Source organism: Athene noctua, chromosome 6 (assembly GCF_965140245.1).
Source record: "Athene noctua chromosome 6, bAthNoc1.hap1.1, whole genome shotgun sequence".
NCBI lineage: Eukaryota > Metazoa > Chordata > Aves > Strigiformes > Strigidae > Athene > Athene noctua.
The window spans coordinates 27,658,405-27,729,895 of NC_134042.1; the positions used below are offsets into that span (position 1 = coordinate 27,658,405).

Consider the following 71,491-nt stretch of genomic DNA (forward strand, 5'->3'; position numbering starts at 1 on the left):
GTGTGCCAGCAGCTAATGGAGGCGTTCGGGTACCGAGTTTATTGGTTGTCTGTTGAAAAATAAAAAAGAATAAATACAATAACCAACTCAAGGGTAAGCGTATGGCAAGGGCTGCCCCGTTAGCAGGTAAAGGCTCTGTAACGGCTCCAGCAACGGCACCAACCACAGCGTAGGTCGAGGAGAAGCGATCAACGCCCATCGCAGACCCGCAACCCGGTTTGAGGGGCGGGTCCGGGGCGGCGGGAGGCGGAGGGGGGGGGGGGGCGCGGCCGTGAGGCCGCTGCGCCGCCGGATCGGCGGCGCAGCGGCCTCACGGCCGAGCCCCCCCCCTCCGCCTCCCGCGGCCGCCAGACCCGCCCCTCAGGCGGGGCGGGTGGGGAGGAAGTGGCCCGGGGAGGCCGGAAGCGCCGTTGACGAGGGGATGGCGGAGCGGGGCGCTGGCCGGTGAGCGGGGTAGGGGTGAGGCCCGTCCGAGGGTGGCGGGTCCGTGAGGCGGAGGGTTGGCGGTGAGGCCGGGGGGTTGTGCGGCAGAAGCCTCTGGCTTCTCCCTCGGGGAGGGGAGACGGCGTGGCGGGGTTGCGGAGGGCGCTCGGGCTAAGGGAGGCGGCCTGCGGCAGCAGGTGCTTCACCGGCGTGGGGGTGCGGGTCTTTCTGAGCCCGGTAGGAGGTGGGGAGAGAAATCCCATGTCTGCAAGGCACGGGTGGGGAGAAGGAGGTGGTGAGGTGAGGGATTTGGCCAGGGCTTTGCGTTTGGCACGCTGACAGCCCTGGGGTGGAAGGGGTGGGATTTTTTTGGCAGTAGGAGTTAGGGCTCGGTCTCATACACCCTGTTCTAAGGAGCACAGGGTCCCATGCGCCTTGTTTTGCCGTTGAAGTGATGCTGGTTTGCAAACTACTTGTTTTACTGTTTGTTTTACTCTCAGCTTTGCTGTTTGTCTACTTTTTGGAAGACTCAAATCTGTTTGCCAAGCAGGCTAACCCTTCCCTGTGGCTTACGGACACCAGGTAGCGGAACTCGTTGCAGGCTCTGATACCCTTAAGATGTGTGATACAACATGCTGCTTCAACGCAAAAGATGCAACCTTAAGGCCTTTTCAGACACAGAGCACTTGACCCAACTGCTACAATAGCGAGACCTCTGCTACGAGGGTTAGAAGAGGGATTTAACCCTTGCAAAAGGAAGGTGTGAGTGTTAGCCCTAGAAGCGGCAGTTGTCCTGCATTGGGTTCTCCCAGGCAACTCCAAAGTAAGTGTGTAACTTGGTTAATGTTACAAAAGCTGTAGCATATTGTAGTCTAGTGATGTGTTGGTAGCGGCATTTATGTCTGGTGCTAATTGTTTGTTGTCGTTTTCAGTAAGCATTGCCAATGGATGAACTGGTGCATGACTTGGCCTCAGCCTTAGAGCAGACTTCAGAGCAAAACAAGCTGGAGGAGCTATGGGAAGAGATGGCCCTAAGCCCACGGCAGCAGCGGCGTCAGCTTCGCAAGAGACGGGGTCGTAAACGACGCTCAGACTTCACGCATCAGGCAGAGCACGCCTGCTGCTACAGCGAGGCCTCAGAGTCAAGCTTGGACGAAGCTGTCAAGGATTGCCGTGAGGTGCTGACAGCCAATTTCAGTGACTCTGATGACATGGCAGTGGTCAAACGACACCCAGCTCTCAGTGCCACCCTGAGGAGCAAGCAACACTCATGGCATGAGTCAGACTCCTTTACAGAGAACGCGCCCTGTCGACCTCTCAGGCGCCGACGGAAAGTCAAACGTGTGACATCAGAGGTGGCTGCCAGTCTCCAGCAGAAGCTCAGGGTGTCAGAGTGGAACTACGAGAGGGGCTGCAGGTTCAAGTCAGCCAAGAAACAGCGTCTTTCACGCTGGAAAGAAAATACCCCTTGGACATCATCCAGTCATGGCCTTTGTGAATCAGGAGAAAACAGGCCCTTCCTCAGCAAAGGGGGAAGGAAGGAGCGGATGGAGTGTGATGCTGATGAACAGAAACAGGGCTCTGATGAAAACATGTCAGAATGGTGAGATCTCAGTTTCTTCCCTGTGCTAGTCAGATGGCCGCCTTGCTTGCATCGCCTGTAAATCCTGTATCTTGCTTCTAGAAGTTCTTACCAAAATTATTCAGTGCTGTTCTCTTTTTAAAGAGGAGAAATATCTCAGCTACTTCTAAACTGTAGATTTTTTCCAAGTTTTTCCTGTCAATACTGTACTGATGACCCAAAACACTTCCTTGAAAAGTTGGCAAGCTGATATGTTTCTGGCTTCTGTTACACAAGGGGCCCTGAGAAATGTCTGTGGCATGCTTGTGGCCTGAGGTTTGGAGAGTAAATTCACCATTAGCACTTGTGTTGTATGATTGATATGAACTGATCTCAATTTCTTGTTTACCGAATTTACCATAAGTAGTAATAGAGAACAGATCAGATCTCCCATCATGACTGCTAGCCCTCTGTGCAGGTACTGTGTGAACCTAAGTTGAAACATCTTGTTTGCAGTTCTGCATCTGGAATAAGGTCCTGAAAGACTAGCTATGGGGGACATGTGGTGAGGTGTTAAAGAAGTTAGGGGAAACTTATATTACTTACAGGATAAGTCTGTGCAGACAGTAGACTTTGGCATGTCATCTTCATGTCCAGTTTTGGAGAAATTTGATGAATTTGTTGCAGAATGTCATACAGGAGATGAAAACAGAAAGTGTAAATGTCATGGTCTGAATTTCTGTGTCGCTTTTGGGAAGTTTCCCCTTTGAGTGTGGCTTTTATTCTCTCCGTAAAATGTTTTGGGTTATAAAACTGCTCTGTACAAAGAGATTTTTCAGGTTAGAAAATAAACAACTACTGAGATTCAAATGGAGGAGATTTCTTAATGAATAACCTACAGAAGGTAAATAGGGCTTATTTGCTAATGATCACTGTATAAGAAGCAGGAGACATTGAAGAAACATTTAAAACAAACAGTATTCTTTTTCATGAAACACAAGGTTTGGAACTCTACTGTGGGACGTTTTGGAGGTTAAAAATTTAAATATGACCTTAAATATGACCAAAAGGGGGATGTGGAGCATAAATTTACCAGGGGCTGTTAAGCATTACTGCCCAGATGGAAGATCCAGCTCAGGAAGTTCTTAAACTGCTGACTGCTAGAAGCTGGAGGAATATTCAGAGGAAACAGTTGGTGTGTATTTGTCACGTTTGCATATTCTTTCCTCAAGTATCCTCTGTGTTAGTTGCTGTCAGACAGAGGACAGTGGATTTGGAAAGTGTGATTGTTTGATCCAGTATAATTGTTGATTTTAAGGTTCGTTTAAGAGTTCTGGCTGTCTAGCTCCTGCAGTTTGTCAGAGTGGATAAGTGGCACTTGGTTATTGAGGGGTTTGTGGATAATGGCTGGAACTGCAACCTTCTCAGTGGAATTTTCTGTAAGGCTGTGAAAAGCATAGATTTTAATACATTCTTACTGCCCTGATCTAGGGGACCACTATTGCATTTTTAATGAATCAGAGTGGTTAGCATGTAACTATTATAGGGTGGAAGTAACAAAAAAAGTGGTAATTTTTTCCTTGAAACGTGGCTATTTGCTTAAAAAGTGGGTGCAAAGTGGGCCTTTTTGAGACTAGTGGATGCCTTTTTGCTACTAGCTGTTAAAAGCGCTTCTGTCTTTTCAGAGCTATTTGCTGGTGGTCCAGGAAAGGGAATGTGCTGAGTAGCCCCTGAATGTTGCATGTCAGGTGTGGTGGACTGAGAAATACGCTTAAGCTTACTTGATGGAGCAGTGATGGACAGTCTTCCTTGAGGTTTTTTTGCCACCAGTCAGAGTCTGTTCCATCATTGTTGAACTTAAACCAGTAGGCTTTCATCCAGCCTATACTTGTGCCAGCCTTTGAAATAGTAAATAAACAACTTTGTCTGAACTGTTACTTGAGGACCATGCTGGGAGATCACTTTGTTCTGTCTCAGTTGTCCCTTGCTCTCAGACTAATTATTGTGCAAGTGTCTTCATCAAATGACATTTACTATCTGCTGCCAAATCTTTGAAATTCTCTTTGGAAAGCCAGGGGTTGGAATATTTGACCTCTCCAACACCACGTGTGTGATCTGTGCTATGACTCACTAGAGAGGGTCAATGCTGGAGAGAGAAATACGTACAACCCTCTTCACTGCAGAGTATCCCTCACGGCAATGAAGGAACATGCTTTGGTCTCTGCTGCTCTAAATATAGCACTTTGCTGCTAGCAGCAGAGTGAAACTGGCTGTGCTTACCTCACTCTTGCTGTGCTCTAGCTGTTTTCTCTGGTACCGTAAGTGCTTTGCACAGATGTATAACAAGGGCATATCCTGAGGAACGGAGAACACTGGATGCCTAGGAGAGCAAATGGTGAGGTTGTCATCGTAAGCTGATGGGAGGGAAAGTGACTGGTATGGTGTGTGGGACTTGAGTAGTCTGGTGATCTGGCGATCTACAAAACACTTTGATACTGAATTGGTTCCACTACTGTTCACTTCTCTGGCAGTAGGGAGTGTCACAAAACTAATGTGTTTTTAGGCAAAATAAGTTGTATATTCAGAACTGAATTTTTTTCTTTATACCTTCTTTTCCCTCCCCTTCCCTAACACTTGCTTTTCTTTGTTATGTAGGAATGAATCTCTGTAAATGCTAAAATATTCAGCATTTTCTGTTTTCTAGAAGGCTCTCTATCCTAAGTCAGATCAAAACCCTACAGTATTCAGTGGATAAACTCCCATTCACTGAGGAAGCTTTGGGTCTGGATCCTTAATGAGGAGGTAGTGTTACAGTTTGATTGTGGGACTGCACCCAGTCATTTCCTGGAGGCAGATATGCTGCAGTATTGTGATTCAAAGTGTGCATGAAATTAAATCTTTGAAATTGTTTGCCAAACATGGTGATGGATGAACACAAATGGAGAGAAGGAAGGATGTGCAGGAACATGGTGAGTGAATGATGATGGTTCTAAATTGGGTAGTGACATGACTGAAAGCTTGATCTATAAATGATTGTGGAAACACTAGAGGAGCAAGTAGAGGAAGCAAGTGGTCTTTGTATAAGTAGCCATTTGTATATTTGTACAAAGGTGACAATTATCTGCTAAGTCTGTTAGAAGTAACATGCCTTTCTGTCCCTTAATGCTTTGAGATTCCCTGCAGACATAATAAAGCAAAGGCAAATTGTATATTGAGTGCTGAAGTTCCTTCTCATGTTGGTCTAAGCTGAGTACTCCCAGAATGGTCTGAGGTTGGTTTAAGGGCAGAACAAACCATAGTACAAGAGCCGTCTGAAAAATCACTTTGAATGGTGTGCTTGCTAGTGAGAGATCTGCAGTTTGTCTTATCTGTTCTCAAGTGTCATAACTTAATTTTTTAAAACTGGGGATTGTACCAGTGCAGTGTGACTTCACTGCCTTGATGCTGATGTATTTGTTGTGGTTTAAACCTGATAGGCAGCTGAGCCTCACTCAGCCAGCCACTCACTCCCCTGCTGTAGGTTGAGGGAGAGAATCAGTAACTGAGAAAACTTGGGGGCTGAGATAAAGACAGTTTAATAGGTAAAGCAAAAGCTATGCACAGAATCAAAGCAAATTATGGAATTCATTTGCTACTTCCCATAGGCAGGCAAATTTAGCCATTTCCAGGAAAGCAGGGCTCCATCATGTGTGACGGTTACCTAGAAAGACAAATGCTGTACTTCTGAGCATCCCCCCTTCCTCCTTCTTTCCTCCAGCTTTTATTGCTGAGCACGACATCACGTGGTCTGGGATATCCCTTTGGGCAGTTGGGGTCAGCTGTCCCGGCTGTGTCCCCTCCCAGCTTCTTGTGCACCCCCAGCTTCCTCTCTGGTGGGGTGGTGTGGGAAATGGAGATAGCTTTGGCTCTGTTTAAGCCCTGTTCAGCAATAACTAAAACATCGGTGTGTTAACTAACACTGTTTTGGTCACAAATCCAAAACATAGCCCCATAGAGCTACTAAGAGGAAAAATTAATTCTATCCCAGCCAAAACCAGTACAGTATTCTGGCCTGGAAGTGTAACCAATGCTCATCTTGATTGTGCAGTAGTCGCTTTACCCTTTGGAAGGGAACTGTTTCGGTGACAGCCTGCAGTGGCAGTCAAGAGCCTGGCTAAACTGATGAATTGGAGGCCAGTCTCTCCGTAAAGAAAAAATTCCTCTCTCTTGGAAGGCAAGTGACAAAGACAGAGTGTTCAGCTTCCCCTCCTTCTCCAGCCCAGCCTGACCTCCTGCAGCCCCTCGGTGCCTCTTGTTTTCTTATTTTTATAGAAAATCAATATCCCCCCTGACACAAACAATAGCTCAGGCAAAAGAATAAATGGGGGAAACCTGAGATCTCTGTCCATCACCTCTCACTTTAACTCCCCCAAACTATTTAATTATAAGCATGCTTTGCTCCAGGTGTTTGTGACAGTGAAATTGCTAAATGAGGACCATTTTAACCAAAGATTGGGTGATCAATAACACTCTATAGCAGTAGCTTGTCGGATCAATAGCATTCATTATTTTATGGTTAAGGTAAGTAGCCTCCTTTGCAAGTGGAGGTCATTAATCAGCGCTTACTGGACCTGCAGAAAGGCTTGTGTAGGAGTCTAGTTTGTGTTCAGCCCTGAAGTGTAAAAGGTAGTGAAGAGGGTGAGATCCATGAAAGTTTGTTCCAGTAAAGCGCTGGCACTAATGTGTATCTGTAAGGAACTAAAGAGCTCTCAGTACAACAGGATACTTAAAGTACTGTTAATATGATCTGGAATCTTGACAATGCTTTTTCCTTTCTCAGGCACCTTTCCTCTGAGGATGATAAAACCCTTATGAAGCAGTCACTCTCAATCCTTGCACCTGCTGATTGTGAGGATTGTTAATCCAGGCTTTCAAAAGGGAAAGCAGACACACTAAGAGATTTGCCAAGGGTCATACAGTGAATTAGTAAGAGAGCTAGGAATGGCACGAATGACTCATGGTTCTTGGTCCTTGTCCTTAATTGCTATGGTGTGTATGTGGGAGGTTGGATGGATGGCCAAACTTTGTAATGGACAGATTTGGAATTTGATACTAACATACTGAAGTGTGGGAATGATATACAGACCGTTCATCCTTTAAGTTTAAATGGCCTTTATATAATGATGAAGATGCAGAGTTTGTAGATATCCAGCATGATGTGTTGATTTGGCCATGTTTTAGAGTGCATTTTCTAAGAGCAATAATATGCTCACAAAATGTGGTTTTATTACGTGGCTGTAATTCTTTGGGGTGACACATCTTGTGGTCCCTCATCTTTGAGTCTTTTGAATCAAGGGGTCTCCAGCTGGTACTGGTGTCTAGTATGATCCAATTTCCCTTGAAAAGAGGGACCTAGAGATGTTTTCTAAGATCATGCCCTGATAGGAGGTTGATTCTAGTGCCAAGTTATGCCTGATGTTCTCATCTAAGGCCTTTGTGCTGAGGGGGTGGGCAGTAAGTTTCTGCTTGTTCTGATATCTCTCGGCTAAATTGGAGGAAGTATTGCCTGAAGCATCCAAGGATTGATTTAATATCAGCATTAGAGCCATCAGATGCTTAGGACTGACCTGAGCATGTACTTCTGATACGAATATTCATCCAACTTTACAGTCAGTTAACAGCTTTCTACACATTAATTTCTAGTTTAATTCTTTGGTTCAAGAATTAAGTCTCCTGTAACTGCTTCAGCAAATGCAAAGCATACTGTAACGAGATTGCATTCAGCAGCAGCAAGTCATGCAGTGCTAAGGTATTTAGCTGAGGCGTTGTAAATGTACCAGCTGCTCTTCCCTCCAAATAAAATAAAAGTTGCTGTAGATTGAAGGGGGGGTGTGGGTATGTACCTGTATAATATTTTTGAGAAAAAGGAATCAGAAGTAAAAAACTACAGAGGGTTTTCAGTAGCTGTTAAGTGACCCAAGGACTGCACTTAAATTCTTAGTGAGTATTCCAGAAAATGTCATAGTTAGGTTATTAACTCTAGTACCTGAGGAAAATGCCATTGTATTAATTACTTTTTGATCACTTAGAACTAGACTAAATACAGGATTCTACTCTTTTTCAAGTGATGCAGCATTGCTAAGTTTTAACAGGAAGCAATTATGTCCAGTGCTACAGCCAGCCATGTATTGAAATGCAATTTCTGTGAGATACGTAAAGCATTTTGGGCTCAGAGTAGCTAGTAAAATGTAATAAAGTGTTTTTTGTTTTGTATTTGCTGCAATTGTAACAATGGGGTTTTTTTGTTTGTTTGTTTTTTTTTTTTTTCCAGTGAAACCAGCAGTGTATGCAGCAGCAGTGATACTGGCCTGTTTACCAATGATGAGGGCCGCCAAGGTAACAACTGTCCTGTGATTTTCTTTGTGTGTTGCAGGGGAATTTCTCTTACTTTCTGTAGAAATACAAAGCAAGGTCCATGTTTGAAGAGGGACAGAGAGGGAAATATGGGAGAAAGGCCAGTGTCTGGGAAGGGCTAGAAGAAATGAGTTGAGGGCTACAAAGGTATGATTTTGATAACAGTACACTCTTCCTGCTGAAATATTTTGTATATCAGATCCATAATACTTGAAATATAAGAAGCTGATATTATGGAAAGGCACAGAAATACAAGAGGAGTTTTAGAGCTCTCCATAATGAAAGAGCAGAGCTTATGGTTTGTTTCTATGGGTGTTTTAATTGTTGTCTACATACCATTACTGCCTGAACCTGTTAGTTGTTTTCTCTATGAGCAGGAAGAGATGATGTGAAAAAAAAATCAGTTAGTACTGACAAGTTATGTAAAGGACTGTGTGAAGAAGACAACAGTAATATGTGATAGGTTTTATTTCTTTAAATACACATTTCTCTGTTGCTCTTGTGTGTATGAGTTGAGCCTAGTATTTTCAATGTCTGGAGTAGAAATGGTTTCTTAGGAGGTTTGAGTGTGGAGTGTAATCTGGTTTTATTTAGCAGTGACAGCACAGTGTCCAGTTTATGGGGGATATGGCAGAAGTTAAGTGTGAAAGAGGTTGTAGTAGACATAGGCATTCAGGACTGTTACATTTGGAGCAGGTGGAATGTGACCCTAGAGACCTGTAATTCTGCGCAGCTTTTGCTGGTGTGCACTCTGATTCTGTCACTATTCACAAGATAAGATGTGGATGAGATCTCTTCTGGGAATATATGAATGCTAAAGGAAGTAGTATCAGTAACTCAGTAGGAAATGCTGCTTCCACAAGCTTGTTACTAACCCAGGTATCTGTGTGTGAAGCAACACAGTGATAGCAAATATGCTTACATGTTTGCTGGATGGTGTGTTAGACTGTAGGGCTGATCTGTTCTGAATTTAGGTGGCCATAATACTTTCCCTAAGAGTACAGATTTCAAATATCAGCTTTGACCTTTGCTGAAAAGTAACTGTTTCTGGTTTCCCATCCTTCAAAAGCAACAGAAAAGTCAAATCTATTGTCCTCTCTTTTTACTGATGACTGTTCTGGGGGAGCTGAAGTTAGTGAGCTCTTGCATATCAGATGACAAAGCAGGGTGATAACTGAAGTGTTGAATTTTTACTTCATCACCTGAGGCAAGATTGATGTAGACTGGATGGGTGTGTGTGTGTGTGTGTATATATATATATATATATATATATATATATACTCGTCTATATGCTTGCCCTATATACTTGCCCTGGTTTTATACCCTGTTTTAGACATTAGCTTTTGGCTGCTACTAGAAGTAGGATATGCAATATAGAAAAGCATGTAGAATATACTACTTAAATAAATTAATACAATCCAATTACAGCCTTCCCTGTCTAGGTACTAGAAGAGATTTGACATCCTAGTCATCAGGCCTCTGTCTGTTCATACAGTTTATATTATAATAGCTTTGTACCCAAGATGTTTTAGCTTACAGTTCATTGAATCATACAATGATTTCAGTTGGAAGAGATCTTAAAGATCACCTACTTCAACCCCCCCTGCCATGGGCAGGGACACCTTCCATTAGACCAAGTTGCTCAAAGCCCCAACCTGGCCCTAAACATTTACAGGGACAGGGCATCCACAACCTCTGTGGGCAACCTGTTCCAGTGCCTCACCACCCTCATGGTGAAGAACTTCCTTACATCTAATCTAAATCATCTTTGTGGCCTCCTCTGGACTCACTTGAGCAAGTCCATGTCCTTCTTTTGCTGGGGGCCCCAGATCTGAACACAGCACTCCAGGTGGGGTCTCATGAGAATGGAGTAGAGGGGGAGAATCCCCTCCCTTGACCTGCTGGTCACACTGCTTTTGATGCAGCCCAGGATATGGTTGGCTTTCTGGGCTGCAGGTGCACATTGCTGGGTCACGTTGAGCTTCTTATCAACCAGCACTCCCAAGTCCTTCTCTGCAGGGCTGCTCTCAATCCAATCTCTACCCAGCCTGTCTTTGTGCTTTGGATTGCCCTGATTTGTGTGCAGAACCTTGCACTTGGCCATGTTGAACTTCATGAGGTTTGCCTGGGCCCACCTCCCCAGCCTGTCCAGGTCCCTCTGGATGGCACATCCCTTCCCTCCAGTGTGTCGACCGCATCACACATCTTGGTGTTGTCAGCAAACTTGCTGAGGGTGCACTTGATCCCACTGTCCATATCATCAAAGATGTTAAACAGCACCGGTCCCAACACCGACCCTTGAGGAACACCACTTGTCACTGCTCTCCACTTGGGCACTGATCTGTTGACTGCAAGTCCTTGAGTGAGACCATCCAGCCAATTCCTTATCCATTGAGTGGTCCATCCATCAAATCCATGTCTCTGCAATGTAGAGACAAGGATGTCATGCGGGACAGTGTCAAATGTTTTGTACAAGTCCAGGTAGATGACATCAGTTGCTCTTCCCTTATCCGCCAATGCTGTAACCACATCATAGAAGTCTACCAGTTATGTTAAAATGTGTTGAAAGTTGTTGCGCTTTCAGGTTAAACAAGAAACATCTGCCTTTCCTTTTTTTAGAGAATTTCTAGCCATAAAGTAAATAATAAACAACAGCTCTCCACTTCAATGAGATGAAGCGAGAAAACCTTTTTTTTTTTGTCACAGATCATCATCTAAGAAATAGTTTTCTAGTACAATTCCAAACTGAATAACAGGAACTTTAAGATAGCAGTGTACTTAAATTGAGTGGGGTTTTTTATCTTCTTTTGAGGTTACATCATGTAATATTTGTGCCATTGCTAATTAGATAGGTTGTCTTTGCAATTCCAGCTACCAGTGCACTTCTGTGAGCAGAGAATAGTCCTAGTTTGTAATAATTTGATTGTAAGTGGGTTGTTTGGGGTTTTTTTTAAATGCATTGGGATCTCTCATGATGAAAGTTACTGTGGTATTAGCATGTGATCCTGATTGTTTAAGTTTGTCTTGTGGAAGTAGCGATCTGAGATATGACAGTGCACTATGCTCATAGATCCCAAACTTTAGGGACATTTTTGCATAAATTATGATCCCTTAGAAGAACTATCCAGCATTACTTAGTTTTAATTTACTATGAGGTGGATAGAGATATTTATATTTTGAAATATATTTGTCACAAGCATGCTGAGTCAACTGACATATCAGAAATAAAAAGCAATGTCAGAGCTTTGGGATGAAGTGTTCTGGCTGTCTTACCTTTTGCTGATTGGAGTCAGTTTTGGGTGTTGCTTCTTCTGTTATACGCAAGATTGCAATATTCTTACTAGGTGAGGTTTTCTCCTTTTTCTTGTTGTGTTTTTTTTTTTTCTTTTTGTCTGGCAAGATATGTTGGTAGGCATAATGGACTTCAATCAGGGATAATGTAACTTGGTGAGGAAAGGAGGGTGAGTAGGGATGCTTGAGTTGAGACTTAATGGTAAGCAAATGAGAGTTTTCCCTAAGTCAGGTGTGTTAGGTTTTTTTAAAGCAAGGTGAAGTACCTTGCAATTACATGGGACTGTTTGTTAGCTAGGCTACTGTAAAGCTAAGTGTGTCAGGTTGTTTGACCTCTTCTTGCCTTTTTTTTTTTTTTTTTACGCAGCTCACGTGTTACTGCTCTCAGGGGACTTCTGGCCAGGCAGATTTTCCATGAACAGTGTCGGATGCAGTTCAGTTTTAGACTGCAACTGCATTAATTACAGTGACCCTGCTTTATTGAGACTTTGATCATGACTTCTCTTATTGCTGCTCTAGTTTTTCAGAGGGTTTGTAGTTCTGACAGATTCTAAAAAATTTTGCTTGAGAAGGGCTCACAGCATGATTAGTACCTACACTCAGAGTGACCATTTCTAATAGTTGTGTGTTTTCCCCTTAGCTGCTCTCTTAGGAGACTAGAGATCTTTCTCATCAGTGAGTATGCTCCTTTTGCTTACTCTGTGAGCCTGGTTGTCTCCTGTTGTGAAATCTCTCCTGTGACAGTCTATAACATGTGCCAAATGATTGGCCTCTACCTCTGTCACGGTAATTACTTCAGAGAAAGAGTTCTGCATAAGACATCACACAACATTGAGCTAAGGTTGATGAGATGCAGTCGCAACAGAGTGCTAAAGCTGCCCTAGGCAGGTCTATAAAGAAGGCTTTGTTCTACAGGGAAATTCTGTAGACTGATGAGTTGGATAGTTTAAAGCATTTAGTGAGGCCCCATAGTTACTGCAGATCATTGAAACAGAATACAAATATAAGGCTCTTCAGGAAGGAATTCCTAATGAGACTTCAGCTGTTTCACATCCAGAAATGCTTATACCTGTAGTATTTTGTGGGACTGTCACAGGGCACACTCATGCTACTTGTGGCTAATTCTATCCTATTTCTTTAGGAGATGATGAGCAAAGTGATTGGTTTTATGAAGGAGAATGTGTTCCAGGATTCACTGTCCCCAACCTTCTTCCCAAGTGGGGAGCTGACCACCGATCTGAAGTGGAGCGGATTGACTCAGGCCTGGACAAGCTCTCAGATTCCACCTTCCTTTTGCCCTCGCGGCCAGCTCAGAGAGGTGAGGGTCGTAAGGAATGCCATGTGTTTGATAACTTTTGATGTGATGTCAAGAGTAGACTCTGTTCATAGGTGCTGCAATTTAAACTGATATTAGTGATCTGTGTTTTTCATGATGCAATTAAAAATAACTGCAGTACTGAAGAGGATACTAAAATACTTATACCAGCTACCCACATTCTTGATTTTTTTTTTTTTTTTTTTTTTAAAATAGGGATATTTCATTTGTGAATAAATTGGCATATCTACCTCTTGCAGATTGAGAAACAAAGAGACGGAGGATCTGATTTGACCAGTGAACTAACTGTTTTTCCTGGTGGTTTTGCCAGGAGGAATCTTCTGTATTCATTACTCTGTTTTTCTGGGTTTGGTTTTCAGGATTTCATGCTCGCCTGAATCGCCTTCCAGGAGCTGCTGCCCGTTGTCTCCGAAAAGGTCGGAGGAGGCTTGTTGGCAAGGTATTCCCTTTTGCAAGACAGTAATTTTCAATATTTCCAATGCTGATGAATCCTGAAGTACTATTCTAAGATATCACATGAATTGTCTTCTGCAGAAAGGGGTCCTGTACATTTTTTGTTTCATGTATTGTTTGATTTGTTTAACTGCCTTGACTGCCGGAAGTTGATTGAGTGACTAAGTGGATTTTAAGGCAGGTTTGGAGTGGCAAAGACAGTTGATCAGTTCTAAAAGCAGTATGAAAGGAGATCTGAAGATGAATGACAGGGAGCATAAATATCATGATGTTTTAGACAGAATGTAGAGGAAAATGATGATGGTGTGAGACTTGTGCATGCTCATAATCTGAGACTACAAGGGCAGAGAGGTGACTCAAAGGTGAAAGAAGGCCAAATTTTAGATAAGGGAGGAGACTTTTATATGAATGGCAGTAAAAGAAGGTGGTTTTAGCAGTTGCATTGTCAGTGGGGAGACAGAAGAATAAAAGGGTGTATGCAATGATACAAAGTTACCCAAAGCTATTGACTAGGTTTATTATATGTAGGGCAAACAGCAAACAAAATATGACCCCTGTTTCTAAAGGAATAAACAATGCTTTGCAGATGCCTGTCTAAAAGAGGGAGGGATACACCTGCTCAGGTCTGGATATTGGAGTGTTGAGTGCTGCTGTCTGTTATAAAAGATTTTTCTGAGAAGGAAGCTGTTGACTATGTTTAGCTTTTCTTTTATTGGGATGTACTCTGCTTTTGAAAATATTGGCGTATGTTCTGAGCTGACTGGCTTTAAGGGAGTCCGTCAGCAAGGTGTGTTAGACGGGCCTGGAGTCTAGAGGAGTGTGACTTCTTCCTTCTATTTAGTCACACTTGAAAGATCCTTGTTTGCCCCTTCTTTATTCCACTCACCTTGCTTAGTTGTAATCAGCATTTAAAATATAAATCCTTAGCTGGCGAGAGGCTGGTTTTGGGTAGGGTTCCTCAGGCCACCTGCAAGTGACTGGGCCTGTCGGCAGCACCTATAATGATCCAAATGAGAAGGATAATATTTACTTGTTTAATTCATCTTCATCACCTTAAAGGGATCTTTGTCATTTGCAGCGGAGGTCACTGCTCCCCCTTCCCCATCTCTCTCTAAATTGTAATCATAAATAATGAGTTTCATTCAGAGCTCCCCGCCAGCGAGCTGCTAATTACCAAAAGTACGGCTTGTAATTTACACAGTAATAAACCGTAAATTTAAACATTACGGCACTTTAAGTTAATAATTTTCCTGCTGTAACAAATAGCCCATCTTTCACCCCTGCTGCTACAACTCCCCCCAAACTTTGAGTGCATTTTGCTTGTGTAACCTGGCACAAACATATTTTAGCTGTGAAAGCTTTTTACCCTCATCTTCAGACCCTTTCTTCAAAGTATATTTCTTTCTTGGAGGTAGTTGCTATGCAGATATGAACAGCTGGTGCTTCATGTGTATGTGTATGCCAGCATCAAGCACATACACAGGGCAGTGTCTCGCAGGGAGAAATGTGCTCCCAGAACAAGTACTTTCTCTTAGGATCTACCTTTTCTTTAGCTGCTCGAGGTCCTGCTGCTGAATTGCTGCTTTCAGAAAGGACAAAAGCTTCATGCATCCTCCTTGTTTCATTTGCCTGTGCTTGGTGAATTGTTAGTGGGACAGTGTGATGTCCTGTGTCTGAGCCTGTTTCTGGCCCAGTTGACCCCAGCAACCTGCAAATAAGCACTTCTTGGCTATTTCCCCTATTTTAACTGTATCCTTGTGCTGCATCCTTTGTACTGGTCCAGTCCTTGGTGTTCCCACATGCAAGTAAGTATCATCACTAAAATAATAAAAAACAAGCCCCACAAATAAAACTGAATTATTTTCTGCCATTCTAGTTAGACCATCAACTGAGATGATTTAACTGAAAGGAAGGTGAATATGTTTAGCTGGGAGTGGGCTAGGAAGGAAAGAATGTGGCCCAGGGGAATAAGATTTGTTCTTACTGGCAGCAGCAAACTATTATATCTGCTCACTGTGTGAGAGTCTGCAACCTTTTACCTGTCTTTGTGTTTCAGGAGACCTCCATGAGCACTCTGGGCACCGAGAGGCTAGGTCATATTGTTAGTGATCCGCGCCAGAAAGAGTAAGGCTCTTAACAGCTGTTGTATAGAACTCTGGGAGTGGAGGAAAAACTATAGGGTCCTCTTCCTTCCTGGGACTGAAGGGAATGAAGAACTGGGTGGTAACTTAAGCATGTAGTGACCCATGGAATGGGAGACAGTCCTCTACTGATGGCTTCTCCTTTTTCTTATTTGTGATTGCTGACTTCCCATTACATATAAGGCTGCTGCAGTGTGTGGACACTGCTCAAATGTCCTTTTGGTTACAGTCAGCTTTTTCATTCCTCCTCTTTTATAATGTACCATTGCAATAATTGCAGATCTTCTGCACAGTATGAGAAGACTGAGCCCTGTATGTTAGTTTTTTAAAAAGCTTCTGTGTGGAGTCATGCTATGGGTGCATACCTAGACCAGAAATCATGCTAAGGCAGATGTGAAATTGCTTTCTCTCTCTTTGGTGTTCTGTCTCCTTCCCCAGTTAGTTTATTTAAATTATAGTCGGCACCAGAAATAGTCATGGTGACTATCCTTTGGCATCCTAAAATGCTATTTTAGTTGGGCAATGGATAGGTAAGGATGACACCTCTTGACTGGAGTGCAGTGGGTCCAGCCTTTGCCAGCTCTTGGTGTCCAGTATTCTTTCTTGGATCTGAAACGTATCGTTAATGAGTCCTGCTGATGTTTAATCTTTCTCCTTCTCCCTCCATCTTTGTTCTTCCCTTCCCCTTCTCTCATTACCCCCAAACCTCCTTTTTTCCCCCCCTTGTTTGTTCCTTCCTTGGCATTACTCCCACCTGTTCTTCTGACTCTGCCTCCTTCCAGTTTTTGGTTACCATCCATGGGGAAGAGAGATCGCAACCAGGTAAGCTGACTCTGCTCTACCTTTTTTATTTTCTTGGTTTCCTTCTCACTAGAAAGAACAAAGTGCTGGCTTCTGATTTCCCACATACTGTGGCCTGTGCACATGAGGTAAGGCAGCCCTGTCCTGTCTCATTTTGTTAACTGGTGTCTTCTGGGCTTTGAACACAACCCATGTCTTAGACTTTATATTGTCTGTTTAAACTGAATAGCTCAGGCACTCCTTTTGTTTATCGCCCAGTTTCAGGTTAGTGTAGGCCTTACTCTGACAGTGAGTGGGAGCGAAAATGCCACTTGGCAGGAGGACCTTTGGCCTCTCACAATTCCATAAGAATTTGAACATTTTTCTCTTCTTAAATGCTTTGTTTTGCCTTGTTTTACTCAGGCTTCTACCTGATAGTCTCATCAACAGAGGAGGGAAAAAATGGTGAGCTGACTGCAGTTAAATAGCAGCCATTAACAGGAAAATGTAAGAGGTGGTAAGCAAGAGAAATAGGCATTCTTGTAACTGAAGCTCTTGCGTGTGCACTTTTATATTCACCAGTAAGTCTTTCATAGCTTCAGTGTTAGGAGACTTTTTTACTTAAGATATAATAATAGCAGAAAGCAAGAAGGGCCTTCCATTTGAGCTGTAGTGTTGTAACAGTGTTCCTAGTCATGCACAATCCCTTCTGTTCCTTTGTGAATTGGTTTTTGGTTGGTGAGCAGTAGAATATAAATCTGTTTTAACCTTCAGGTGACTAAAAATACATATATGGCAAGAAGTAATTTTCAGGCCTTCGTGCAATTGTGTGTGTTTTGTTAATGAGAACATTTCATGTACCACTTTTATGTTGCTAAAAGTAAGAATGATAACTGCATAAGCTTTAAAATGACCAAAATAAATTACTTTTGTCTTTCTTAAATGAACTTGAGTCAGCCACAGAGGGTTACTGGTGATTGTTCCCTACTGTGCAGCTGCAGTGTAACTTCACAGACAGTAAACTAACAGTCCAACTTAAGGAGGAACTTCCTGATAGCAGTAGCTTTGTGGTGCATAGTGCCTCTTCTTTCTCAAAAAGGTTGAAGGCAAAGGCCTAGTATTGTGTTCTAGAGTTGCAGATAGCTTTTATGACGAGTCCTGCTACAGCTCTGGATTATTCATTTGTCCTTATTAAAAATGCATCTGTAATCCAAGTAATACAAGAAAAGTGTTCTGGAGATTGGTGTAGCACTTTGCAAAGCAGATGGAAATGAATTTCCTGCTTGTGGTGTGAATTATAAATACAGAGAAGATGCTGAATGGAAGTGTAATGCAGGTACCCCAGAGAAACTACCAGTCTAAACCTTCATTTGCATATTGAGCAAAGTTTGCTCTGTGCATTTCTGTCCTGACCTTTAAAACAAATCTTGAGTTCTATCTTCCACAACAAGCTGCCTTGAACAGGTTTGATGCCTTCAGTATTTGTCTAGTGTATATCTAACAAAGAGTCTAAGATCATCCTGACCATGCAGTGTTTCAGAAATTTGTTTTAAGCAGTTTGCAAAGAAAGCTTGTGAGGTGGGTTGGAAGTGGGAGGAGGAGCTCACTTGCTGTGGAATGAATTGGGAGCTCATTGTGAACAGAACATGGTGGGCCTGAGTCCTCTAGAGGTCTGTCTTAGTGATACATGCCACCATAGGGAATATTGGAACTGCTGTGTGGAAAGTTCTGTGCTTGCACCATTCAGAACAGTGACTTTTGTCTTTATAATGTGAAGGTAAACAAGAGGCTTCCCTAAAGGGCGGCAGACATTTTGCTCGTGGCATGCAGCAGTAGAGCACTTTGAGTATGGTCTTAGTCAACCAGCGTTTTTAATAATGCAAGTTGAAAGAGAAGTGTGCTTATAAGTCTGTCTGTTGTGAGGAGGTGGTTATGAGATTTGTTGTTGTATCCCATGCTAGCCTTTTGTCTGGAGTGAGAGTTCTCACCTAGTCCCACCCCTTGATGTGTCAGAAATGTCTCCTTAATACTGTATGAACAGCTATAGGGAATAGATTTGAGCAGCTGTATCTGGAGACTATTTCTTTTAATGCTTTGCTTAAATAAAATCTCTTGACTTTCCAGTTCAATCCATTATCTCCTCTGTACTCTCTGGATGTGCTTGCTGATGCTTCCCACCGAAGATGCTCACCAGCACACTGCACTGCCAGGTAACTCCTTTGCTCTGCTCTGTTGGGGTTGTCTCACTTCCTGCCCGTGGTTATCTGCAGTAGTACTGTGTGGTCTGAACAGTACTCATGGACCTGGAAGGTAACGCACTTTTCCCTAGGAGGCCTGTGTTCAAACTTAGCATAAAACATAGCAATGCAGATTATTTGAGAGTCTCAATATGCTAAGGGTGTAGATTATATGAAACAGTGTATGACAGACAGGCAGAACATACTGTGCTTTTAGAAATAAATGCAATGTATTCTGGATTGTGCAGAGCTGCTGCAAGTCTGTTGTATAGGTACAAATGGGCATGATACTGTTTCCCACTATTAAAATTGGAACAAGATGAGGGAGAAAGTGCTGACAAGCTCGTGTGGGTGACATCCTGAGGTGTTTTGGTATCCTGGGTATCCTAAAATAGACCCTCTGAGCAAATTCAGAACTCACCTGAGGTGACCTCTAATGGCTTGATATCTCTGTTGTTATAGCTGAAACTTAGATCTGGTCTAGTCAAATGTTGAGGTATATTTGAGTCTGTGCAGTTGGGGTTAATATGTTATTCAGGCACCTTCTGCTGACTAATCCTAAATTAAATTCAAGTGTTGGCCTTGAAGGTGACTCCTGTTCATGTGCTGCAGGTGACTATCTAAAGGTAAGGTGCCCTTGAGCTCTTTACCCGTGCAAGGAGACAAAACCTTGCTTGGGACGTGATTCTGCTTATGTGCTTGTACGGTATGAAGGACCAAATCTGAAAGAAATGTCTGGACTTTCAGCTTCATGGGTTTCTTTCCCTTGTTAATTAGCAAATAGAGCATGAAAAATGTACTGAGGTTCTGTGTGTCTGATCGAAAGCTTGGCACCCACCCAGCAAAGCCTCTTCTCCTGCTGCCTTCTGCAGGGAATTTTGTGATGTCGCACCATGACCTCATGCTGCTGTAGCCCGCATGTTAAAGCTGGAAGGGGGAGGGGAGGAAGAAATCAGCTCTTAAATGTTCAACTGGATGAGCATAAAAAGAATTCAGAAGATTGTGCATCAGCAAACTGGTTCCTTCCTGTGCTTTTGCCCCACTCCGGGGATGTTCTGTGCCCATGAAGCAAGGAGATTGATTGGTCTGTGCATCTGCAGCTAAGATAACCTTTCTTGTGCCTTGAGTGCTTTACAGGAGCTTGTCTTCCAAAAAGGAGAGCTAGACAAATCCTGCTCACAAATTGAAACAGGGCAAAATCTCTACCTTTATGATGATCAGTGAAGGTCCTTTCCAAAGATACTGGTTATGGCAAGGTATTTCTAAACCTGGAGTGATCACGTTTGCTTAGTTTTGCTGAATATGTAGTCTAGTTAACCAGTGAATATCTGCTTGGTTCCTTCCTTTAATGAACATGTGACTGGTGTCCTGATAAGCATAATCCCTGATGAATTGTTACAGAATGTTGACAGAGAAGATGTCCCATCCCAGAGGTGGCTGTATTTTTAAGTACCTGTAGTTTGAGGAAAGAGTTCCTATTTTAGTGTGAAATGTGCTCGAGAATCTTTCTTTAAAGGATAAAGCAATATGAACAGAATTAATGTTATGTGGCTCCATGTTTGTGGCAAGGATTGAACTCTTTGGTGCAAGGTACATTTTGGTACATCTTTTGGTGCATTATGTAGAGATGCTGACAGGGGCACAGAAGGAATTTGTTCCTTCACAGAAATGTTTTCTTGACAATAGTTCTTTTAAGTGCTTTCAGGAGCCAAGTCTATTAGTAGTCCCTCTTCATACAGGAGGCTTATGTGGTCTCTAAGCACTGTTCAGCCATTGCTCCTGTTAACATCTTCCTCTTTTGCTATGGTTGAGTCAATTCCAGTAGTTTGTGCTTTAGTAACCGACTAAGAGCTTGCACCTCATCCTAGAGAAACTTTACTTAGAAATTTGTAGTAATGGTTTGTGTGTGGGAAGCTAATCTACTGAGCATGATATGAAACTGTCTTGACGTTATGGACATCCAATTTCTTCTGATTCCCACTGTGCCGTGCAAAATTACCTCTTTCTGCTTAGTTTCTGCTATCACGAACATGTCCAATGGAGTATAGGTACCAGGTGGAGTCTTTTCTCTCCTACAGAAATGTTTTCTTTGTCTTAGTGGTGGATTTTGGTGCAGTTCCTCTGGAAGACTGGTAACCTAGTGCTTCGTTCAAGCAGAGCTTAAGGCCAGAATACTGAGCATGGTTGGGTGTGTTCAAGAAAGGCTTTTCAGTGTTGGAGGAGGAGGTTTTATGTGGAGGGTTCCTTCGGAAGTCTTCTTTTGAAAGGCTGTATAAATTGTACACTACCAAGATTACCTTTCTTGCTTTATGTCTGTGATGAGAAGAGATTTCATTCAAAGTGTATGCACAGCACTGGGAATTTCACACCCATCATTAGAAGCAGTTTTGTGTGTGTGGTGACTGTTATCATTAGTGGTATAATTTTATTTTGTGAAGCGAGAAGAGTTTCCTGCTTTCTTGCAGTCTTCCCAAGGGATGGCTGGTGTATTAATTTGCTGTATTGCCTCCTGGCTGTTCCCAGGCTGTTTTTCCTCTTCATCATGGAATTTTTAATGGCCCTGCCGTCTCTCGAGAGGCATGCAAGGAAGAGTACCTCAGGGATCTCTTCCTTTTTTCACATGCCTATAATTACTCTCCTTTAAGAGCACAAAGCCTTTGCTAATCATATCTTGTCTGTTAAGGTTTCAGCTTCATGATGCAGGCTGTTAAAAGCAAGCAAGTAGAGACTTGCATGGACAGCCCAAGTGATCCTTCCCCTCTTTCCCCTCTGCCCATTTGCCTCTCTGGGAGAAAGGAGTGGTCTGAACAGAATTTTCTTCTTGAACTCCTCCTACTTAAGAGGATTTTGTACTGGGTCAAGTGGAATATCTTAATAGATTTTGGTTATTGAATGGCTCTATCAATGCGAAGTTGTTGTAGGTTGGTGGTTGGTGGACTGTTATTCCCTTGAAGCAGGGCAAAAGTTTCAGAAGAGCCTGGAGCCAGTGTTCCCTTCAATTTGAGTTTGAATAGCAGGTAGAAGATAAATTATCTGTAATGCCATTTATTGTTTGCCTAGCCTTGAAAGTAGGGTTATGGGTGAAAAACTCAATTAAATGTTCCCACTGGAGGTCATAGGAAAAGCAGACCTCAGATGGCAAGTAGATGTTGAAGGTGGAGATTTGAAGAATTACGTTAGAGAGACCTCTGAACAGTACAGATGAATTGAAGACAATCACTTTGCATGCACTCTCAGTTAATATTAACCATAAATCTAGAGTTTAATTGGGTTTAGATGCAAGTCTCTCTTCTTGCCTGGAACACAGGATGAAGGCGTGAATGGTCATCTCCTAGTAAACTGCAGTTGCTCCATACCCTGGATTTGGTGGTGCTGTTAGAGTGAAGAGGCTTGAATTTCTCTAATTCTAGTTCCAACTCTAGAAATATACTAGTCAAAGTAAATCTTGTTCTTTTCTGTATCTGTGCAGAGATCCTGACATTTCTGTCTTTTACCCAAGCATGTGGAAGTACAGGGATTGCCTGCAATGTCAAGCCTTCACTGAGGCAGCTGAAAGAGTGAACGGATGTTCACAATTTCATGCTTTCCCACTTCAGTATCCCATTCATTCCACGTGACCTATCCACATACCTTCATCTTTCTGGAATTGTCTTTATTGAAAATGTCTTCTGTCAACTGCTTTAGGCATCTTTCTCCTTAGGTTTTTTTAAGTCTTTTTCCATTTAGCTGGAGCACTTTCATGTCTTCCTTTGCTAAAGCCTGGCTAATACTCCAGTTGGGGATATAACTGAATTCTTCTGACAGGCATGCAGTGAACAGCAGCTATCAACCTAGTGTCACATGCAGTTGTCTGAGATGTAATGCTCCCATTCTGGTGAATCCTAAATCTCTGGAGTGAATGATAAATTCCCTTGGCTTCAGAATTTTGTTTACTTGCTATTACTTTCTTTGCCTATAAAGCATGTTGCCATTATCAAATCTGTGTACACAGCAGGTCTGGCAAATATTGGCACTCTTTCTGGCACAGATACCATGTGATTAAATATAAAAATAGAGAATGTGATATATAGTGTCACATAATCTCTGCTTAGAATGCTTACATGGAAAACTAGAAGAAAATGTGTTCACTTGCATTTGCCACACACAGACTTTTAGGAATGGAATTGCTACATCATGAGAATGCTTACTTGGGGAACAGACTGCTGCTACATGAAAACCTATGAGACTCAGATGATTTAAGAAGTGAGTTGACCTGTTAGTGATTTTGGAATCTGAAAATGTGTTCTAGAAGCTCTCCCATGAGGCTCTGCAGGGCAGAGGAGACTCTGCTAGGCACAGGAAATATTTACAGTGTGATGTGATAGCAAGAACCACTTGCATGCATGGGAGCTTTGCATGCAGATTGGATGAGCAACTTGTGTTGATTTACATGTATTATGTGTGGATCAGACTTTGGTGCCCAGCTGGCTCTATAGTCAAAAACTCTGCTTTTACTATTATTTTTGTGAAGCCATTATCAACAGCCTTAGGTAACACCTCAGGGCTTAGAGAAAGAGCCTTTTATTTGGCCTGTGTTTGCTGGGAATATAGCATCACAACAGCAACAGCTGGGTTGTATGGAGTTTTAGTATCAGCATCCTCGTTAGAATGCTGTCTCTATTGAACATTTACTTTAACGTGAGGATAATAACATCCCTTATATGTATGACAGTAGATTAATGGCTGCCTTTCACTTTCACTATATAATCCAAGTGCTTTGCTTCCTCTAAGGATAGGGTTAGAATAAAGGTTGTCATCAGAGAAGCTGGATGATGTGAGATTACAGCAAGAGGCATACAGCCCCAAGTGTGCGATGTGCCTCCTGCCTCCAAGAAGGCCACAGACTGTCACAGTTAGCTCTGTAGGGTCTTCTCGGAGACCTCGGTTGGAGATTGAGGTATTTTAAGAGAGTGGACATCACTTTACAATCCAGACTTTTCTTCACAGATGGTAAAGGCATCAGGAGCCTGATGCTGTTCAGTAAGGTTCTTTGTGGGCTGGTGGGTGCTTGTACTCTCTATTTTGTCCCACAGATTGTACTGCCAGTCCCAAATTTCTATTTAAACCCTGTGGTAGATGTAAAATAGTGGCAAGCTCCTGTGAACCTGTAGTCCAGCACGTGGTCACCTTGAACTATAGGAGTGAGATAGGAGTTGGGTGTATGCAATTACAGTTCATTTTAAAAAGAGTATACAGTCATAGAATAAATATGTAGAAAAGAAACAAAAGGAAGCATTACTTCTGACACTTTAGAGACAGCAATGAATCTCAGCTTTCGGCATAGCAAAGCCTGCTTTTTTTTCCAGCATGACCTGCATGCAGAATTGGGTACCTTAACTACTATCTTAAGAAGAAGAATTTCCTGGATAATTCCTTTATCTTAGCTTGTGAATAAAAAAAAAAAAAAAAAAAAAAAATCACTGTCAGAAAGACACTATAGACTTCTTTCATATAGAACTACTTTTTCTATATGTATGTAATTTTTCAATCACTAACTCCTGGCAGTGGGAGGCTGTAGTGTGAGTTGGATATATTGCAGCCACCATTGTAGATGCACAGTGGATCCTGCTTTGTCTCTCCAGGTGTGCTCTACTTTTTCTCTTCCCAGGTTAGAATTTCAGTCCTCTCTAGACTGTAAACTAGGTTTTCACATTAGTCTCTGGTCACCTAGCACATCCAGCTGTGACTTTATTTTTTTCTTATGATCAACCAGCCATAGTCCAAAAGTAACCAGGCAGTTATTTTCTCATTACTGTTTGTGCAACACTGAAGAAAGGATGGAAGCCTAGCAGAAGTGATTGAAAGCCACTAAGGACAGAGAAAGTACCATTCTGGTTTCTCAGTTTAGGCCCAGATCTTTCATCCTACAAAGCTCTATGCCTCAGACTTCTTCATGGAGAGGCTTGTGACAATGCACAAATGTGCATTTTCTGTCAGCCTTTCTTCTCAGCCCTGTTCTATTCTACTTCAGAGTAATTTTTAAACTGTCCAGAAGAGTTGTTAAAATTCAGCCTTGGCAGAAGAACTAATCCATGGTTGCAGCCTGTTGGTGAGATTTTCACAATTTGTAGTTCAGCCTGTCCGCTGCAGTGTTGTGTGCTGGGCATACATACCCATGACCTGACTTTCCTGGTGGTAGTGTTTCTAGGAGTCTGCTGTTAAACTGGGATTCACCAATTCAATTCTCTTACCAATATAGTACCTGTATGCAAGCTAGTAACTAGAAATTTAGATTGAAAAGTGTGGTATCTACTGAAAAATGCATATTTCATAAATTGTAAGTCAGGCACCCTTTCTGTCCATGTCTTAATGAGGGCAGTCATCCCTGTGTGCATTCTTCTCCCAGGGTACCTACTACCTGGAGTTTCCCTGTATGCAGATTTATGGTGCCTGTAAAGTGCACCAGCAACTTGAAACTGACACTTTTACCACCAGGTCAGTCAGAGCCAGTGAGTAATCAATAGGTTCCTGATTTACTAACTGAAGTGTGGGTGATCAATAAGGGATAAACCTGAATGAAATACATGTTACAGAGACAATTTATGACCTCTGAGCCTTTGTGTGTTAGAGGCAGGGCTGCTAAATGCAGTGTCTTTGCTATTAGTCTCCAACTGGAGTATGATTTGCCTTTACTTTCACTGCAAGAAGGGATTTTGCAGTTCTCATATTCTGTTTTCATTTTTCTTTTTTTTTTTTTTTTTTTTTTAACCTCTTGTATAATCATGAGGTAAGGGAAGATGAGGTTTGAGCATGGAGCTGACTGCCAGGAGCTCTTACTCAAAATCTGTAACATTTGTGAACTGGGAAATATTGCATAAAGTCTCTTGGAAACAATAATGCATACTTCTTTCCTAGTCTGTAGTGATTCTCCACCAAGGATCAGCTGGCTAATGTTGATGTAAGTTTATAAAATTAAAAAGGGAACCTTATTACTATTATGTGATAAAATTAGTTGGATTATTATATATAATTATGTAGTCATCTAGTGAGTAATCTAATACTGTGTAACTGATGCAAAATAAAAACCTGAAGTTCCACTTGATTGAAATCTTTTCCTTGGGCTATGTGTGTGCCTAGATGTTTCAGAATACATGGTAGAACTGTGCTCAGATACTAAGTAGCTACTATCATAATCATGTACAAAAGCAGTTTTTAGCATATGCAAAGTCACTTAGAGGTTAGTCACTTATGTTTACAAACACAGGATTTGAATATACAGTCTTATAGGTGTGATGGTGTTCTTGAAAGCCCTTAGTTAATGTTTTCAGGAGAATTCTGTGTCTGATTATATTAATATGCATTCCTAGATTTGAAAAATTGTCTGTCAGTGAAATTTAGCACAATTTTAAAATATTTGACACTATTCCTTAATGTCAAATTTGGATGACAGGTGTTGTAGACTTCTTGTAGATCTTTTAAATTTTAGTTGAGAAGACAGAACAGTAGATATTTCTTTCTTATTTTGTGATTGCACATTTGTTACAGGTAAGTAGGTAGACCCAGCAGCATTCAGACAATTTGTAGTCTTGGCTTGTATAGGAAATTTTTTGTGCTCCCTACGCTGTTCTGTATAGTTACAACAGCACACTTTGGTTTTGTTTAAATTCACCATCTAAAATTGTATATTTATAAATATGCTGATTTTTTTTTTAAAAAAATAGATTTTAGTGTGGAAATATGAAGCCATGAATTTTCCCTTTTATCTGTAAAAGATTTCAGTACTTGATAAATGTGTTTGTTAAACTTTCAGGATTTTTTAAAAATCAAAACAACAAGCTTTAAGGACACAGAAGCATTTCCTCACTTAACCATCAAAATTTATATAGTTCCAATCTTTACAACCATGTAAGCACCTCACAATCTTTAATGGATTTTATTTGCACTTTGGTTCTGCATTTGACATGTCAGATCTGATGCAGAGAATGACCAAGGAACTTGCAAAAGAAACTGTTATCTCGGGCAAAGCAGGGATTTGAACCTGACGTCATTGCTAAATTATGCTCTTGTATTCATTATGGATTGTATTTGAGAAAGTTCTCTGGTCTGCTGCCAAGACTGTCCTTTCAGAATTAAACTTCTCATCTTCCTACATCTAGAACTTGGAGGAATGCTCAGTTCAAGTCAGTCCCAATAATGCGGGTTTCTTCTTAAGTGGTAAATGGTTAAACTGAAAGCTTCAGACTTAAGAGTTGATATGACTGGGACAGATTATGCCTTTCAGCTAGTTTACAGGTGCAGCAAGGCTGATTACCGTAAGCTAGATTCCGCTGTTTTCACAGCACTTTGGTAAGGAAATCATAATTTTGAAGATGCATGGGACGGTTTTGCATTCCTAACTTTATGAACTGTAGTGGAAACAATATGCATGGACATTTGGAATATAGGTACATTCTAAGATGACTCTACAGTACTAAAAAGGTTGCAAAATAATTTCTGAATAAGGGAGCAAATATCATGCAATTTGTTTAAAGAGCAATCTTGCAGACATTTGTTATACTTCTATAGAAGTAATGGTAGGGCATGTGTTATATGACAGCTTGATCACATCTTTACTTATGCAAAGAGTTATTTTAAAGTTAATACAAAGCCAGATCCTTTAAAGACTAAGAAATATTCTTCCGAGGAGTTTATGTTTGTGAACTTTTAAAAGAAATGGGAGCATAATGATATGTTAATGAATAATGTGAGCAAAACTTCCTGAGAAGCTTTTGATTTTTGCTGCCTACTAGTTAAGAAGCTGATGGGAAGGTGGGAGTTAGAGGGTGATTTTTCCAGAGTCTTACAGGAAGGAAGTTGGGACTGGAACAGAGTTTAATTTGTTTTAATTTCTCTATAGGCAAGCAAATCTACACCTGGGACCACCATGTTCAAGGGACATCAAGAGGAAACGAAAGCCACCTGCAGCCTCCATGTCCAGCCCAACATCAGGTAACCTGGATTTATCTGTGTGCCAGCATTTCTAAGTTCATGTCCCTCTTGAGCAAAGTGCCAGAGTTACAGTAGTCAAAAATAGCATTACCTTGATTTGAAACTAATGAAACGTGTGAGAAAGGCAGTGTGAGAGAGACACAACATGTGTTTCTGCATAGCGTCAAAAGCTGCTTACTAAACAAATCTTTGATGCAGCTATGGTAAGTTAATACAATTTACAGTGCTTCACTATACAGTGGGTAATAATCTGTTTCTTCATAAGGTGTTATTTCCACCATTCCTAAATCATGCAGTTCATGGTAATAAGGAGGTGATCAGTACACAGTGTGTTTCCTTCAGTGTTGGGCTGACATTAGCTGGTGACTCTGGTGCTCTTTTTCAGGGTGTTTCTAGACACTTTCATCGGAGTAGAAATCTGTCAGTTTTTGTATCATCAACGTGTGACACCACACCACTTACTCCCTGGGAGTTGTCTTATTCTTGTGGATTAAATAGTCACTTTGTTCTTTTTCTTGCTCTGGGGATATAATGATTAAAATACTGGTTTATTTTCATGTGGCGTATTTCTGGAAGGTGATTGATTACTAACCAGAATCTGAAAAAGTTTTAATCTGCAGAACACAGAGGGGTTTAGGAGACTTCTTTCTGGCCTCTCACCCTACCCTCTCTTGAAATATTTTGCCTACTGTCAGACAACAGATGTTCTTCCAACTAGCTTATTAAAAACTATGGTTGTAATTCAGTAACAAGGTGGTGGGTAAGCTGATGGGGAAAAATGGTGATGTGAAAACAGTGGGGAAGTCCAAAGGAACTGATGATGAATAGGAGGAATGAAGTTCGAATTTCTTCCTCTGGGTGATGGATAGACAGTAGAATAATGAAGTAGGGGAGAAAGTTGTGCTAGCTCTCTAGGCCACAGATCTGGATTAGAGTATTCTCTGAAAGGTTCTGTATTAAAAAAGAAAATAACATTAAATCAATAATCTGTTGCTCAGAAAAAAAGCCATCTGTTATTGACTGCTTATTTAGGATATTCTTTCCTGGCTTTTGAGTGTGCCATTCTAGCATATACAAACTTCTGTAGTGAAAGGGTTAGTAAAATCATATATCCGTAGCCACAGAATTTTAGTTTGGGGATACTAGGTTTTCTTGATATGAATGCTAGTGTCTCACTGTCCCCTGTTACCTGTACATTTATTTATTATTCAGAGTGTACTCTGTACTGCACTGCTGGTCACTTTCTATAGTGAGAGCTTTTATTTCTATGCCTACATATTTAAAAATATTGTGTAAATTGTACTTACCTGACTAGGCAAATTGTACAGTGAACACTTTTTGAAGAGTTGAATCTGCATCTGGAGTGGATCTCAGCACTGGAAATAGTACAAAGGTTTGAAAGGTTTTTTGGTTTTAGGGATGAGGGAGAGAAAATTAGAGTAGGTACTACAAAATAAGGAAGAAGAGTGTAGTTACTGAAATCCGGATCGGATGCTTGTGCTGATTGTCAAGAGGAAAGTGCTGCAAGATCTTTAATAGTCAGAAATGGTTAAGAGCTCTTCCTTAGACCCTGTTTAGAAATATCCCCAACAAAGTTAATGGCTATGGGTAGGGTTTGCTACAATACTGACTTGCAGAAAGGAACTTTGACAACCAGCTAAGTGAAGCAGTGTCCTAGCTGACTTTCTACAGCAGTCTCCCAGTTGCAGCTGAACTGCAGCCTGGGCATGTAACTTAGAAAATTCTGAAATCTGATATTATTTCTGTCAAAGGTGATCTTAATGTGGAATTGCTAATGCCTAAAGAAATACATAGGATTAATTTGCAACAATGTAGAATTAACTGACGACTCTTACCTTGTTAAACATTGATGAGGTAGATAGAGATTTTCCTCCCTTGCCGTGCATCTATTTGCCCCTACATAAATGTCTTATACTGAGGTTCCCCTGTATGTGAGGAATCATTGCAGCCTCACTTTCTCACTACAGAGGCTTTTTATGGTTGTGATGTTTTACTTCTGCAAAAGATGAAACACAGGTGAATCAGAACGCAGGCCCGTGTTTGTCACTGCAGGCACAGAGTGCTGGATTTCTTCACCTTTAAATAGCTCCTTAGATGAGTCCAACTGCTCTCGTCTCACTTGTTGACCAGGTCCTGCTTCAGTGATCTCCTTTTTTGCAACCTGAGTGCCCCATAGAGGTGAAGGACACAGCCTGAGCTGGCTCCATCAGTCAGCAGAACAAATGGGCTTGCTCTGCCGAACATCGGGCCATCTCGGATTCCACCTCTTTTATAGAGATGAGTGATGAAGAGGGGCTCGTTCCGCTTTGCCGCTGTATTAATACACATCAGGGGCCAGCTCCCAGCACTAAATCACGCTACTGCATACATCTGTTATCGGACTCCTCACCAGTGTGATGAACAAGACTGCAGATAGAGGCTTCCTCGTGTCATTCTTTATAGGATTTTCCTAAAAGAATAAATAGCTCAAATCTCTGCCAACACTCTCCCCTGTCACTGTGATGAATTTAGCTTCTTTCTTAAACATGCAGCTACAAATCTTCCCCTGTCGCCTCACTCCCCACCATCCACAGAAAGTTTTGAGTTGAATTTGGCTCAAATCAGAAAATGCTAATAAAAGGCATGAGATGTGGTTGCTATCTTCCTCCTAGCTGCAGGAATGAGAGAAGGGAGCTAGAGATATGTTTATTTGGGAGTCAAGCAAACTAAGTTTATTCCATGTCTTCTCACAGACTTTCATGAATGTGAGTATTAATTGGGTTCTGGTAAAGCATCTTTGTCAGAGACCCTTGTATGAACATCAAAAAAAATGCATTACTGTAGCAGAAGTGCCTAAGTCTCTATTGTATTGTTATAGCATTAAACTTCTGGTATTAGTCCTGCACTTTGAGGCTAACTGGGCCTAATACCATAACTGAGATAGCTGTTCAAGACTAACATTTTGGAAAAAGGCCTAGCTGTTGAGAGCAACAAAAAGTGGATAGAAAATTCAGAATTCATTTGCACTTTAGGAAGTGACATCAAAAATAAATTGGGCAAACTTACATAAATATTGAGAGAGATTGAAATTTAAAGTTAATGCTTTCCACACTGTGCAGTTGAGCAGTGTGTAAGCCCTAAAGCATGAGACTTTGACCAGGAAAGAACAAAAGTCTGGCTGGTGTAGTTGGGCAGCAGAATAAGGAAATCTGGAGGAAGTAAGACTGGCTGTACTGAGTTAGACCAGGAGTTCATCCAATTCAGTGACCAACAGCCAGTCCTTTGCTTTTTTTCTTTTTATGAACAAAGATAGAGAGCCTGAGTGGGGAGGCTGCTAGTGAGGGGCCCATAGCATAGTATTGGTGGTGATTATTAGTTTAAGGACTTTGACTTACTACTTTTTTTTTTTTTTGCATGTGACCTTCAGATGGAGGAAGTTGATGGGCTAGAGGTAAAATATGCAATGTACTGTTATCAGCTGTGTTGTTGTGGTTGTATGGGAATGACTCACTGTTTTGGATGCAAGAAGCAGGATTGTTTGGGTTCCAGATCTACTGAGTGTGGAACCTCAAGCACTGAACTAGCTTATTATTTAAACTTCAAAGCAATCAGTCCTCTAGTTGAGGCTTGTCATAGCTTCTTTATCCTTCATCCACTACAGAGCAGCAGATGTAACTTGTAGTAAAAACACAGAAATAACTATTATCTATTGTAAGAATATGATGAAAAGGAGATGTGTTTTGTACTGAAGCAGTTACTTGTTAAAAAAAGTTCCAGTTGCCCTGAAGACTTCTGTGGCAATTACTCTTTTTTATCCTGCCCTGTTCTGTTTGTGAGGATTGAATGATTCAGGATACTGAGAATGGAAGTAAACTCTCACATCTCTAGGTTTCTGACAGTCCTGGAAATTTTTGTGACTTTTGGGTTGAGCCATGGGTCTGCAAATCTTTCTTGCCAATTATAGCCTGTCCCATTTTGAAGCAGTGATTGTATTGAGAAAAGGAGAATGGATTCCAACCTAGCTTAGACAGTAGCTTCTTGTTATAATATGTTGATTTACTGTATGGGATATACAGTGGGGGTTCATGGTACTGCCTTTACTGGGTAAGGAGGAGAGGTGTATTTTCCTCTTTAACTGAGCTTTGCAACCTGAAATTTGTGAAGCCTTCAAAGACTTCAGAATTCTCAGATATACAGGGTTAATCAAGTCTGTGAAAAGTTTAAGTTATCTTCACTTGAGTGATTATGAACTGATTCAGGTTATGTATGGGACAGCTAAAGCTCTTGATTTTCAATGGGAACTTTGACTAAGGGGACTAGTTAGTGGACTGGGAACTTGGGAGGCCTAAATATGAGAATCATTAGGGCAAAGGTGTTAATGCTGTCAAGAACCCGTATTTCAAAGGCATTTGGCAGGGGAACTTGTAGGAACTCAGTAAATAACACCTTCATGTAAGAAATTATATACATGAGGCATTTGCCATGAAGTCACTTGTTCTAACTTTTCTTTTTATTGCCCTTTCCTACTCTCTTCCTCTGTTCCCCCTTTCCTGCAATTTTATATTCCAGCAACTTTATCTGTCCCCATGGATGCAGCAGAATCAGAGCTACCAGCAACACCATCCCTGAGATCCCAGAACTCTGAGTGGACAGGGAAAACACCAGCAGTCGAGAAAGCAACTATTACTGCCTCCAGTAACTTTTTTAAAATGCCACCAGAGAAGAGTCCTGGATACAGCTAAAACAAAGCATTGCAACTGTAAAAGCTTTCTGGATTTCGGAAGTGTTTGACTGGTGTGTGTCTTCACCAAATATCTTGTTTGGCAGTAGCGACATCTTGAGTATTGGTGCGTGATGCGTGCCATCATCCAGACTGATCTGCGTGCCCCACATACCTAAATCATGTTTGTGAATCTGTTTTAAAAAAGGTAATCAGTGTTGGGACTGCAGTAGCTTTTAAAAATGTTCTTGCTATTGATGTATTTATTATGCATTCATCTCCTTCCCTGATGCCAGCTCATATGTGCTGGGTCATGTACAGTTTCTTTTGGGTCTTCAGATCCTTCTTCACTCCTGGATATGTTGCTTGTTTGTGATTTGGCATTTTTTGGATGAAAGTCCCACTACTGCTCAGGGAGGCAAAAGTCTCCCCCTGCTTTCTTCTAGGCCAGGAGGATTTCTTGGCTGGGGAATGAGGAGGGAATGCAAACAGGTTGAAATATGGAACCTGAATTCTGTATTAGCAGAATGTTTGCAGGCCATGTGCTACTGGACTCAAATCATGTTGCTTCTAGTGAAGCAAATATGGTGCTTGTCCATTCAGAAATTGCCATTGGCTCACTGGCAGCATGGTCTGTTAGACCTTTTCCTTCTCCTTTGTTCTGAATGTCTTTAGTCTTGCTTGTGTATTGCATGTTCTTTCCTAAATGTCCTACTGGATAAGGATTTAGGAGAACTACTTGGACATAAATGTGCAAGCTGGTGTCCTGGGAGGGAACCTGGGTCCTTGAATATCCTTGGAGTATGGTGGAAGACATACAAAACTTCCATTTCTCGGTATATAAATTAAAAAATTACTGTTAGTCTTTCTAAATGATGCTTGCTGTTGAAGTTAATGTGCCATTGAACAAAAAAGCCATTTAAAGTATCACCTGAGTTCAGAGCATTCTGGATATTGATCAGACTGCTTCTGTCTCATGTTTTCTGTCCCTTCAAAAAGTATTGTCTGCTGTATCTATTGGAGGTGTCTCCACCTACTGATAATTGTACTTTACTCCGCAGCATACACAAAAGAGATTCTCTTCATAGCACTTCCAATTAGTCCCTTGTTACTTTCTGTGTTGCAGAATATATGGATAATGATTTATTCCCTCTTTTTTCTTGAATTCTTGATCACACTCCACTTACTTTTCTTGAATTACTCTGGAACTTATTTTGGGTTATATTTTTAGAATATATACCTGCTTAGCATATGTCAAGGAACAGGTGGCCTCATGTCTTTAAGTCCCTTAAAAATAGGATATATTTGTATGCATAGAACTCTTTTTGCTTTCCTCACCAGGTGGAACTTTCAGACAGGTCTGCTTAAGCTTGTAAAATTCATTTTGAATGTGAAGGTGCAGTTAGCACTCTTAAGTAGGTAACAAAATTTACATGTTTTTAGTGGTTTTGCGGTGTTCTGCTCTTCCTTATAAATCAAATGGCTGAGGGACAAATTTGATTGTGAGGATATAAAGCAGTGATTTGTATTTAACTCTGTATTAAAATGTTAAATGGTCATAACATACACAAAACAAAAATTGAATGACTCACTAAATCATGATTGACAAATACAGTTATATTACAGACATACTGTCCGTGTCTGATCCCTTAATACCTACTTATTCTTGAGGAGACATCCAAATTGGATTTATATTTCACAGCCCAAGCAAACTGTCAGATCTGTCCATGTAAATCCCTCTCAAACCCTTTTGGGTTTTGTTGGGGTTTTTTTTGGTGGTAGTACATTTTAGAACTAATTAGAACAGGAAAGCCTTTTTACCTTGCTGAAGTACAGAGGTCAGTTTGGATTACAGGACAAGCTGTAAGGATTTTGTGGAGAGAAGAATGTTCCTGTTTTAAAGTAGCCATTGGATTGTTTAATTTTGTAGTTATTTTGAGCAATGGTGCTTAAGAGGTAGGACAGGAACTCTCAGCACTGGAGGGCCTGTAATCTAGAACATACAATGAGAAGGTAAACCTGAAGAGTAGTAGCTTGGCTGTCTAGTACTTATGAACACAATGAAGGGGAAAGGTGGTCACATTCTCTCGGCAACCTGCAGATAAATTTTAGGATTGGAAGCCTTGTAACCTAACTTGTAGTCTGTTTCAGTGACAGGGAGGTTCCCTAAAAGAAGATTTGTGCAGCTGAGTTTTTTTCTCTAGGGGCAGGGAAAGATAATTTATCAGATTTTCCTATTGAGGTCAATAGCACTGTTCATCTGGTTAAGCCTTACTTAGGCTGTAAGCTTCTAGGAGGTCTTCCTTGCCTTTAAAGGTTGAATGTACCTGTGGCAGGCCTTGTCTTGGTAAGCCGTACTTCCTGCCATGGCAACTTTCTGAAATGCCAGGAGACTCATGTTCTTGCAGCTGCCTTGTCTTTCCTATTTATAGGTTAGAATCCATTTGCAGGTCAGTCAGGCTCTCAACCAAATTTGTTTCCCTGGAATGGTAGACATGCTAAATGAATTACACATCTTGTTACTCCAGGGTATTTATCAAAATTCATCTTCAGACTTCAGTAGCTTGATGCAGATTTGAATATTTGCAGGATTCTTAGATGAATGAACTAGGTGCATTGTTTCGTCTCTTTCCCTCTGAGGCAGATTCCTTAGAACTCACGCAGTACTGACACAGTGCTTCAGATGAGTAGAAAAGAATAATAATAATGTGCCTTGATTTGGTAGCTGTGCTTCTACTAAGGAGGTCTAGTGTGTGATTAGTGCTTCAAAGATACACAGTTCTCTCATATTCCAGTTGTCCACCAGGACTCTCCAGTCTTTTTCCAGGTTTGTCTTCTCTCCAGTTTTCTTCTGTCTTTGTCCTTATGGGAGACTTCAACTTCCCAGACATAACTGGGAATACCATACTGCTGTGACAAGCAAGTCTGGCAAATTCCTGAAGTATGTTGAAAATAATTTGTCACAAGCACTCAGTGAGCCATCTAGGAAAGATGCCCTCCTAGACTTCATATTTGTGAATAGCAAAGGACTTGTGGGAGATGTGATGGTAGGTGGCTGTCTTGGCCACAGTGACCACGAAATGCTTGAGTTTAAGATTTTTGACATAATCAGAAAAATGATCAGCAGAGTTGCTACCCTGGATTTCAAGAGAGATAACTTTAAGCTATTCAGTGAGCTAGTTAGCAGTGTCCCTTTGGAATCTACTTTTGAGGGCTTAGGCGTCAATGAGTACCAGTCTGTTTTCAAGAACCACCTTTTAAAAGCACAAGAGCAGGCAATCCCTTTGTGTTCAAAGTCAAGCAAGCAGTGCAGAAGACCAGTTTGGCTGAACAGGGAACTCATCTTGGAACTCATTGTTTGATCTCTGGAAGTAAGGTCAGGCTTCACAGGAAGATTGTACAGCTGTGGTTGGCATATGCAGGGAGAATACACAAAAGGCCAAAGCTTAATTAAAGTTTAAACTGGCCAGTGTTGAGTCAGACAGCAAGAAAGGGCTTTTTGAAGTACATTAATAGCAAGAAAAGGCCTAAGGAAAACATAGGGTTGATATGTGTTGGAGATGGTCACCTGACAAATCGGGATGAAGAAAAGGTGGAGGCATTCAAAGCTTTTTTTCCTCAGTCTCTAATAATACTGATAGACCTTGGACTGCCTGGTCATCTGCATTGGAGGACTGTGACTGCAGAAATGTTGATTTTCCATTTGTGGACACTGAAATTGTAAGGGACCAATTGTATCAGTTGAATGTTCATAAGTCTATGAGGCTGGATGAGATTCATCCCTAAGAACTGAAGGAGCTTCTGGATCTTGCAGCAGGACCCCTCTCAATTGTCTGTGAAAGGTCTTGGGAGTCTGGGGAGGTCCCTGCTGATGGGAAGCTGGACAACGTTACTCCAATTTACAAGGAAACTTACAGACCTGTTAGTCTAACCTCAGTACCTGGAAAAACTATGGAGAAGATCATACTGGGTGCTGTTGAAAGGCATTCAAAGGACAATGCAAGCATCAGTCACAGTCAACACGGGTTGACAAAAGGAAAGTCCTGTTTAACTAATTTGATATCCTCCTATGATAAGGTCACTGACTTAGGAGATGAAGGGAAGGTCGTGGATGTAGATTTTCTGGATTTCAGTAAGGCTGTTGATACTTCCCTCACAGTGTCCTTCTGGACAAGTTGTCCAACTGCAAAATGAGCCAGTACGCAGTGTGCTGGGTGAAGAACTGGCTGAACAGCAGGGCTCAAAGGGCTGCAGTGAATGGGGCTACATCTGCCTGGTGACCAGTCACCTGTGGTGTTCCTCAGGGTTTGATTCTAGGGACAGTTCTGTTCAGTGTATTTATCAATGATTTGGATGCAGGAGCTGAATGCACCATTAGCAACTTTGTTGATGATACTAAAGTGGGAGGTGCTGTTGACCTCTCAAGGACAAGAGGCCTTGCAGAGCAATCTAGATAGATTGGAGCATTGGGCAATCATCAATGGCATGAAATTTAACATGTGCCAGATTCTGTACCTGGGACAGAGTAATGATGGACACAAGTATAAACTGGGAGAGGAGTGGCTGGCAAGCAGCCCTGCAGAAAAGGTTCTGGGGGAGCTGGTCAGCGGTCAGCAGTGTGCCCTGGCAGCCATGAGGGCAAACAGCATCCTGGGGTGCATCAAACACAGCATAACCAGCTGGTCAAAAGATGTGATTATCGCTTTGTATTTAGTGTTGGTGTGGCTTCATCTTGAGTACTGTGTGCTGTTCTGGGCTTTACAATTTAAAAAGGTTGTGAAGGTCCTTGAATGTGTCTAGAGGAGGGCAACAAAGCTGGTGAAAGGACTGGAAGGCCTATGCTGTTAGGAGTGGCCGAGGACTCTGGGTTTATCTAGTTTGAAGAAAAGGAAATTGAAGGATAACCTCATTGCTCTCTACAGCTTCGTGAGGAGGGAAACTGGAGAAGGAGGTGCTGAGCTCTTCTCCCTGGTATCCAGTGACAGGACACATGGAAATGGTTCAAAGGTATGTCAGGGGAGGTTCAGACTTGACATTAGAAAACGCTTCTGTATAGAGAGAGTAGTCAAACACTAGAGCAGGCTTCCTAGAGAGGTGGTCAATGCTCCATGCCTGTCAGCGTTTGAGGCATTTGAACAATGCCCTTAAATTATTATACTTTAACTTTTGTTCATCCCTGAAGTGGTCAGGCAGTTGGGCTAGATGATTGTTGTAGGTCCATTCCAACTGAACTATTCTATTCTGCTCATGAGGATTCTGTCTTTTCATTCCTCCAATCTGTGAAGGTTCCTCTAGGTGGTACCCCCCTCCAGTATATCCATGGCTGTCCTCCCCAACATGCCATTATTTCTGAGAGTGTGTTCTCTGAGAGTATGTTCTGTCTCTTTCCACCACATCACTAATGATCATTGAACAGTATCAATCCCAGTATTGTCTTCTGTATCATGCTTTTCATAACTGACCATCACTCAGATTTCAAACCGTTGATCATTATTCTTTGAGCCTGACAGTTCAACCAATTTCGTGCTGACCTTTTTTACTGGATGGCATCCAGTCCATAGCTCCCTCATTTGGCTATAAGGATGCTGTGAAAGACTACATCAAGAGGCTTGCTGAACATTCACTGCCCTCTGTGCATTCTCAGAGCCTGTCATTTCATCATAGGAGGCAGTCAGGTTCATAGGCATGATTTTCCCTCATTTAATCTGGCAGCCTGTTCCTAATCACCTTCTTGTCCTTTGGGTGCCTGGAAATGGCTTCCAGAACTTGCTCCATAAAGCTACAAGGGACGGACGTCAGGCTGACTAGCCTGTGTAGGAAAGATCCCCAGAACTTTCTTCCTGCCTTTTTAGAAAGGTGACATGATACGTACCCCTTCCTGTCACTGGGGACTTCATGCAATTGCTACAGTTTTTCACAGATGATAGAGACCAGTCTTACAATGACATACTTTTGCAAACAGGGCTTTATGTACAGGGAGCAGATGGACATTCAGGGAAAGGGAAATCAAGAGCTGGGAGGAGCATGTTTAGTAGTTCTTATGCACATTTCCAGTAGTTCCACTGGGCTCTAATGAGGCTTAATGCCTGGTCTGTAGGTACTGGAGAAGTGTGAATTAAAATAATGTCATTTCTGGCCTGATGGATTTATGATTTTAAGGTAAGGTACAGTAAAGAGTGAAGAAGGCAACAAAACAGTGGCTGGGAGAAACTCATAAGTGGCTGTGACTAGTGCTACTAAATGATAGATTAGCTTCATGTTTGTGATATGCAAAGGTGTGTCTTGCCAGCATTCCTGAATAATGACATTGAGATGGTTAGTGCTGTCCTTCCAACTGTAGTAAGCTCATGCTGTTAGTTTGTGGATGTTGCAGAGACCTGCTCAGTGGGCAGAGGATGAGAAGGGAAATTGGAGAAGGGCAACAAGAAGGGTGATTGAGTGCTTCTTTTCTTGTAACCCCTTCTGCACTGAAGAAAGAAGGTACTACAGAAAACAATGTGTGAGTCTGGATATCCGAAAAGAAATTATGTAAACGGGATAAGAACTTCGCGTTGTTGTCTTTAGGAACAGTTTCATAACAAGAGAACACTTCAGTGAAGCAAAATTGAAGGATGCTACCAATCACTTGTTCAGAAAATTTATTTTAATAGTCTGTTAGGAGATTATCAAAGGAGGACAAACTTATTTTCTTATTGTGGTATATTGCATTACTGTGTCTGTCCCCTGCATTCTATTCCAGTTTGTGTTTTATGCTCGAGACATCCTGCTTTTGTACCATCAAATATGGGAAAAATACAGCAATGCTTCTTAAGGCATAAACCATAAGGGACCACTTGCTATACAGAAAGCAAGGCAAGATTGTCTTAGGCCATTAACTTTTACCCAGTACAAAGACTGAACTCAGCATAGAGAACATAATGTCTTAATTATACCACAGTGTCTCATTCTTAAGAAAGTAAACTGTGCCATAGGCAAGTGCAGGGAGACTAAACTGTCACCAGTGCCTGGAGACTGGTTCATGGCTGGCCCTCAGTCAGGTGACATACAGATTTATGTTGTGGAGACAGAGGGAACCTTCAACATCTTTCTCCACTTTAATGTGGTAGAATGCCTTCCTAACTGTAAATCTGGCTGTTAGTGTGACTCTAGTAAATTGACAGAGATGTGTTAACTGGCATACCAGGAAAAGAGAATTCTTGTACCAACTCAAAGAACTGGTAAAAGTGGAAAATGGGCTGGCACAACCTGTTATATGAGAGAAAGATGCAAAATATATATACCCACAGACAATACTCAGAAAAAGGATTGCTGACCCCTGTGTGTATGACCTAGAGCATTCATTGTCTTAAAGCAGAGCTGCCAGTATTATGAGGATGATCAGGGTTTTGCAAAGCTGCCCTCTTTTCCTTGTAACCTCTGAAGGAAATGGGATAAACAGCATAAGAAAAGCTGCACAGGGTCAGTCCAAAGGTCTCTCTGGCTTGGTAGTCTGTCTCTCACAGTGTCCGGGTTTGGATGCCTAGGGGGTACTGTAAGGACAAAGGAGCTATATAGTGATACTTTCCTTTTACATTCTCTTAGCCTAGTGTTCTGGCTCAGAAAGATTTACAAACTGTTTTTGCAAGGCTAGAGAAAACTATTGTGAACCTTTTGGCTATAGTATTTATCCTGCAGCTGGATTTAATTGGACTTTTAGAAGGACGTGTAATCTGACTTTCAGAACATCAAGCAAGTTCATCTTTCTTAGTCATCAGTTTTCTTATTAATTACCCTCTTTATAAGCAAATTGCATCTTTTCTTGGAATAGTTTTTTCCTAATATCAACATCCTGACATTGCTTTTTGCTATGCTTTTTTTCAGCAAGGTTGAGAAGTCCTATTCTTCCTTTACAATAGGCTTCTTTTTCATGTATATCTACCTATATACCATCAAGAAGTCCTATGTAATCCACTAACCCATGTAAGTCATTTTTCATAATCTTTACACTGTAAAACTTGTCATTTAACCTTTAATTATGCTTCTGCATGAAAATCCCCAGTATTCCACATCAATCTGCATTCAGTTTTAGTGTCTACACTTAGAGTATTCTTTATAGAAGCAGGAACACTTGCTTCTGTATTGCTATTCAGGCTTCATATACTCATCTATCCAAACATTATGCTAGCCCTTGCTGCCCAGACACTGCTGTAACACTACTGTAAAAGTGATATTTAGGCAGTTGACTCTGAATCTAAAGTTCTTATCACCGCTTTTCAATGTACAAGATCCTAGAAAGTAAGAAGAATAATAATTTTTTTTTATTCCAAAGTGTATTGCATTTCCTTTAGCAATATTAGAGTGCAATTTTGGACTGACAGTTTTTATAATTTGGAATACTTAAGATCTCAGTCTGTTTAGTTTTATCAGAAGAGCATCAGAGATATCATGCCTGTGTGGTGGAAAGTCCTTTATGGAAATGGAAATACTAGGTAATAAAGTGTCTCTTGTCTTGAGCAGGTAGACATAAAAATGAACTTGAAACTAAAGCCGGATGAATTCAAGTTAGAAATAGGGTGTAAATTTTTAACAGTGAGGACAGATTAACCATTGGAACAAAGCACTGTGGGAAGCAGTAGCTACTGTGTATCTTCAGGCTTCAATTTGCAGACAGCAGCTTTATGGAAGGAATGTTGTAGCCAAATATAATCCACTGAAATAAATACAGAGGCATCCAAAAGATACTGAATGGTCAATTTTATAGTGAAAGGTCAGTCTGCATGAAATTATTGTTGCTTCTGGTTTAGAACCTCAGAGAAGACAGAAGACTTTTTTTCTACAGTATAGAGATCTGTTGAAAAATTGGAAGTGTTTTGGCAAACGCAGGGAAAAGTCATGGTGATGGAAGTTTTTTGTTGTTACCAAAAGATGGTTATGAAATCTACATGGGAAGGTGAAGTGAGAAAAAAATTTATCTGTGCCAACTGAAATGAAGCATCATTTCTGCATGCCACTTTATTTGTTGAGTAGTATAATGACATATGAGTGTGCAGTCATCAGAACCTACACGATCTCTCAGTTGAAGAGTGTTCTTGGTGAGGGTTCCCCCTTTTTGCTGTACTAGCAGCTAGAGTTCTGCTGTCTTGAGACAGTGTTGCCTGTGTATGTGCTCAGCTCAGCAGCTCTGTCTCAGTTCATTTGCTCAGCTGTGTGAACTGCCTGCACATTGCACTGAAATCAGAAACAAATGAGGGAGGGCATTGGTGGGTTTATTACCTTGCCAAAAAAGTATGCAGTATCTTTCTCAATCACTATAGCGGTTGCTTCTTCTTTTCTCTCTCATGCATATAAGGAAGATGCCTCTGTGTAGATGTGCCCTTCACTACCACACTGAAGGAGAAGATGGTAGGCTTCTCCAAGTGGAGGAGCTCTTCTGTGCTCATCTCAGAGGAGATGGTGGGACTGGAGGAAGCAATTTTCTGGTAGTGTGTTCTCTAACATTAGGGAGCAATGTCTTGTTCAGCTTTAAAATAGATTATGCTGTACCTTTGTTTTAAAATGAATGTAAAATTCCAGTGATGGAATAGCGCCACGTTTGAATTGTTGCTTCAGATCTCAAGTCTTGGACACAGTGTAATGTCCCATGCTAGCATTTGTTTTTGTTGCCCAGATTGGTATATGTGGGACCTCACTGCTGGAAGCTCTTCTAAGAGTGCCATGAACTGAGACTGGTCTGGCCTGACCAGAGCCCCTGGGCGCTGCTGAAGCCATTGAATTTTCTCTCAGGTTTGGCAACACCAGACAATTAGCCAAAGCTATACCATCAGTTACATTCTAGCTTCATCCTTCTGTCCCAGGGGGCTTACCTGAAGACAGTTCTCAAACAGGTTTACTCAAAATCTTTAAAGAGCTGCATTGTGCAGGTCTCAAATGTTCTTTGTGGTCATAAGATTTAACTGTTCAATAGGGATTCGTCTCTGGGTTCCTAGGATTCTATTTTGGGGATAACATGTAAATAAGGGAGATCCTTGCTTGTAGTCCTTTGTCTTAAACATGATGTGTATTGTCTGAATGAGACTCTTGCAGAATCTTTGTTCTGATTATAGAAACTAGAAATAAATCAATATATGAAAGAAGTGTTTTATCTGATATAAAGCAAACTGAGTTGAGTGTGGGAGAAGAGAGGTTTCACTGACCTACTGTAAACTGGATTTACAGTATTGGAATGTCCAATAATCTGCATGCTTCCTTGACTGGTTCCTTAAGTATAAACTATAACCTGAGGGTCTGTAGGGAGTTACTATGCTTTTCTTCCTTTGAATTGCAAACCTGAGTGAAGGATTTGAGGTAATTTATCATGTCCATTCTTTGTTTTTTGCAATAATTTTGTTTCCCAGTTTGTCATGACGTTGCCTCTAGACAAGTGAGATGTTCCTTGTTTGGAATTTGAAACAATTCCAGAGTTTCTTAAGTAGCTGTTCACTTCCAAGTCATTATTTCAGATCTGCCCAGTCCAAAAGGAATTTCATTTAGATGAGCAAGGTCAGTCTCCACTGATAGTTTAATGGGTATCTATTCATTTTGCCAGTGCTAACATCCTTTTAAGATAGATTGGCATCATTCTTTTTTACTGTGATAGCAGTGGCTTCAAAGATCAAATGAGTAGTGGATTTTGAATTTTCTTTTGCATATATTTGTGTCCCAGTATTGATAGCTATGCACACTCATGGAAGGAAGGAACAAAACAGGACTCCCTCAGTCTTAACTGTTCCAATGAATAAATTGTAAAAAATTAGATCCCAAGTTGATTGACTGATTTTAAACAAAAAGATGAAGATCCTTTGGAAATTGCTTCAAGTTCTCAACACTATATTGGGGGAGAGGGTGTTCAATTTTAAAAAGTTATAACTTTCCTCTCTCATCTGCAGACTGCACCTGTGAGAATTGGAAAGTGTTCCTGGAGAAATGTGCTGATTTTTGTTGGGATGAAGGAGAAAAGAGCTCTTAACAATAGGTTCTCTTATGGGAAGTGCCTAGATTTAGCACACATTATCAACTATGGGTTACAGTCAGAAATGTCAGATATCTAAAAATCATTATGAGCCAGTTCAGTCTTCTACCTACTTGCATTTTTTTTTTCCTGAGGAATGAAGCATTTCATTTGATAATTGGAGGCATTTCTATTAAAAAAGAAGAAAAAAAATCTGAATGGTTCTTGTTTACACATCCTTTATTTTACATCCAAGGGCTGAGAATTTTCTCAGTTCAGTTTGAATAGCTGGTGGTCAATTCAGTAACAGGGCTGACTGTGGTGGCTTTTACTATTTTGATGTATTTCAGACCATGCTTGCTTCATACTTTTCCAGCTCAGAGAATCAACTGAAACTACAGATGTCTACAAGTAGACTTGCTACATACTAATGGAGGATTTCTTGCATCTAAATAAAGGGTATTTCAAATCTGGGGGTACAAAATTTTTTTCTCTACTGAAGTAAAGCAATTTTCCAGTAAGAGCAGATACTCAATAATAGTTGTTTTTATGAAACATAGAGTTTCAAAATGCTAAATGGTGTTAATTTAGTTCATTTCTAGTGGGGGAGCAACAGGGAAGTACCTAAAGATGAGAACAAGAACAGATCTTAGTCAGGAGTTGCTGCCCTTAGGCGGATGAAACACATGGATTTTGCAAAACGTGCTTTTAAAATTGCATTTAGTTGAAGAAATCTTACTTTGAGAAGTGTCATAGCTTCTTCCTCACAGACTGCCTGCAGGGGCAGTGATGGCAAAATAGTGATTCTGCTAAGCTAATGCCAGCACAGATGCTGATGTTTTTCTAGTAATTTTGGCACCAGCTTCCTGAGAGGTTCACCAGCATTGCCTTAGGACTTTTCATCCTGCTTCACCACATAATTTGCAAGTGCTTGGACTCACCCAAACATGCATTGGAAACATGCATTCCCATTTTGAGAAAGCCAGAGGTGAAGACACTCAGTGCTGAGTGTTGTATGGTGAGTAAAAGAAGTCCTGTGTTTTCTTTCCTGGCTGTGCAATGTCACCATGAAAGAAGCCTATACAAACAAAAGTAGCAAGGGGAGCTTTCATGAGCCTTTTATCCCTTGCTGGTCCTTTCAAGTACTGTGGAGACAGCAAGGAGTGGGAATGAGGAGTACAGGGTCTGATTCCCGGGAGAGGGAAGAGGGACCATGAGGTGTGATACACACACGTACGTGTGCGCACACACACTCACACCCACGCCCCCGCCAATAAAAAAGGAAACAAATAGGAAAATTTCTGTTCCCATAACAAACAAGGCTGCAATTCATGTGGCCAGTGTCGCTGTAATCAGTGCCCTTCTGCATGCACAGTACAATGCAGTCAAGCAGTTGCATGATTTGTTGCTGGGTTTGAGGGTTGTGTGTCCTGTCCTGTTTCCCCGCTCCTGTTTCACACTAGTGCCTGCCTCAGTCAGTGTAGGAGGGTTGAGACTCCAAATGTACAGCTGCTTGGGTTTGGGTTTTTTTTCCTCATTTATACTGACTTCAAGCTTTATTTACTGCACAGCATCCAGACTGCACTCTGAAGAGGGAAGAAGTAATTTCCTTGCTAGTGTCTTCGAAGTACCACCTGCTATGGCATCTTAGAAAGTTAATGAATTTATTTATGTGCTGAGAATTTGGATGTTATTGTCACCCTTATTTTATAGGTGTGGAGTTTAGGTTGGAGTGACTGAAACAAAAACCAGGAGTTACCTCTGAATTTGAGGGCCCAAGATGAGATACCTGGGCACTAGTGATTTGGAGTGGCTTACTTTGTAGCCTTTTGTTGGTTTAAATCTCATTTCCTACAGATTTCCATAGCAGCTGAGCACTCAAGAGCTTCAGCAAATCCAGCCACAGTTACTGATGAGCTGAGGAGCACTGTCCTCCTTGCTGAAGTCACTCTCTGACTTCTCAGATATCAGAGAGATGACAACAAGCAGGCATCTCTCCAGGGCTGATGGTCAATTGCTTTCATCGCAAGAACTTTGCTTTGATAGTTTCCTGCTTTGTCCTTTCTGTCTTTAGCAGCAAATGACTCGGCCCCAATCTTCTTCAGTTCTTGGCCCTTACCTCTCCAGAGGTGTGTGCTCTGTCCTCCGTATGAAGCCAGAATCTCAGAAAATAAACTGTATGATCACTTGATTTGGCATTATTGTAATGCATATGCACAGAGGGATGAATTAGGATGGCAGTTCATTTCTTCACTTTTGAGTATTTTTATCTGTAACTGGATAAGTGTGTGTATATAGATAGATAGATTGATTTTATTTATTTTTGAGCTAAGAATTTTTGGTATGTATTTACTTTCTATTGGGGTTTCCTCATAGGGTATTTTAGTTTTCCAGCATATACTTTGTCTCTGGAAATATCAATGATTCCTAGACTTCAGAGGAACTGAAAGTGGAAAAGCAGCCCAAATGCATAGTATCACAGAGGATCTGCTGTGAAATAGCTTGTCTGCTACAACTCCAGAAAGAGTAATAGGTAGGTGACAACTTGCTCTTGAGCCATTACACTTTGTATACTTTTACCTGAACATCATAGAATGATATGACTATTGACTCGTGTCTTACACTAATGTTTCAAGTGTTGTCCTCTGATTGTCTTCCCTTAACTCTAATGACTGTCCAGTGCAGAAAACCTGGCTGTTGTTTAACAAATCATAAGCTGCCTATTAATACTCAATTCAGCAGAGTTTTAAAATATCAGAAATCTTAGTGTATGTTTTGGGAAGAATGCCCTCAAGTCAGAGACCCTCTTTGGAACCAGAATCAATCATCTGTCTGAGCTGTATCAGAAAGAGGAGAAAGGTATGAAGACAAAATGGTACTAACTTTTGTCTTTATTATCTGCTGTTTTGTTCTGTTCTCTTCATTGATGTTCAGGTCTAGATCTTCTAGAGAAATGTATCTTTTTTTTTAAAAAAAAAAACACAAACCAACCAAAAACCAACCTCCCTCTCCAAGTTTTTGTAGGATTCTTCTGGCAGACGTGGGTTGGCAGGTTCTGTTCACAGCTGAATATCCCATTTCTGATATAAACAGATGCCATTAACCTGAAAGATGAAAATCAGAATGTTTCAATTTTTATGAATGCCGTCTTGAGATTTGGCAGGTAGCTGCAGTTGTGGTATCCTTATCCTTGCAATAAAGTATTGTGGACCATATCGTTCTTTGCTCACACACTGCACTTTTACACCTGTGCTAAATGGGCATTTTCTGAGCAAAGTGCATTGTTTGCTCAACAGAAGCATAAAAGATGACACAGGGTATGTTGTTGTACACCTTGTCTTCTCTCTGCTGATCACGGTGGGTAAAGTCATGGTTGTGCACTACCACGTGACTCAGAAACAACTTTGCTGAAAACCACAAATTTCTTTCAGGTAAGCTACGTCCCACCTGTATGTATACATTAATGTGACTGTATTTGTTCCTTGGAAGGACCCAAGCACCAGAACTGGTGTATTCAGAATGTGACTATCATTCTGCAAGTACCTTGAGTGTTTAGGATATGGATGAGTACAACTTCTACTGCTTGTCACTGAACTACTGCTGGTAATTGAAAATTGGAATACAGTGTTCCCTGGAGAGTTTGTCTGTCATGGAGCTCAAGAGGTTAATATGTAGTTATGTGATGATACTATAATTTTATATGCATCTGCAGATACTGGTAATAGACATTAAAGTGGGCATTTACATCCTTATTATGGGTCAGTACTTGATGTCATAATAAAAAAGTCACATCAGAAAAGTACAGGATAAAAATCTGATTATGCACCTTTTGGAGTGTAAATGGCTTTAAAATTCAAATTGTCACCTGATGGGAGGATCAGGAAAGAGTTAGAACAAGGGCAAAGGGGCAAAGCTGTGAGATACAAGGGGCAGGATAAAGGAGGAAAAAGAGACAGGCTGGACTAGGCCTTTGCTTGGGCAGTTTATATCCATATGAATACTATACCCCATTACTTAGGCACTTCATGTCATCTCATTAAACTCAAGCTTGAGTAAAAGGTAGACTTTGCAATGGGGTGTGAAGGTCAATAGACTCCAGATCTTCTGTCTTTCCATAGAATTCAAATCTACTCAATGGTGGTAGGGCTAAAACTTCATGTGGGTTAATACAGGATGTTCATTTGGAAAATGACAATCGTCAGGGCTATTAATGTTTCCAAGTCAGGGCAACAGCTGACACTTTCATGAGGCTGTCCTAAGTAACTATGCAATTTCTGGCCCTGGAGCCTGAGGAGAGCGGTGGATACTGGGGGGACTGAGACTCTGAATCCTGAAGGGCTGTGTAGGTTCAAATCAACCAAGAAGTACAGTGAGGACTAGAGCAGCATGTGGAGTGGACTGCATGGGGCAGTAAATTCATCTGCAATGCACTCAAAGGGTTTCCATCATCACCTTGAGTGTCTGTGGGAGCTGAAACCCTATAGCATGTAGTAATTTGGAAGGATGTTGACCTTACATTTCTTTACTAATTTTTTATCCAAATACATCCGAAAGCAGTCTATAAAGTCTCTGCAGTTGACTGAAATTTTAGCAACATTATTTTCTTTGTTGGAAATATGGGGTGCAAGGCCATGAGGTGAGGTAAACAGTTTCTCTCTGCTGAAAGGTGACGCCTTCTCCTTCCATCTCCACTCCATTGTCTCCCCTTGCCTGACTGTAAGCTCCTGCTGCTTACATTTCACTTGATGGACCCCTTTGACTCCTATCAACCCCCTTAACTGCAAAAAATGATTTGATTTCTGCTCTTTTAATCAGTTGATTCAGCTCAGTTGATATGTATGAGGAGTGCCAGAGGCAGCTAAAGGCACAAGGGCAGGATGGGGCTGGGGAGATGGGTGGGCTGGGAGAAATTCCTGGCGAATAATGGTTTGAATGAAGGAGACACACAACTGATAGCACCAAGCTTTAACTTTGGCTCAATCACTTACAGGCCTGTGCCCACCACCCCATGTTCTCCAGGGTTTCAGCAGCTCGTAGGAACTCCACACAGTTCAAAGGTGCAAGAGGTGCTTTGGGGAGTTGTAAAGTCACATGGAGACGCCCTGCTAAGAACTGTGCTCCTCCCAGGCACTCCTTAGGGGTTTTGACACCAGGTTTAGTTGAGGTGAGAAGGGACATTTCCTGTGACATAACCACATATGCTTCCTAAAAAGGGATTATGTCTGGAAGGGACTTGCCTGTTCTAGAGAACCCAAAGTGTCTCTCATGTAGATCTCCTCTCTTTGAGGAACTGATTTGTTTATCTATATGTAGTAATGAATGATGGGGCGAAATGACGGAAAATACTTAGTATCTCTGCACCATGTTTCTTGTGATGAGAACCAGCCTTTCTGGTGAATGAGAATGTTACTAAAAAAGACATCTGGCCTTTGCAACAGCTTTCAACAGAAGTACCAAAACGTTGAGGTCCACAGACAGCATGCTCCGCAGCCTTCTGGGATGGGATGTAAGGCAATTTTCTCAGGAAAATAAGAGGCACAGAGAGAAGTCAATACTTTGTGGAAGTTATAGGGCAAATCTATGGCAGGCCTGAAAGGCTTTTCAAATTGCCTCCCTAAGGGCTTTATATTTCAGTGTCCCTGTACTAGCAAGGTACAGATAAAACTCCAAGAGGCTGTTTATCCATTCGGTGTATCAGTCAGACACCAAGCAAGTTGATGGCAGACAGTCAGATGCTGAGCAGGGGGCCATTCAGTGATTAACGGATCCTAGGTTTGTGAATGGCCACATCTCCTGGCTCAGATGGCTTTTGGCTGCTGAGAGAACAGGGATGGAGAACCCTATCCCCTTGTTCGCAATTAGTATTTGTTACTAAATGCTGACAGTGTGTTCTCTCCTCTCATGTATCTGGTCTTTGTTTATGCACTGGATGTTGGCGCAGGCTTCTGTGCTGTAATGTCTTGCATTAGCTGCTGTTGAAAAGAGTCCAAGGAGCAGTGTGCTTTCAGGAGGACAGGAGGGTGGCTTGGCACCAAAAGAGCAGGACCAATTCTGAGGGAAGGATGAAAATGGGTTTAGTTAAGTGGGAGGCTGGCAAGGAGCAAGCAGTGATGAGTCCATGCACGTCTGCTCTCAAATGTGATACCAAACACTTTGATGGAATGAGCAGCTAGCTAGGAGGTGTAACCGATCACAGGAAGGTGAGATAGCCTTCGAAATGGTTTGGTAGAGGGTGATTTTAGCAGACACGGTATCTTTATGTGGATAGGTGGTGCTTGAGGTAGGAAGCATGGGACCTAGAGCATGAGACCACAGTTGCTAGAGATCACCATAGGGGTGGAGATACACAGAGAAGTTCTGTGGAGGAGGAGGAAGAGATTAAAAACAGAGACAAGAATGGTAAAAAAATGAATTTAATCTCTGGACCCCCAGCTGATTTAAAGGACATCAATATATGTGAAGGGAAAGAGTGTCATCATCCTCACATAGGGGAGAGGAGACTTATTCCAATGTGCAGGGTTTACACAGTACCTAGAAGGTCTGAGATGCAACAGCTGGGCTAAATACTAAGGCAGGTGCAATGGCTGCAGTTCCCTGCCCTTCTGTGATGCTGCAGCAGTGTGTGGTGCACACAGTTGGCCATTTTGGAGGTCAGGTCTTTCACTTGTTTGTGTGATGAGAACTTGCAGTTCAGCTCAGGAGCACATGTGCCAGGAGGATCTACAAGGGACAGATATAGTTTGGTTATGAGAGGGCAGCACTTTAAGAGCTCTTTGTGTCCTGCAGCCCATCCGCTCAGAATGGCTGCAATGGGTTATTTTAAGATCAGAAGTAAACCCAAAGTGAGTCTTTTTTTTTCTCTTTCTTTCTCTAAGACCTGGATAACACCTCTGCTGCTCCTCTCTTGCTCCTGTTCTTTCTTCAGTAAGGGGATGAAACATTAAGTAGGAATAAACGATGAAGCTTCTTGGAGTGCTACTTGAGTATAAGGCTTGACGTGTTTCTTCATGCAGTGGGAATGGACAGGGAAGTGTCATGGGGCCAGCTTTGCCTCTGTTGGATGCACTCACTCACTGTGTCAACCTGTGGCCTGACTGGTCACAAACTGTCTTTGCCTGTCGGAGCCACAATCCCAAAATACAAGTGGCCTTGGCAGTTGTAAAACTAGAGCCTTGGTGTTTGCTGGTCACCAGGAGTGGAGTGGGATAAGCAGCATTATCAGGTATTATTTATTCATCACTGGGGACTGCTGTGTGTAACTGCCCCTCTGTGTGTTGCCATTTCATTCCATGAGTATTTTGTTGGAGTCTCTGCAAACTTCACTCCAGAGTATCTTTGACAGTACAACTGACTACAGCTAGTTATTTCAAAGAGTTTGGATACGTAGCTCTGTTAATCCAGAGCTCATTTGTTAGAGTAAATTGAAGTCCTCGTCACTAGAAAGATATCTTGCTCCAGTCACTGCTCATCTAGCCCAGTTGGAGTGAGCATCTTTATCTTTTCTCATCTCTCACTTAGTCTTTCCTGGTCTCCCCATCCCTCTGATGCTGCTCTGCCACTGCTCCTCCCCCATAGCCCGCATTCAGGTGTGGCTGTTTAAAAGCAATCTCTGTCAACATTTGTCATTAATCTGTTTCCATTTTTATTTATAAAAGAAAGAGAGAGAGAGAGAACGGAACAGCAGCAGTAGCAGGGCAATTGCAGATGAATAATGAAAGGATTCATCACAGCCATATCAGGATATATATATTTTTTGCAGCCAAGCGAGACGGATTCCCATCACAGCTCGGGGACTCGTTCCACACAACCACTCATCTTTCATGCTGGGGGGAAGGGAAAGGTGGAGACAGTATCATTATGGATGTAACGGGGCTCTGAAGTGACTAGTCAAGGTTGCTGCTTCAGTCACAAGGAATCTGCTTACAGAAATTTTCTTTCCAGCAGGTGTTATTGCCTGGTGAAGTGGCTGCCTTCTACGGCAGGCTGCCACTTGTGAAAGGGTGGGTTAAACTTTGCTAACAGAGATGCTTGCTAAGCAGTCGAATCACATCACTAAGGAAGGATGAGATGGCCAAGTGAAGATTTCACAGGAGTGACAAACGTCTCAGAAGGAATGAGGGACACACTGGACAATGCAGGGATCACTCTTTCTCACCTTTTTGTCTCTTGAGCCCACCCTCAAGTTTGCTGTCATATCCACAAACAACTCTCAGCTTGCCCTGCCCCTGCCCTGCCCCTCTATATATAGAGATATATAGCTCTATAAATCTGCCCTGTTGAGCACAGATGTTTTGTTCTTCTTGTCCACTTTTAGTAGGTAAGGTGGATGGTAATTTGTAAGATAGGGAATGCTGAAGGTTTCTGGAGTCCTGAAGGTGTCTCTGAAGCCAGAAGAAAAGAACTGCCACTTGAAAAGGAAGGAGGGAGGGGTGCAAGGAAAGAAGCACAAAATAGGCCTGGCTGTTGAGGTGTGCACTCAAATCCAAAAAGGTCTCTGTCTTCTCCTGTCTGCCAGATCCAGGGGAGTGAGGTCATGCATATCCTGTGAGGGCAGTGCTAATGCTTCAGTACTGTTTGAGCTCTGCATGCCTAGGTGCACACAGATGTAGTGGTTATGTTCCTCCACAGCTTGAGAGAGTGACTCTCTAGACCTCTTGTACTTGTGGGGAGGCAATCCAGACAATGCTGGTGCCATCCAAGGTGGAGGTGGGCTGTGCTGAGTAATTCTCAGATGCAGAAGCACAGTTACTCCGTCTGCTTCTGGGTTTTGGTGTGATCTGGGTTTGAGGAAAGAGCATGACATTTGACTTTAGTTTTCCATCTAGGAAAGCACTAAAGCAAGTTGATTTAAAGGACAGGATGTTCTCAATTTCAGGTGCTGCAATGACCTGTGTTGCTGGTTATCAGTTCTACTTCCAGTTGTGAGAGTGCATCAGCCCATAAAAAGCACAAAAGACCTTGTCCCAAAGGACTGTATATTTGTCAGGCCTCTTGGCAACCTGGAGCACTTCGTGCACCTCTGGCAAGGCATTAGCATCAGGGCATTCCTGTATTAAATCCTTTATCCTCTCAATTGAAGCATAAGTGCCACTGGAGGCAATCCCAACTGGATGGGAGGGTGCAGTACAATGTCACAGCTGAAATGATCCTTGAAAGAGCAAGACGAGCAGATATGTTGCTTTGTTGGGCCTTTAGGGCTGTCACGTTGGCAGAGGGAAAAAAGAGCTTTTTTCTATTCCAGACCCTTCTGGTGCTCTATTTTTCCTGTATAAAATCACAGCCTTGCAGCAGTAGAGGGACTGAGGAAAAGGGACCTGTCTCTCAAGCTGCCCCCTCCATTTCCCTCTTCTAGCCAGGCAATACAGTGCAGTGCTCAGAAGCTTAGACTCAGTCTGTGTTTTTTACCATTCCCTCTCCAACATATATCTCCCTTCAGAAAACCATTTAGTTCATTGCCCCATACAGGATTATGACAGGTCATTATGAACTGGATGTTATTCAGTTTGCTACGTGATCCAGCTCCATTTATGCATCCTACTAGGTGTCAATTCCCATTGCTAGATAAGGACCCTTGAATGCTCAGCATAAAGAGGTTTTCTCTTGAATATAGAAACCATCAAGTGTTTGGGAAATACAACAGAAAGAAGCTTCTATGTAAGGTGCTTGCTTATTCTAAAAAAGGTACTTCATCCATGCTAGGTCTCATCATTGAACAATGTCAGAAGGTGATTCTTATACAGCCTGTGGTTAATGGCTTCTTACCTTTCTCCTGGAGGATCTTTCTTTTACATCCCCATAGAATCAGGACCCTGAAGGTGGTTTTGCTCCTGTGGAGACAAGGCACTGTTAAAGCTAATGGTCATCTCCTGACATTGCTTGGATGTAGCCAAGTGCTTGGACATTGAGGGGAAAAAAAAAAATCATCTCACTTGCACCTGTAGTGTATGTTTGCAAAACTGGGTTGAATGGGCAGGTGAGAATCTAGATCAGTTCTGAAAATGCTGTGCGCCTCCTGTTTTTTTCTTGGTGGCATTATGGATTATTAATGGAAAGCTTGCTTTGTCACAGTCTGGGAGATTGCCTTGCTTCTAACTGGTTCTTTCCAGGTAGATATAAACTTGATGTGTAATAAATGTGTAGTAACATGTTAGTGGAGAAGAAAGTTATCTTCTGACTCCAACTAGCAGACGGTTTAAGAGATCTACTCCCTCCAGCCACCTTTGTCCCAGTTGTACCTTCACTAAATTCTTTTGTTTCAAGTGATGTTTTCAGTGGCTCCATGCAGTGGCTAATTTAGGACCTTCATTATTTGGCCTCCATGTCTATTTTGTCTAGCACCCTTCTCTTCCTCCGAACACTCTCAACCAAACCAGGAGCTACTCAAACAGTATTTTGCTATTATTTTGCAGATGTGGTGGTTGTCACTGCACTCTGTTGTAGGTCACAGTTTCTAGGCCTTGCTGTGTACCCATACAGGCAGTAGAACCACAGCTAAAGATCAAAGATGATGACCAATTCTCTATCGCAGGATATCACTGAGATATTTCACATTTAAATAACAAAGGTAGAGTTTCCTTAGCCTCAAACAGTCTGTAAAATATTTCAAGCAAGAAAATCATTGCTCTTGCTGAAGGCTTGTGATGCAGCAGCATGCAGTCTTTTACTGGAGTGGTCTCCTCCCAGCCATGTAGGCTCTTCTCAATGGGAAATATTTAACACCCTATTAGTTTCTGATGTGTTCTTTAATGTTTTGGTGATCTCAGTGTTCCCTGAGAGGCCTCAAATTGAGGATATAACCAGGCACAGGTTTGTATAACCTTCTTTGAAATGCTTCACTCCACCTGATGCATACTTGGCTTATTTTAGAGTTGCTATGGTGTGAGCATGCTGAAAAATCTTCACAATATCCAGTGAGTGGTGGCTGAAGAGCTTTAAGCTCTTCCAGCTGAGTCTTGTGAAGAAGCATCACTGGGTGGCCTCCTGCAATAGTGCTACTTCTATCTGGGAGATGTAACAAGTGTTCTTTCAGTAAAGCAGTCCATGCACCAATGTGAAACCCCAAGCAACTTCTGTAGCCTGTGGGACCATTGTAAACTCATTTCTTTCCTCATTTTCCATACTACTATAGTCCCTTGAAGGTTTTGATCAATACTGAAGTCCAACTGACCCTGATGCTTTACAGACTTTGAAGAGGAGCATTTACTATACAGAGAATGTACTGTCCAAACAGGGGAAGATGTGGGTGTAGGCCACAAGTAGTCAAGGAGAGGAAGGGCAGGATGATACATGATTTGTGATGACATCAGTGTAAAATAAAACGGCAAAAAACCCAGAGACTGCTGAACTGTTGATTGTTGAATTAATTGTCTTTAATTTTCAGGACCTGAGCCAGGGCATCTCAGGACACCAGCTAAAGCACATTAAAAGTCATCAGGGAAGATACATGTGTGAAGGCATGTATAGGCAGGAAGAAGAGGAACCAAGATAAGAAGTAGATGTGTTTGAAATAGAGATCTAGCTGGGGAGCAGAACCCACACTTTGGAGATGTTATCAGAGAAATATGATTTGGATTGAAGGCTGAGTGAATTTTTGTTTCTTGTATCTTACCCTATTGTCCATCTTTGAATTTTTTCATTTCAAAAGCCAGACTGCCCTGCTGACTGTGTGCATGCGTTTAGTTCTCTGTGTGCCCTACCAAAGCAGTGGGAACCAGCTAGGGAATGGTGTCTACCTGTCCCCAAACTTCCTCCCTTGTGCTCTTTTTTTCTGGTGAAGGAGGCACAAGAGGAGACCCAGGCTCAGTATAGATGCACTTCTGATTCAAGGCCTAAGCTGGGAAGAAGTTTTGCTGGTGACAGAGGCATGGTGGTAAGTGTTGTCCTGCTTTATGCAGACCCCATGCTTTGTGCTCCAAAGCTTTCAGTGGGAGGACCCATTTATTTAAGAGATATCTAAGAGGCTAGACTGTTACCTGTGGAAATAGTATTTCCTGGGCTGATGCTACTAAGTGGCAGCAGTTCAGCAGTGTCTTCCCCGGACAAGTCAGGCCCTCCAGTTGCTGCTTCCCCAGGGTTACTCTCTGGTGACTCCTTCCTGTGTCTGATGGCATGAATGCAAAGCAAATCTTCCTTTGCCAATTCCTGCAGTAATATGAAGAATTGAGGAGGTGTAATGACTGCAGTTTGTTTCTCTGGTTAAGGACTTAAAGGCAGTGGTGGCATCAGAGGCATAGAGCTGTTGAATCTTACTTTACATGGGTCTAAAGTGTTGCAAGTCAATGCAAGAGTTGGTTCAGCTTTTATTGTCTACAGTAGCCATGGTAGCCTGCGGACTCAGCTCAGCTAGGGCACGGACTTCAGGTTCTACTGAAGGTCTGGCATATGGGCCAGGCCCTCCATAAAGTGGCTGTCATATATTTTGTTTAAGAGACATGTCCCAGGTGCAGAACCAGCTATTTCAGACAAGTTACCAAAAAGCCACAGACAACTTTTCAATATTTCAACCAAAATACACTATACATCAAAGCAATATTAGCACCTCAATTTACAAAGCAGGAGGAGAGACCAAAAGTTATTTGCCCCCAGTTGCTATTAATGGAAGTTACCCTCCTTCATTACCCCTTTCCTCTTGTAAATCACTGGAGCATAGAGGGTGATCAGTGGCAAAGTTCTGGATGTCTCATCAGAAGCCAAGGTATGATTGGGACAGCGAGACTGGATCATCTCAGCACAAGATGAAGACCTACTTAAAGGTGCCTGTGCTGTATCCCTTTTGAGGATAGGTAGAGTTTCACCCTTTGTATTTAGAATTTGCATTGAAATTGAAGGGAACAGAGGTGTCTTCTACAGGCTCAACTGAGTCTTAGTAAATACTCTAGCTCTCCTAAATAAGGCTGGTCTCTTGCTGATCTGTGCCCAGAACCAGAGGCTGCAGCAATAAGCATGTGTGACCAAGGTGTCCCAATGTGTTAGCTGTCAGTCCCTGTATTTCCATGTTTGCCTCAGGAGAGTGGTAAGGAGAGGGAGAGAGCTGGGCTACTTAGTTTGACCTTGCTTTTTAGGTTTTTCCCTTGTTGTTGTTTGTTTTGTTTTGTCTTGTTTTGTTTTTTATTCTCTTTGCACGTGCCTCTAATTGATCTTGAAGAGAAGGGACAGTTAAAGAAGACATTAAGGTGAAATGAAGCCATAACTGTGACTGGAGACTTTTATTAAGTGTGGCAAAGTTCCCTGGGCTGCGTAGAAATTGTTTATTGATTTTGGTATGGCTGGGTGCTCTGGAGTAATCGCCCGCAGAACCGCTAGAGAGAGAGCAAGGAGGAGAGTGCTTTGCTAGGTCTCTGCTGCCTCTGCTGCTCTTCCTTCTGCCTGTGCTGGTGGTCTCCTCTTTAACCTGTAAATGAGCAGCCATAGCTGGTTAACTCTTGTTGCAGCCAGCTCCTGCAGCCCAGCACTGGGCCCTGCCCTGCGACTCCAGAAATGGCCAGTGAAGAAATATGGTAAGGGAGGAGATGACTTGGAAGCATATATCATACAAGTGAGTGTGTTATTGCTGAGACTTAAACTGCCCTTTGGCTCTTCCACCTGTTGGCTACAGACAGAAACCTGTCTGTGATGGTCAGCAAGGTTAGTCATCTGTGAGCCTGCTTAACCATGGGGCAGGTTGATTTTGTGACAGGGCAGAGATGAACATGTTCATGTTTCTCAGTAGTGTCTATGAGGTTTTGCCCCAGTATCCCCTGCCTGCTCTCACATGCCTTTCCCCTCTGTGCCAAAATTGCAGAATGCTGAGGAAGGGTTAAATGGCTGTGTGAAGTGAGCCAGCCTGCCTCCCCTGTGCCTTCTGTAAGCCCAGGAAAACTTCAGCTCCTCCTGTTTTTTCCTTTGCTTTTTGTGACAGCATTACACAGATCACAGAATCATCTAGGTTGGAAAAGTAGTTTTACCACTGTAATTCAGTAAACCTCCCTATACAGAGATTTTTCACATCCCATCTGGGGAGTTTATACCATTTTCCTGTCAGAGGTGGAGTTTCTGCTTTGTTCACTTCACAGGGAGGTGCTGCACACCATCCTTGCCACACTACTTTTGCGCAAGGGCAGTTAGTTCTTTTGTTGTTTCTCATCCAGAGTGCTATGACTAAAGTATGCTCCTAAAATACACTTGCCCTTCAGTTTCAAGGAGGAAATGGAAAGGGAAGCAATTTTATTGGCATTTGATTGGATAAGTGAGTGAATTTTCTGAGATGTTGCATGGTTCATGATACCCCCTCTTCTACAGACAAGATGCTGGTAATCAGTGGGAGGTTTTATTCTCTCTCTGTCATTCAGTGTGCTTATTTCTACCTCCTAGTAGCATAGCTTGGTTTAATCTCCTTCCTTTTACAGAAGACTTCAGAGGCCTGCAATATTGTGGTCTAATGATATTCAGATGTAAATCTGTGTGGTGAGGAAAAGAGGACTTTGTCCACCTGTTAGGACCTCTTAAAATCTGCTGAGGTCTAGTACAAATGTCAAACTGTTGTTAGAAGAAGATGAAATAACAAACTGGGTTCCTTTCTTAATCATCTAATCTGTATATGAGAGTGGGAATATGCAGCCAGAGTAAAGGTAAGATCTTCGTTTGCATCATTGGGCAAAATTTTTAGGAGATGTAGATGCTATTAAGAAAAGTTTTCTGCTTTGCATGTACATTATGTTTCTTTAATGAAAAAGCCAGAGAAATGTTTATTAGTTTAAAATTTAATTTCCTGAAGGGCATAATGTTAATAGAAGGCAAAATATCTCTAAAGTGTGGGCAATTTAACTCCTCTAGAAAAGGTTTTGAAATGGGATAAAATAATATAAAAATCTGCATCTACCTAGAGAGTTCTCTGACAAAAATGACATGTGAACGTTAGTGCTAGGAAGAGCAGTAACAACTTCAATTTTGTTCGGGGTCTTGGTTTTTTTTTTTTTAATCTCTGTAATAAAGTTGAAAATTCTAACTTATCTGGAATAAGGACAGTGAATTATGCTGATGTTTGTCTGTGTACTTTGGCTAGGAGGTGTGATTGCTGTAACAGAATCTGCACTGGTACTTCAAAGCATTTACTGTGTATGTACATCACGTAAACTTTTGTAATGCTTAGTTGCGTGAATGAACTAAGATGACTGATTTATTCTCTCTCTCTCTTAAAAAAAAAAAAAAAGTCTTAAAGTTGCAAAACCCTCTGCTGTGGCTCAGGTTCCCTGACTGCAAGTTCTTGCTCATAACTGCTGTAGCTTACTGCTCCTGTTGCTTGTTGGATATTTTTGAACCCCCACCCTTAGGAAGAACAGGCTGGCTTTAAATTCCTCATCCTGCACCTCAGACTGAAGGAGTTATTTTTAACCTGCCTTGACCTCTGCCTGAGCAAGAATAAAATAGAGATTGGGCAGAATATGACACAAATCAATAGGTTATCCCAACAGATGTGATCTTTGGCACTGTTTTGCCTTGGACACTTGCTGCAGTAACAAAGATAAATGGTGATTTGTTAACATTGTGATCTAGGGACTGGGTGGCTCAGTGGATCGTGTGGTAGCCTCTGACCTCTGGGTCTCCAGGCTCTGAATATCAAGATGAAATCTCATTCTGATAGTAGGAAAGGGAAAAAAGGTCCACAAGTGTTGGGTGATTTTGGTTCAGTGCTAATCACAGTGCTTCACAAAACAATCCAACAAGGACTGAATAGACAATAATGACTGGCAAAAAGGAGCATGAGAAATAGAGTGGGAACTGTAGCGATAGCTAGTGATCATTTACTGCAGGCTAAGACTTGCAGTGTGTTTATGGAGTGGCACTGGAGCACTCAGAGCCACTTTGTCTCTTAGCCTACCTATCAAAGAGGACTTGCACCAGGGACGATTTGTGGTGGCTCCTAGTAAAAGAGAAATTGGTTTTATGAAAGCAGCTTCACTTTCATTTTCTGGGACAGTTTCTGCATGTCTTTTGACCCTTGACTGATTACTGAAGGATAGTGATGCAGGTTTTTTTGGGAGCTGAGCTATTGGAAACAGCAGATGAAACTGGGATAGCTGTGAGCTAGTCATGTCTCCACTGACCTTGTGTGATCATATCTCCACAGAGTCCTATTGCAGGTCCTCTGTAGATAGCTGACTTTTAATATGTTCTCAGGTGTGTAGTTTGTCTTGCTTCAGCAGTCCATGGTGGTGAATTCTCCTCAGGGTGAAAATAAATTCCTGCAACAGAATTTCTTCCAGGACAACGGCAAGGGTTGGTAAGCAGTGTTTGAAGATATTTCCATGTTGTAATTAATCTCGTGTAAACAGACATAAGCCATGGTGAGTTCTTGTCTCCCTTGGCTGGTGTGTAATTCCCCTTGCCATGAGGAGGCAGTATGGCAGTATCTCATTCTGAAGTTGAACCCGTCAACTTCAGCTCTTTGGCTTGGATCTCCTTACAGTTCTGCCTACGGGACTGTCACTCTGTTCTCAGGTGCTTTACTATGGCAAGTATGTTCTCTCAATCTTAAATAATCAAGGAAACAAAAAACTTGCACCCACTGGGGGCAAGGGATCTAGTAACTACATTACTGATGCATAAAAGATGCTTACATATTGCTCTTGATCTTTCCCTTGTAGATCCAAGGGTTAAATCAGAGCTCATGTTGTGTCTGGGACCCCCAAGTCTGCCTCTGTGACAGTCCCCTGCAGCATCAGTCCTACTTTGTACTTTGCATTGGACTGTGCATAGCTGGGTTATAAAGAATGATGTGAGTCATGTCATTGAGAGTAGCCTCTTTCCTTGTTTTTCTTTATCCCACCCATCTGTACATTGTACCTATACCAACAATGAGTTGGAATTGTGATGCACCAATGCAAGCTTCTGTTAGTTTCTCTGTTTAGTGCTATCGTACCGGTGATGATTGCTCTTGAGTCTCAAATGGGGAGCCAGTTTTTAATCCACTGATTGCATGCTCTATGGGTTGCTCACAGCACCCATTTTTACTTGAGATGTCACAGAAGGAGTTTTGAGCCAAAGAATACTGTTCTTTGTGTTCCTCTCATGAGCAAGTGATGGTGGGACAGACTGGTTCCTGAAAAATTTGCCCAGTGTCTTCCTCACCCCAGACTAAGGCACATCTCTGTACCCTGCCCAGGTGCCTGTTCTGGCTCATACTGCCCCAAGGTCCTCATGGCATTTGTTTCTCCAGAGACAGGGGCTGCAGCCTGCTCGTAACCAGGAACAGAGCTTGTAGCACTCAGCTCTTTCCCTCTCCTTCCATAGGGTTACAGATCTCCCTGCCGTTCTTGCCTGTCAGTCCTTGGGCAGCGGCCTGTGTCCATCTGCCCTGCAGCCCAGCCCAGAGCTTGCCCTGGCTCCAGGATGTGCAGTGCACTGGGCAGACTGAGTTAAAGCAGCATGTCCAGCTCTCCATGCCCTTGCAGCCAGCATGCCACTGTCATCAGACTGCCACCACTGCCTCCTTCATGCCCCCTGCTTCTTTGCTATATACAGAGTACATTTGGGCCTGAGCTTGATGCATCTACCGAACAGGGGCAGCAGGGTGATTTATGGGCCAAGAATGTGTTAGGACCCACACACTGGGTGTGAAATGACACCTAAACTGGCTATGGCTTTATCCCTGCTATGAATGTCCAGGTATGCTGCACTAGCACTGCTGTCTTTACCTACCAGGCCTGTCATCCTGTTTAAAAAAAAAAAAAAAAAAAAAAAAAAAAAAAAGAGCAGGAGAGAGAAGGTAGCAGCCTAACAAGACCTACTTTCCACTATATTTTTAGCCTCTGATTTTATTTTTCCCAGTATAATTCTGGATTAACTGTTTCACTGTTTTGTCCAGGCTGAGATCAAGTTTAACGGATCTAGAATTCCCTGCTAACATCCCTTTTGGATGTTTTAAAATACAGGAATCTCACTATCATTACTTCAGTCATCTTGAGTTTCATGTTGTTTTGGTTTCTTTTCTAAAAAATTGTTCAGTGGCATCACTGGTGAATTCTCTAGAGGCCCTTCAAGTTGTTCCAATCGAAGTTTTTACTTTCAACAGATATTTCCTCATGTTTCCCTTGATTCTAAAGAACAAAAGATCTCTTCCATAATAAGACACATGGGATGAGCCATTCTATGTCCTTCCTGTTTTAGAGAGAATTACTGGCTACAGATTTCTGCCATCTCTCCAACCATCTAGGCCTAGGCAAGGACATTTTTCCTACCCTAATATTTAGTTTTATGAGGAGACAGCTCTATGTGTCCGTTACTGGGAAATAACATTTTTTTTAAAGATGTGAAGACTGAGGGACCATAAAACTGCTCCAACTTATTTGTTGTGCAGCTCTGCTCAGAACCCACTTTGGTTTGCTCCCATTGAAATAGCTTTGCATATTTGATGGTACAAATCTTCTTTCAGGGTTTTTCTTCTAAAGGATTTGTATTCTTATGGAGAGACAAACTGTAGAAGTTGGTACTTCTACAGTACGCTACATTCAGAGTGCTCTGCTGTTGCTGGCAGACTGGTGAGTACTACCTCTGAGAAGCCATGAGCCATTCCCTCACTGGTATTAGAAAAAATCACTGTACTTTGATGGGTCTGGCAGTGGCCAGGGTCATGTTGTCAGTGCAGAGTGCATTTAAGTAGCTGTTTTTCTCTCTCAGGGGCCCTAGTCTATCTATTCTATGGGTGCTATGAGCAGAGCTGTTGTTCAGAGGCAGTAATTGCAGAGTTGGTGGGAAGTGGTAGCCAGGTTGTCATTTCCATACCTGCTCCTTCTACTCCAGAAATACCTCTGCAAGAAATGAATGTGTTCTGCAGTCTGTAGAATCATTGGATTACAGAATAATTCAGGTTGGAAGGGAGGTCTGGAGGTCCCTGGCACAGTCCCTTGCTTAAAGCAGGTTCAACACTGAATTCAGACTTGGTTGTTCTTACATCTTGAAAGCATTCAAAAATGAAGATTGCACAGCCTGTCTGTGCAGTTCATTCCAATGTGTGACTCTCCTCATGCCAGAAAAGCTTTTCTGTCAAGTCTGGACCTCTCATTTTCATTTGTATCTGTTGCGTAGTGCCAACCCATGATCCACTGTAAAGAGCCTGTCTCTGTCTTCTTGATAAGGTTTTTATTGAAAGTCTTCTGTTAGGACCCTCTAAAACCTTTTCTTGTCCAGGCCAAACAAGTGCAGTTCCCTCAGCCTTTCCTCACAGGGCAAATGCTCCAGCCTGCTGACCATGTTGCTCACCCTCCATTCAGCTTACAGTTTGTCAATCTCTCTCTTGTACTGGGGCCCCAAATCTGGAAAACATAGTCTAAATAAATTTTGACAAATTCCAAGTGAAGTGGAATAACTACATCCCTTGACCTACTGGCTATGGCCCTATGAATACAGCTCAGGGCACTGTTGGCCATTTTAGTTGCCAGGGCATACTGCTGGCTCATATTCAGCTTACTACCCATCCGGTAGGCAGTTCTTAGTATGTGCTGTCACAGTGAATTATTTCTTCCAAGGTGTAGGACTTTGCATTTGTCCTTGTTGAATTTCATAAGGTTCATGTTAGCCCAATTCCTGCAGGCTGTACAGGCCGTTCTGGATGGCAGCCCTGCCTTGAGCATATCAACTGGTCTCCCCTGGTTTGGTGTTGAGTGCAAACTTGGTGAGGGTGTGCAGCCTCTAGGTCACTGATACAGATGTTAAACGGGACATGTCCCAGGATACATCCCTGCATGAATCTTGTTACTGGCCTCCAGGTAGTGTATAAATATTGCCCTCTGAGCCAGGTCATCCAATCAGTTTTTAACCCACCTGATAGCCCACTCATAATAGCTTTATATCAAACTTGAGACATTCTGGGAAACAGTGTTGAATGCTTTGCTGAAGTCAAGGTAAATGGCTTCCATGCCTCTTCCTTTGACCACAAGTCCCATCATTTTATCATAGAAGAGAATCAGGTTGGTCTGGCATGATTTATCCTTGGAAAATCCACACTGACTGTTCCAAATCACCACCTTCTCCTTCGTGTGCCCAAAATATGTTCTAACGGGACTCACTACATCATCTTCCCAAGGACACAGGTGAGGCTGACTGGCCCTAATTTATTGGATTTGAACCTCTTTTGGAAAAGGATCAGAAGGAAGCTGTAAGTCAGAGTGTAACCCATAGTCTGTAAAGTCAGATACTTTCAGCTGCTTTTTCCTTAGTCAGCTCCCAGCCAGCACAGAGTAGCGGGTAGTGTACATGGATGGGGTGAGATAGCTTTCTGGCTGCCTCAGATTTGCTATCAAGGGATGTGGGAAGCCAGGAAGGAAGGGCTAAGGTGCAGGCTGGAGTAGAGATGGGATCTCGGAGATGGGGTTTAACTGACATGGAGGTGCTAGTGGAGAGGTGGAATGGAGCAAGGGACAGAGTAACTTGGCTGCAGTGCTGAAGTGAAGAGAGCCCATCACAGGCAGGCAGTCCTAGGAGAGCATGGTGGGCAGAGCATATGGTGGTTTTCTCATGAGTTGGCCTTTAAGCAATGACTGATGAAGCTGAGGGTTTGCTACTTGCTCCCTAATCACAGGTTCTAGGTGAGTACATTTATTTCACAGAAATGAAGATCTCGGAGAGATATGATTCAGTGGCCTTAAAGCCCCTTTGCCGCAACTCTGTATGGTGTCACTCTGCCTCTCACTGAGGGAGATCTTCTTTCATGCTTGGGCATCTGCCCTCATGCTGTCTGCTCTGTATCTCTCCCCTTCCCTGAGGAGGAAAGTGAACTTCTGGTCCAGTCCCAGCAAATGACATGCATGTTGGAAGGACACACATGCCCTGCCCTCTTCTTTGAGAGCAGTTCAGATAAAAATAAATACATCTCTTTTGCAAGCCTCAGAGTGAGAGAGATGGAGCATTGGTCTCATTCCTCTTGAGGTGTACCTATTAGCATTGTGATTAGTGATCCACAGGCAGTTGTAATCAAAGTTGCAAAGTTCCCCTGTATGTTGAGAGCTTTTTGTGTCCGGTTCCTTCTTGCAAGGTCTAGACAGATAATTCCCTTGTTGGCAGGCCAAGGAAGAAGGGAGATAAGGCTGAGAGAGGGGAAGAGGTGGCCACTAGGAGCACCTGTTTTGATCTGCTGCTGCCTTCAGGGCAAGAGGGCAGGTCTCAGTCCCGTATCAGATGTTGGCTTGTTTTTGTCAGCTCACCTGCAGTGGCCCCAGGTGAGAGAAGCAGCTCTGAGAACTTGTCCTATTCCTAGTGCTTTCCCAGGGGGAAAGGGAGATTTCCTTGTCCTCTGTTTTCTAAACTGGTGGTATTTGCAGTGAGAGGCTTTCCAGGGCAGATTGTGACTTTTACATCCACTGGCATGCCTGCATTTGGAAATGCAAGTACCTCCAGATACTGCAGATACTTTTATACAAATTCATGAACTCTTCAGCATGTACCTTTGTTTTCCTTACCCCTAGCTTTTGTGTAAGAGAACATTCACAGAAGAAATGTGCTGAAAGGAGGCTTTCTCCTTGGAAACTGAAGTGGAAAAGAGAAAGGAATGATGTGGAGGTCTTGAGAGCAGGTAATGACATATGTAAAGATGGGATGGAGAACAAACCAGATTGGGCAAGTGCTTGTAGCTTTCAGTTGCTGTTGCTTATTCATTCATGTTTTCTTTGATATTTTACATGCATGAGTGCTGGTGAAGCATTTGGTTCTGCTATATGAAATCCCATTAGCATTGTGTGTTTGTTTTCTGGATAGGAGGGGGACTGGGAACTTAAAACTGGTCAAAGTATGAAGATGATTGTAAAATAATCATATAAGCTTGAGACAGAAAGATCTGGTCTTTGTCATTCAAAACCTGGTGTTTAGTAGCCTGAAATGGCCAGTGAGGTGGGACAGGGATCAGCATTCAAGCTGGTATGATTAATCCTTTTCATTAGATATAGGGAAGAGGAGGTAAACAGACAATTAATTAAATCTGCAAAGGATACTAAGTTAGGAGCACTGTAAACAGTGACTACAGTGTAGAGATGAAAAAGGATTTGAAATTAGAAACAAAGGTAAGAAATAAAGGTCCCTGCTGCCAGGACACATGAAAGTAAAAGAAAACTGCACTGAATGTGGCATGTGGAGAGGAAAAACCTGAAAGACCATAGTGCCAGAAGGAGGTGCAGCCATGTGAGGGTATTCATGTGGTGTCTGGAGGTTGGTAAGTTGTTGTCCATTGGAGAAATCCTAAGACTGTGCTCCTTGAAGAGAGAAATGAGGTTTTCATTGTTTGTGAAAGTCCATGGAAAGCCTTCCAGAGGCTTCAGTGAGGTTTGCTTCTGTCCTGTAGACTGTATCTGAGTCGTAATGGATGAGTCAGTGGCAGAGTGGCCAGAAGCACTATGTGCACCCAGTTGAATCAGTGGACATGCTTTGGATCAGGGGACCCATGTCCTCTGTAAGGTGCTTCACCTTTAGGGTGTCCATAGGGCAATGTAGCTAATCACGGTGTCAGAAGGGGTCTGAATGGGGGGCAGGGGTGGGAACAGAGGATTTTGCTGCAGTGCAGGAGCAGGAGAATGACAAGGAAGAAAATGAGTGAAATCAATAATCAAATGCACTACAACCATCTCTGTCCTCCAGTGCTCTCCTCTCAGCATCTCTAGAGAGCTGCACAAGCATAGCCTCCTGGTCAATACCATCGCCAGGGAAACTTCTGGTGGAGAAAGAGAGGAGCAGGGGAGTAATGAGATTGATGGCAGGGAGGTGTTAATGTGAGTGAGCCAGGCTCAGGCATGGGAGTCTCAGGCTTTTGTTGTGACACTGGTGTCTCATTTTCTGTGTTTTGTCCATTTAGCATTAGAGAGACAAAGGGGAGCAGTAGGGATCTTGGAGATTAACATTCACCTTTTGTGGTGCTGGGGAATCTGCCTCATTGTCAGCCTGACTGTGTTGGGCCATTGCTGCAGATTGTTCTTCGTTATGTTCCTGACATTCCTGTTCAGCTGGGACATGTAGTAAACATGTCTCTGCATCTCATGCCAGCTATAGGTAGCAGCTCTGGACAGTGAGGTGATGTGAGAGAACTCTGAAAATCCATCACTTCCAGTACTTAAAGGGGGCCTATAGAATGGGGAGGGCCTCTTTATCAGGGAGTGTAGTGATAGGAAAAGGGGTAACAGTTTTAAACTGAAAGAGGGTAGATTTAGATTAGATATAAGAAATAAATTCTTTATGGTGAATGTGGTGAGACACTGGAACAGGTTGACCAGGGAGGTTGTGGATGCCCCCTCCTTGGAAGTGTTCAAGGCCACGTTGGACAGGGCTTTGAGCAACCTGGACTAGTGGAAGGTGTCCTGGGCATGGCAGGGGGGTTGGAACTAGATGATCTTTAAAGTTCCTTCCAACCCAAACTATTCTGTGATTCTATGATCATTTGAAGAGCAGTTCTGCATGTCTCTTTCACAGCTGGGTGCCTTGAGTGCTGTGCTGCTCTGTGTGGAGGCTTTCCAGCGAGCAGGGTCATGGATGCCCCCAGAGGTGCTCACAGTAGTGATGAAGTCTCTCCACAGCCTTTGTAGTGCTCAGGTAGGCTGGCAGAGGGTTAAGGGAAGTGAATGAACTTCCCTCAGGGTGAGTTGTACTGTGCATCTCACCAGTCTGGAGAGGTTCTGCTGTGCCTACCCCATTCTCAGTGGAGCAGAAAGAAGCAAAAAGGTTAAAGGAAGTATATATTAAAACTGTTTCGCAGGGTAGCATTGATTCTGACAGGTCTAAGAACCGCTTTTACAACAAGCTCTGAATGAGATATTGCTACTCAGTTCAGTCTGTGTTTAGACCAACCATCAAAAACTGGAGCTGTCTGGTCCTGGGCTGTTATATCATGTGGGAAACGCTATATGCAAGAGGGGGCATTTCAGCAGTAGTGGGTTGCCAGTCTGTAAAGGTCATGGAAGGGTGAGGCAGAGCTGGGGAATATAACAAGGGAAGGAAGCTTATCATTCTTCCCTTTGATGGCTTTTTGTACCCTGAAGTGCTTTCCAGTCTGACCTCTGCAAGCTGGGTTCACATGGCCAACACAGTTGTTCTGCCTCTGGGTAACAAGACAGACTTATCTTGCTGCAGCTTCTGGTGTCCACACCTATCTCCTCATCTAGAGAGGCAGAGGAGGGAGGTCTGGATAGAAGAAGGCAGGGAAGTTACACTGAAAGGGGACATCCAGCACTTGAAATAGAGCCAGGTGGGGTGACACGTAGAAGCGTAGAAGTTCTCACACCAGTTTGCACCAGTTATTTCCCTGCTCCTGAGTCCTGTTTCCCAGAGTGATTGATGCTCCACAAGAGTTGAGTTTGGGGGTAAGGGGTTTTTTCTCTTTCTGCTGGTTTGATGTTGGCTTCAGTCTCCAATTTTGGATATTCTTTGCCTTTTCTCCAAGAAAGTGGGTCCATCTGGTGGTGCATTGGCAAGCTCAGGATGCAATTCTATACAGTTCTCGTGTTTTTCAGTAGAAACTTTAGTTATAGAAACAACTTGTGTCTGTATACAAAGCCTAAAGACAAACCAGGCACTTAGGCTAAGGAGTTGTCACCCAATTTATCCATAAAGCTGTGGGAAGGCTGCTTCAGCTGGCATTCAGTCACTAATGTGGGGCTGGGTGCACCACTGTTCTCCGATGTTCAGAGTTTTACCAGTTTACAAGCTTTAACAGAATCTCAGACTGTCAGGATGATAATTTTATGGGAGGAGGTAGATTGTCACAGTCTTCTATGAGGTTCTTGCAGCAAGTTTTGGCTGCTGTCAGTGGGATAACAGAGGATTTTGAGACCCTGTATAGATCACATCATAATTCATACACCTTTCTTATCCTATTTTTAATCCTGCTTAATCTGTATCTTCAGTGCTACCTGGTGGGAGTAAATCCCATGAATTAATGTAGCTTCATATAGTCTATATTCTCCACACACTTTTCTCTCCTAGCTTTGCATTAGTGTTTCTGCTCTCTTTCAGAAGATATTCAGTGCTAACTGACTATAGTAGCTCTCTGAAGGCATGGTTCCCTTGTGCTCTGGTTGTATCTAAGGAAGGAAAAATCAGGAGGGAAGAGAGGTTTCCCCTAAGAGATTCCTTTGGCATACAGAGATAGTGCTACTGTAGAGCACAGAACATAGGGACAAAAATTCCTATCCATTATCACTTAGCATTTCCTTCCCGGTGTATATGAATGAGTGCGCTTTTTTTTTTTTTTCCCCCCTGCTTTTTTTGACTTGCCACCACTGTAGAGTGAAAGGTCATTTCCATCGAACTGTCTATGTTTCCTGTATTCATTTGAAAATTCCAGCCCTATGGAAGTGCTGTCTGAGGGCAGTCTGCATTGCCTGGCTTTGGCTGACAATGGATTTCACCCACGATTGTCTGCCTTTCTATCCAGCTTTGTTACTCTGAGGTTCTTCTCAGTCCACTTTTTACCCTGATTAATTTAAATGAGGCTGTCATCTGCAGTTTTCTACCACCCGTCCTCAGCTTCCAGGTCACTCATAATGTACCTCAGTAGTTCTAGCATAGACCCTGGTGCAACTGAGTTTTTGACCTGGTCTCGTGATGGAGACTTTATTCATTCTTTATTAATGCTTTCAGTTTCGTTCAGTTTCTAATTTGTGACAGAGCTTTCACTCCACAGATGCTGGTTTTCCAAGAATGTCTCTGAAAAAAAGCATTATCTGAAGGTCCAGGTTGTCAGCTGGTTACCTCACCAAGCTGTTTCAGAGGTACTTGAAAGAAGTCCACTAAGCAAAGGACCAACTCTTCCAGAGTGAGGGCTCTGGCTTAATTGGTAGCTGTAAATTAATTATGTATAGTTGTGTACAGTTTATATAGTTGTAATTAATTAAGCTCATAATTGTAACTCTAGCTTGCATCAGGCCCTTGAGTGAGGGAATCTGGGAGATCCCCTTCAGTGTGGCATTTTATTCTTTGCTCACATCCATCATGGGTGAGCTCAGTCTTTTGTAGTAGGGAGCCATCCAGGCACTAACTGGGAAAGCGGTGACGTACTCAGAGGAGGTATATTCTTCTTGAGCATCAAGTCATGTTTAGGTGCCCTGACTCCAACCATGGGGAAGTCAAAGGCTGCCCAGTCTCCACCTATGGGAAGCAGGAAATGATGCTGTGTGGTTATCGAATATAATTGCCTTTGCACTCTCTCCCCTTGAGGAGTCTCCTTTAGGCTAATTTCTTAGAGGGAAATGAGCACTGAGGAGTTAGTAGGAGGCTGGTTTTGTGGGACACTTCACCCCTGAGAAGTCACTGTGGAACTGAGGTTTCTTCAGGACTTGTGGATGAGTGCACTTGGTGTGTCCCACTGCCCAGTGCTGGACTCTTCCCTCATTCTGGTGTTACTGGTTCCCTGCAGTACCCAGCCTCACAATACTACTGCTATTCTCTGCTCAGTGGCATGTGCTTCCCAGGTGCTCATACCCTCCTGCTTCTGAGGCTGGCCCTGTGATGACAGCTGCCTGGCTGCCTATCAAAGGCTCCATTTAGAGCTAGCCCGAGAGCAGACAGAAAGCTGCAGTGTTAGACCCCGAAATCTGACACAGTGTGGCTTGCCCGCTTTTCAGTAGGTCCTTGACAGCCTTTCAGCTCATGTCTGTCAGCCCCCCTGCCAGGCACACAAGTTCACTTCCATCTTGGAAGAAGGGGAGAGAGAAGTGACATTTCACCGAGTGGCGGGCACGCCGAGGGATGTAGGGAGATAAGGCAGAATCACAGAAGCAGCTGAAATCCCCAGCGGATATTGCGTTGCTGGCTGCATTGACAGGTTAAAAGTATTGCTGGGACAAGTCTCCCTGCTCCCTCTGTCCCAGAGGACTGTGCAGTGAGAACAGCACTCAATCCTAATGAATCTTGGCCTACGCTGGGACCAGTTCTGCCATAGCCTGGCATGAGGACATCCATGGGGAATTTGTTTCCAACTTTCAACAAGAGCTACCCATAGAATGGCTTTTAAAATAAATAAGTTCACTCAGCAAACAGCAGCAGTAAATGAACAGAAACACTGATGTGGCCAAGGATGTAACATTAGCATTTTTCAAATCCGTTTAGCGAAGACAGTCCCTGGGCACTGGTTCAGGTCCTTGTGTTAGTGGGCTGTTTGCAAAGCACTAAGCTAACTTACAGCCAAAACCTGTCAGCTTCTTTCTGGAGCTCAGGAGGACAAAACTTGTCTTGGTCAACAAAGTAAGTCTGGTCTAAAAACATAATACCTTTGCATTTCTTTCATCCCAGAGTACTTATGATACGTTAGTGAGACCACAAGCTTCAGGCAATCTTTTGGCCACTCCAGATGGCAGGCAGGGAAAGGAACAGTTTTCTTCAAGCCCCACAGAAATATTACAGAGGCAACAGCAAACCGAGGTGACTTGTTCAAAGAGCAAGTTCGATGTGACTTGTTCTAAGTGACTACAGATGATTGTGTTGCACTGAAAGGGCTCCCTGTTGCATCACAGCAGCGAGCAGCAGGCTCAAACAGTCCTGGCTTAGAGAACCTTCCTGTGCAGTTACGAACTGCTTCCTGCCCATGGCTGAGTTTTCTGGGGAAGTGATTTGTCCAAATGCTCATCTAGCCTTGACTGGTTCACCAGCTCTTCTAGGTTGCTTGTGCTGCAGGGCTGGAGGCTACTGACTAGCACAAGTTTTCCACTCTTGGAAAGTTGTGACTATGTTCTTGGGTAAGGAGAAAGTTGGATGGGGAGCCTTTTCTTTGAGGTTGCTTGATCCAACCTGTTGTCCACCAGTAAAGCTGTGCCAGCTGTGTGATGTGAGTAGTAGTTTCAGCCCAGCATCCACTAGAGAAAATCTCATCTGCAGAAGTTAAGGCCAGGGCTCCTAAACTGGGGAAAGAGGTGTCAGCCCTCAGGAAATGGATATCAGAGTTGGATGAGGCTCTTCCCAAAGAACTTCTTTGTACAGTCAGTGGGGAAACACTGGTGACTGACCAGCATGTGACCCAAGCTGCTACCCATATGTCCCAGACCAGAGCACTCTCCCAGTCAAGTGAGGGGTCCCAGGAGAGAGGGAGAGTGCTGGGAGGTGGATGGGGGATCAGTTCTGCTGGGTCAGCAGAAACAAATTAAGCCAATACACTAGTCAGTGACTGGCCAGGGGACCAAAGGGCTGAGGAGGGTGCCTGAGGCCAGGCAGGTTGCAAGGGCAGGGAGAGGGGGATGCAGAATGCCTGAGGCTGCAGTGCCAGGGAGACCGGGGATATA

General features: G+C 42.5%; 1 protein-coding gene across 3 annotated transcripts; it reads left to right on the forward strand.

Moving 5' to 3' along the window:
- The first annotated feature begins 341 nt into the window (after nt 1–341).
- Nucleotides 342–47,020, forward strand: GPATCH2L (G-patch domain containing 2 like). Of its 3 annotated transcripts, none has more exons than XR_012633891.1 (12): nt 342–444; nt 924–1,246; nt 1,356–2,026; nt 8,295–8,359; nt 12,810–12,986; nt 13,364–13,443; nt 15,514–15,581; nt 16,381–16,420; nt 18,503–18,588; nt 27,491–27,582; nt 32,152–32,510; nt 40,167–47,020. XR_012633891.1 is itself a non-coding variant. In XM_074910002.1 (12 exons), the coding sequence occupies exons 3-11, from the start codon at nt 1,368–1,370 to the stop codon at nt 31,021–31,023; spliced, it is 1,281 nt and encodes a 426-aa protein (XP_074766103.1). In that variant the 5' UTR covers nt 342–444; nt 924–1,246; nt 1,356–1,367; the 3' UTR covers nt 31,024–31,033; nt 32,152–32,286. The 3 variants fall into 3 exon arrangements, 2 of the variants coding, with proteins under 2 accessions (XP_074766103.1, XP_074766101.1); XM_074910002.1 differs by lacking the exon at nt 40,167–47,020 and adding an exon at nt 31,010–31,033 and having other exon boundaries at nt 32,152–32,286; XM_074910000.1 differs by having other exon boundaries at nt 32,152–47,020.
- Nucleotides 47,021–71,491: the final 24,471 nt, after the last annotated feature.

What these genes read in the sequence shown, in the direction of transcription:
- GPATCH2L (XM_074910000.1), top strand. Translation starts at nt 1,368, where the DNA reads ATGGATGAACTGGTGCATGACTTGGCCTCAGCCTTAGAGCAGACTTCA. An exon ending in CTCGCGGCCAGCTCAGAGAG is followed by an intron (nt 12,987 to 13,363) that starts GTGAGGGTCGTA and finishes TTTGGTTTTCAG; the next exon opens with GATTTCATGCTCGCCTGAAT. An exon ending in AGTGATCCGCGCCAGAAAGA is followed by an intron (nt 15,582 to 16,380) that starts GTAAGGCTCTTA and finishes GCCTCCTTCCAG; the next exon opens with TTTTTGGTTACCATCCATGG.